The sequence below is a fragment of the Lathyrus oleraceus genome, chromosome 2 (genome assembly GCF_024323335.1).
Source record: "Lathyrus oleraceus cultivar Zhongwan6 chromosome 2, CAAS_Psat_ZW6_1.0, whole genome shotgun sequence".
Classification (NCBI taxonomy): domain Eukaryota; kingdom Viridiplantae; phylum Streptophyta; class Magnoliopsida; order Fabales; family Fabaceae; genus Lathyrus; species Lathyrus oleraceus.
In genome coordinates this window covers 106,142,628-106,214,716 of record NC_066580.1, presented here as the reverse complement: position 1 = coordinate 106,214,716, position 72,089 = coordinate 106,142,628, and the positions used below count along the sequence as shown (strand labels likewise).

General features: G+C 37.5%; 2 protein-coding genes across 2 annotated transcripts; one reads left to right on the top strand and one right to left on the bottom strand.

Moving 5' to 3' along the window:
- Positions 1–34,225: 34,225 nt before the first annotated feature.
- LOC127122106 (myosin-8) lies at positions 34,226–42,508 on the top strand. Its single transcript, XM_051052505.1, has 7 exons — positions 34,226–34,351; positions 34,442–34,612; positions 34,707–34,838; positions 34,931–35,040; positions 35,210–35,270; positions 35,418–35,595; positions 42,438–42,508. Exons 1-7 carry the CDS (start codon positions 34,226–34,228, stop codon positions 42,506–42,508), a joined length of 849 nt encoding a protein of 282 aa, XP_050908462.1.
- Positions 42,509–42,714: 206 nt separating this feature from the next.
- On the bottom strand, positions 42,715–43,585 carry LOC127121182 (uncharacterized). Its single transcript, XM_051051761.1, has 2 exons — positions 42,996–43,585; positions 42,715–42,922 (listed from the first exon to the last, which is right to left on the bottom strand). Exons 1-2 carry the CDS (start codon positions 43,286–43,288, stop codon positions 42,874–42,876), a joined length of 342 nt encoding a protein of 113 aa, XP_050907718.1. The 5' UTR covers positions 43,289–43,585; the 3' UTR covers positions 42,715–42,873.
- Positions 43,586–72,089: the final 28,504 nt, after the last annotated feature.

Genomic DNA, 72,089 nt, shown 5'->3' with positions numbered 1-72,089 from the left:
CATCTTGTTGTTGAGATTTGAACCATTGTCAGTGATGATTATCTCAGGAACTCCATAACGACAGATGATTTCTTTCTTGATGAATCGGGCAACCACTTGTTTGGTAACGTTAGCGTAGGAAGCTGCTTCCACCCATTTGGTGACGTAGTCAATCGCAACCAGGATGAAGCGATGTCCACTCGAAGCAGTAGGCTCAATCTTCACAATCATGTCAATGCCCCACATGGCAAACGGCCAAGGCGAGTTCATGACATTCAACGGGCTTGGTGGTACATGCACCTTATCAGCATAGATTTGACACTTATGGCACTTCCGAGCATACTTGAAGCAATCGGACTCCATAGTCATCCAGTAATAACCGGCTCTCAATAATTTCTTGGACATTGCATGACCACCAGCATGGGTACCAAACAAACCCTCGTGCACTTCTTGCATCAACATGTCTGCTTCGTGTCTATCCACGCATCTGAGCAAGACCATGTCAAAGTTCCGCTTGTACAACACGTCATCCTGATTCAAATAAAAGCTTCCAGCTAGCCTTCTCAGGGTTTTCTTGTCATTCTTTGATGCACCATCAGGATACCCCTGAGTCTTGAGGAAGTTCTTGATGTCATAGTACCACGACTTCTCTTCAATCGCAACAGACTCGGCTGCAAACACATACGCAGGCCTCTCGAGTCGATTCACCGCAACATGTGGCACATGATTCCACCAATGAACCTTTATCATGGAAGATAAAGTAGCCAAGGCATCAGCCATCTGATTCTCGTCCCGGGGGACATGATACAACTTCACCTTCTTGAAGAACGTCAATATTCTTCTGGTGTAATCTCTATACGGAATCAAATGCGGCTGGTTCGTATTCCAATCTCCATTGACCTGATTGATCACTAGAGCGGAATCTCCGAAAATGTCAAGAGTTTTGATTCTCAAATCAATGGCTTCCTCTATTCCCATGATACAAGCCTCATACTCAGCTTCGTTGTTGGTGACATCAAAAGTTAATCTGGCAGAAAAAGGTATATGAGCACCTTTAGGATTGATCAGCACTGCACCAACACCATTACCATTCACATTCACAGCCCCATCAAACATCAATGTCCACTTATCATCAGGATCCGGTCCTTCCTCGACAAGAGGCTCTTCACAATCTTTCATCTTAAGATACATGATGTCTTCATCAGGGAATTCAAACATCATAGGCTGATAGTCATCAATCGGTTGCTCGGCGAGATAGTCTGACAAAACACTACCTTTGATAGCCTTCTGCGACGTGTACTGGATATCATATTCTATTAAGATCATCTGCCAACGGACAACACATCCTGTGAGAGTCGGCTTCTCAAAGATGTACTTCACTGGATCCATCTTAGAAATCAACAAAGTGGTATGGTTCAGCATATACTGCCTCAGTCGGCGAGCAGCCCAGGCCAAAGCACAGCAAGTTTTCTCAAGCTGTGAATATTTGATTTCACAGTCGGTAAACTTTTTGCTAAGGTAGTATATGGCATGCTCTTTTCGACCAGACTCGTCATGTTCTCCCAATACACACCCCATCGAATTCTCAGTCACTGATAGGTACATTATCAATGGTCTCCCTGGAACTGGAGGAATGATGATTGGAGGTTTCTGTAAGTACTCTTTTATTTTGTCAAAAGCTTTCTGACAGTCATCATTCCATTTGATTGCCTGATTCTTTCTGAGCAATTTGAATATTGGTTCACACATGGCAGTTAGGTGAGATACAAACCTCGCAATGTAGTTCAGTCTCCCTAAAAACCCACGAACCTGCTTTTCTGTTTTCGGCTCAGGCATCTCCTGAATAGCTTTGACTTTTGCTGGATCAACCTCAATCCCTTTTTCACTGACAATGAAGCCTAACAGCTTCCCTGGTCTCACCCCAAACGTACACTTGTTTGGATTCAGCCTTAGTTTGAACTTGACCAATCTGTCAAACAACTTCTGCAAATTAACCAGGTGCTCCTCTTCTGTCTGCGACTTCGCAATCATGTCATCCACGTACACTTCAATCTCTTTGTGCATCATGTCATGAAAGAGAGTCGTCATAGCCCTCTGATAGGTAGCACCGGCATTCTTCAGCCCAAACGGCATCACTTTATAGCAGAACGTGCCCCAAGGTGTAATGAATGTCGTCTTTTCCATATCCTCTGGCGCCATCTTGATCTGATTATAGCCCGAGAAACCATCCATGAAAGAGAATACCGAGGATTGAGCCGTATTATCCACCAATACATCAATGTGAGGTAATGGGAAGTCATCTTTCGGACTCGCTCTGTTCAGATCCCGGTAATCGACACACATTCTGACTTTGCCATCCTTCTTCGGCACGGGAACAATGTTGGCTACCCACGGCGGGTAAGTTGTTACTGACAAGAAACCAGCATCGAACTGCTTATGAACCTCTTCCTTAATTTTCACTGCCATATCAGGACTCGTTCTACGAAGCTTCTGCTTGACCGAAGGACAATCATCTCTGAGAGGTAGTCTATGAACCACAATATCAGTATTCAGCCCAGGCATATCTTGATAAGACCAGGCGAATATCTCCATGTACTCTCTCAGCATCTCGATCAATCTGCTCTTGACCTCTGGTTTCAAAGCAGCCCCAATCTTGATATCCCTTCTGGCGTCCTCAGTACCAAGATTTACAATCCCCAACTCCTCCTGATGAGGTTGGATGACCCTTTCCTCTTGCTTTAACAATCTAGCCAATTCTTTCGGGAGTTCACTGTCTTCACCACTCTCCTCTTCAGCTTGGTAGATGGGATTGTCGAAATCATACTGAGCCATAACAGATTTGTTCATAGTGGATGCCATAAGATCACTTCTGCATGTTCAATGCTTTATTTTAGAAAAAGAGTTCAAGAAAGTCACAAAAAACAAAACATTGTCATTTTTATTTTTTTGAAAAATGAAAAACAAAAATAGAAAGACAGGGATCACAAAATTGTTTGCAAAACGTCCTTTATTAATGATAATCATTGAAAACATGAGGCCCTACAATGAACCACTACGTCTTGGGCAGAACGTAGGGTTTTGTGCAGAATGAAAAAATAAAAGAAAATTACTCTGTCTAAAGAGTAACTTGGACTATATCCTCCGCAGTCCAGTTGTTGATCACTTCCCCGGGTGCACTCGGGCGGACCCAGCAGTCGAGATCACAATCACTGTCCACATCTTCAACATCAGCTGCGAAGACGGCACCGTGATTCATCAGCCCAGCGCTGGTAAAGATACTTGGACCTGCTGCACTCTGCTCTGCACGGAGAGGCTCATAACCGATGCCAAATTTATCTTCTTTGACAGGCAAGTCCACCATCTTGCCCCAGCCTTCAGCTCTACCAGAGTCAACCACCTCCTTAGCTTGCTTATAAGAAGTAATTGAAGCACCTGGCTTCCTCTGCTCAGCAAACGCCACCTTCTCAATAGCCACCGTCTCAAACGCCTGGCACAAAGTTTCGTGGATCTCGCCATCCACCTCGACATATTTGAACGAGGACAAATGACTCACCAGAATGTCCTCTTCACCACACACGGTCACAATCTGACCGTTCCAGACGTACTTGAGCTTCTGATGGAGAGTCGACGAGACTGCCCCTGCTGCATGTATCCATGGACGTCCCAGAAGACAACTGTAAGCAGGCTGGATGTCCATGACATAGAAGACGATATCAAACTCTTCCGGACCTATCTTCATGGGCAAAGTGACTTCCCCAAACACAGAACGTTTGGATCCGTCAAAAGCACGAACAATTAAGTCGCTTGGCGTCAGCACAACCCCTTCAATAGGTATCTTCTTCAATATTTGCTTAGGCAGCACATTCAACGAGGACCCAGTGTCCACCAAGACATGAGACAGCACAGCCCCCTTACACTCCATAGTGATGTGTAAGGCCTTGTTATGATTCCGACCTTCGGGTGTCAAATCAAGATCTGTGAACCCTACACCGTGTCGGGTACTCACATTAGCAGTTACACCCTCAAGCTGATTGACCGAAATCTCCTGAGGTACATACGCCATATTTAACATCTTCAACAAGGCATCTCTATGTGCCTCAGAGCACAACAACAAGGAAAGGATAGAGATTTTAGAGGGAGTTTGGTTGAGCTGATCCACAATCTTGTAGTCACTCTTCTTGATTATGCGCATGAATTCCTCCACATCCTTCTCAAACGAGCCACCAGGCACATTCGCTTGAGCAGGCGTTTCATCAACTGCGGCCTGTTTGCCCTTAGCTCTAGCAGATGCCTCAGCATTGGCATCCCTCAACGGTTGAGGCGCAAACAGCCGACCACTGCGAGTAAAGCCTCCTGGTCCTCCCACATTGTCCACAGCTGGACTCACAACTGCAGGAGCTTTACTAATAGGCACATTAATTGTCACGGGCGCTTGACTTGAAGGCTTGACCCTGTTCTCAGCCCTTCTGTTGCTTCGGTAGACATTGTCATACTTCCAAGGCACAGCATTACTGTTCACGGCCCTTCTTACCGGAGCAACGATGGTTGTTGGAGTATTGGTAGCAACTGGTGCAGATATGGTAACTGGATTACCACTCGTTGTAGGCGCCCGTCCTTCAGACGGTTTGAAGAAGATTGTGACAGTAGACACTGCCCCATGATTTCTATTGTCAACCCGTCCAAATTGCACACGACCCTCATCAATCAGACTCTGAACACCAGCCCTCAATAGATCACACCCATTCTCAGCCTCTACACAGCCCAAACAGTCTTCACCACAGCCCGGATGAACACCACTACTCAGTAGACAGCCCTTAACAACCAGTAAAGAAGTCTGAATCTCTTCAACATTGACAACCAAATCTTCAGATTCAACCCCTTCAATACAATTCACCCTATGAGCACCATGCGCTGGCATAGGGTTGTTCACAACGTTTGGCACAGGGGCGAAGTTGATCGTCTTAGCATCGATCAAATCTTGGACTTTATGCTGGAAAGCCCGACACTTCTCAATATTATGCCCTGGTGCTCCAGAGTGGAAATCGCACCGGACATTTGCATCATACCCTGGTGGCAAAACAGTTGGTGGAGCCATGGTCCTTAATTCCACAAAACCCAATCTGAGCAACTCAGGCAGTAGCTCAGCGTAGGTCATGGGTAATGGGTCAAAACGTCTGTCAGGATGCAGCCTCTGCCTCGGCTGGTAAGGACGTTGTTGTTGTTGTTGTTGTTGTCTAGGTTGTTGCGGAGGTTGACGTTGTTAAGGAGCAGGAATGGTCACTGCAGCAACCTGTCTATATTGATGCTGATTTCTGTTCGGACCTCGGCGGTGCTGAACAGCGTTGGTTTCACCTTCTCTACGGCGAGGTGCCCCAGAGAAAGGTTTCTTGGATGAAGAGGAACCCGCATCATTGATCTTCCTGGCCTTGATCAAACTCTCGATTCTTTCACCACAAATCACAACATCAGAAAAGCTTCCAAATGGGCAACTCCCCATTCGGTCCATGAACACTCCCTGCAGTGTGCCAATGAACATATCAGTCAACTCCCTTTCCAGCATAGGGGGTTGAACTCTGGCAGCAAGTTCACGCCACCTCTGGGCGTACTCTTTGAAGCTCTCATTATTCCTCTGGCACAGACTCTGCAGCTGAGTCCGACTCGGTGCCATATCCATGTTGTGTTTGTACTGTCTGAGAAAAGCTTCTCTCAGATCCCTCCAACATCGGATAGAATCTCGTTTGAGCTCCATGTACCAATCCAAAGATGCCCCAGATAGGCTATCTTGGAAAAAATACATCCACATTTTCTCGTCATCTGTATATGCCGAGATCTTCCGATAGTAGGCCTGCACGTGGGTGCGAGGGCAAGAAGTACCGTTGTACTTGTCGAAGGTGGGCGCTTTGAATTTATGGGGAATTCTCAGACCCTCAACCAACCCCATGTTTGTGACATCGAACCCGAGAGAGTTCTGGCATTCCATCGCTCTTATTTTTTCAGCCAGGGCATCAACCTTCCTATCCCTGTCCTCAATTCTACCAACATCACCATCATCTTCACTCAGCATTGTGAACATGTCCTCTTGTCTGTCGACAATAGGAGCTGGATGACGCACCGGAGCCCTGGTAGCTCTAGCATTGACCTCTGCAGCAAGAGGCTGACCATCAATTCTTATCCCCCTGAGTTCTTCTCCTGTAGCATAACCATGAACGGGAGCAACAACAACATTAACAGTCTCAAAACCAGGTGGAGCAACAGGTGAACCACGGTTAGACGCCTGAATAACCGTTTCTTGCCTCTGAACCAAAGCACGGAGCTCCTCCTGACCCTGAGCAACCCCTTGCATCATTGTCAAAAACTGGGCCATGTTCGCCCTCATCTCAGCCAATTCAGTCTGAACCTGATCCATGCTTCTGCGCTGATTAAGTCTTGTAGAATACCGGTGAGGTCGCTGATCCGCTATCCTGCCTGACACAGGAACCAGAGTGAGAAGTCGGCACAAGAACACCTGTTATGCAAATGTTATGATTATGATGCTAATGCATATGATGCACATGATAATGATCATCTCTCAGGCATTCAAAGAGCCTGATTCATCTCAAGAAGTGACAACCTGCAATCAACACAAAGCAACAGGGAGATACAGAAACATCATAAAACTGAGCACTGAGTACAGAATAGAGCCAAAATCTCATTTATAAACGAGCAATTGGATCATACAACAAAGATCCAAATATCCAACAAGGTACAACAAGTGAATCCCACCCAACAAGCCTGGGGGTGATTCTCACTAAAACATCAGGGAATACAAGCTAAGACGAGTTACTTCCAGGAATGAGCGTTTTCAAGTAGTGACACTGGTCTATCAACAGTTCACACTCTGAACATTCTGGCAAGGGAGTGATCTTCTCCTTCAACTGTCTTCTAAGCTCGACAACTTCTGCCCCAAGCCGGGTCTCTGATGCAAGTCTCTGGTCGACTTCCTTCTTCAACTGGATATCATTGTCTCTGAGTTGCTTCTCCAAGTCTCTGATCTTCTTCAGATAACTGGCTTCAGATCTCTGCAATCTCAAACACTCTATGTGCTCTGCATCTAGCAAGTTCTCCATCTCTGAATAGGATCTCTTCTTGCTCTTCACACCACCAACACCTGCACTCTGGGCATCTCTGAGTTGATGAGTCAAATTCAGCCTGTCAGCTTTGGCTTGATACAACTCCATCTGGGCATCCTGCTCTTTCTCCTTCAAGCGACGATTCTCCATCAGGGCTTGCTTATACTGCTCAGTTGGTACAGTATCAGCAAGAATCAAGGGTGGTTGTACTTGCAACGGGTTCATCCTATCATAGGGCAACAGCAAAGTTTCCACTCTCTTCTTCACCCAATCGGTGTAATCAGGCATAACAATGGCAAACTTCTTCCCTAAGACAGATCCATCTCTGACACCAATAGACTTCCAAGCTCTTCCAATCTGCTCCAATCTAACAGGGTCAGTACGCTTCTCAAAACATACACTCTCAGCTATCTCAGCTTCAAGTGGTCTTCTACTCATCACGAACCCTAACTGGCGAAGAGAAAGAACTGGGTTGTAATTGATGCAACCCTTGGTCCCCACAAGTGGCACGTTCCGAAATTCTCCACAACTCATAATAACATCTCGCACGTCCATCCGGTATGAATGCCATCTGATGTCATATGAAGTAAGAGACATCACTATCTGAGTCCACCTATAAGTACTCTGAGCATCAACAAACGACCCACTGACTGGCAGGAGAAACATAAACCATCTGAGCAACAGTGGGAGACAACACCTGATAGCCCCACCCTTACCATGCCTACTGTGAATAGCATAGTAAGTGTCGGCCAACAGAGTAGGAACTGGATTCCCTCCAATGAATATACAAACTGCAGCATAGTCAACAAAGTTGGGCATACTCGGAAACATAACAATCCCATAGATCATAACAACAAGTTGGGCATGAAAAGCTTCCCAATTCCCCTTCTCTGCTTCTCCTCTAGCAACTCTCAGCAGAAACTTCAAGGGTAGACCCACCACATCTCCACTGGTCTTCCAACTATCACTGATCTCTCGAATACTCATATGCAAAGCCTTAGCAACAACCCTGAAGTCAACTTCCTTTGAGACGTCCAAGAAAGGAATCTGATGCTCAATCGGGACACCCAACAGGATGGAATGCTCCTCGAGAGTAGGCGCCAACTGATAGTCCTGGAAAGTGAAACACCTAAGCTCTGGGTCATAAAACTGAAGAAGAGTCTGCAACGGCACCGGGTCAACTACCATCTTCAACAGAGTCAACAGATCCCCATACTGGTCAATGAACCCCTTCAGATGATCACTGGTCACAAAACTGCTCAACTCAATCAGAGACGTCAAAGGCTCACGGTGAAAGCTGTAGGAACAGGTCTTCCGCTTCGGCTCAGGAACTGTTGCCATCTCTATCAATGAATCAAGCTCTGGAATGTACCTGAGAAATGATATGCATGCAGGGATTAGTTTTTCTTTTTTTCCTCTTTTTTTCAATTTTTTTTTCATTGCATTTCTTTTGAAAAATAAACATGCTATGATGCACATGATGCAGACACGACTGGCAAGCTGTGCATCTCTGAACACAGGATCGAAGCTTCGGCTCGAACTCTGATCACAATCATTTGAACCCCAAAGTCAACTGGTCAATTGTCATCTGAACCCAATCTGAGAAGCTGAGTCACCAACAGGAACATACTGAGTCACCAACAGTCACCAACCGGTCACCAACAGTCACCATCTGTACCTGTTAAAATGATCATTCCCTCCCCACTCACGGGTGTCATCTAGGCCATGGTAAGGTCGAAAGAAACGCAGCATAAATAACCTTTCACAGAATACCATCATATACACACCTGAAGTATGTAACGATGATACCCCACCAGGGTCTGAACTGCTCGTGATGTCGATGTTCCGCTAAGTGGCGCATACCACCCGCTTCCCATGACTCACTCTATTCCTAGGTTTCCTAGATTGCACTCATAGCCTGGGTATTGGGCCTTTTACCTCGAGTAACACCCACCCCTAATCAGAGAACACACAGCCAGCACAGCAGATGAAATGAATGAATGCAAACATCAATGCACACATCAGATGCAAACAGTAAATGAAATGAATGCAATAAATAACAGCCAATAGCAACCAAAGTCCTAATCCTAGAAGGCGCTAGGAGAGACTCGCTTAGGGAAGATGGACCAGCACAGGTCAACTTCTCTAGTCCCCAGCAGAGTCGCCAGCTGTCGCATTACGCGAAAAACCGGCGGGAAAACAAGAACAACAGAGCTGCCACCGTGCGTTATTTATCCCAAGAGAGGGAAAGGAAACGCTCAGAGTAAACCTGGAAAAAGCATGGTCTCGCGACCAAAGAGAATGGGATCGGGAGTCGGTTATGCGAAGGGAAGGTATTAGCACCCCTACGCATCCGTCGTACTCGACGGGATCCACGCACAATAGGAAGGGAAATGGTTGCTAAAAACACTGCTCACACACACACAAACATCGGCTGAAAGAGACACAGGAAACAAACAAGACTGACTCGGCAGGATATCGCATCCTGGGCCTACCTAGTCTATCAAGCATAGACATCAGAGTCTAAGTAGTTCGGACTGGGGAAACGACACATGCTCGCTAGGATATCGCATCCTATGCATACGTATCTCCTTTGGACGAAGGAGAATCAGAGCATCCGTAGCTCGGCTAACACGCACACAAACAAACACAGGCAAAGGCAAACGTGGAGCCTGAATGCCAATCACTGGACTTACATCAGCATCCGAACCCAAAACACACACAAGAAGGCAAACGTGGAGCCTGAATGCCAATCACTGGGCTTACATCAGCATCCGAACCAAACAAACCCACACTGAAACCTGAACGCCACTCGATGGACTTATATCAGCTTCCAAGCATACAACAACACAAAACAAAGACACAGGCACCCGGAGAGATCTGCTCATCTCCTGCCTACGTACCTCATCTGGTATGAGGATCAGGGCGACGTAGTTCCCCTACGGAGGGACACAGGACTAGCCTAACCAGATGACAGAGGGAGACACAACTAGGGAGACTAACTCGAGCCTAGATGTTATCATGCAAGATTGTCCCTAAGTCAAGGTTTCTAGCTAACTTGCACAGGAAGCAAGCCTATCCTATTAAACACAAGTAAACAGTAAATCAAGCATTCACAAGTAGCACACACTATATGCACACCAAAGGGGCTCAATCAAAGGGTAAGACTGCAATAGCAAGTCATCTGTACAGGGGTAGTGTTAGCTCTTAACCTTGCCATTGAGGGGCTAAGGTGAAGCTGATGAAAGGTGAGTGAAGATAAGACTTCACAGCTCTTATCCCTGGTCAGGGAGAGCTTCAGACAAAGGAGCGTGGGTTCAGAATGTGGGAACCCTTCTACACTCGAGACTCTGACACAACTGTACATTGTACAAGATCTTGGGTTTGTGTCCCAATGCATCAACACAGTGGTGTGAGCAGAGGGATGACTCAACAGAAGAGCGGGAGATAGATTGCTTATCTCTTTTATCCGCCAATTGCCTTAATCAAGGACTTTTCCTGCTTGGGGACAAAAGTAAACAAGCACAAACATCACCTCTTAAGGAGGACTTCAGACAGGTGCCTGGCCAAGTAACAGGCCAGGTCTTCCAGACTACATGGAGACAAGAATGTTATACCTCAGTGCAAATTGCTTATCAAGCAAAGCAAAGCAATCTTAGCAACTAATGTACCTGAAATCAATCAAATATCATCAGTATACCAATCACAGAATTAAACAGCAAATGGTTCACAATTAGCTATACACAGACAAACACAATCCAATGCACCAAAGTGCAAGTCAACTCAAAGGAGCCAAACATCCTACAAAATAAACCAAGTTAGTTTACACTATCAAATGACATCCCAATCAAATGTGAATCCACCTCCTTAAGGTATTTTGCTTCTTAACCTGAAAATCACATTCAAACATGAATCATATATGAGCAAACAGAATGTGAATCATATATGAGCAAACAGAATGATCACACTCAAACGAATACCTAAACAGCTCAATAAATCTCACAAAAATTCCAGCCCAAACCGGACACATTCAATGAGCTACATATCAATTTTCATGCCATTTGGACAAGAGGAAGTAGGTCAATGAAAATCATAAAGTCAGCAGAAATCCAAACAAGCCAACACATGGTAGCAAAACAAGCACCAATATTCATCAATCATAAAACAGTGAAAACAAATGATAAATGAATGCGACCAAAGCCAAAGTAACAATGAACATGTTAGGAATCACTCCATCAAATTTCACATTCATATGATACGGTATGAGCATTTCACAAGACATGGAAGTCAATCACTCAAACAAAACCCTAAAATGACTAAATAGCAAGCAAAAATCTCAATCAAATAGGAAATGGCTCAACAATTCCTACAAAAATTCATGGCAAAACTAGACATACAGATGATATCACATGCAAATATTGGGAGCATTTGGCAAAGCATAGGCATATCAAATAAAATCATGAAGTTTACCTAACCTAGTGTGACACAAATTGTCACACTCAACTTGCACACATCATATCTTGCAAACCATAAATCCAAAATTCACAAACTATACATCAAAATCACTAGAAGAGAGTCAATAACCAGCCTATAAAATTTCATGCATTTTGGCTTAGGCATCATCATTTCATGTTCAATATGGTGAAACATACACAAAATGCATACAAGTCAAAGGCAATAGGCAAAGTCAGCAAAATCACCAGGCACAACTTGGACTACCATGCCTAATACAAACTAGACAAAATTTGGGATCCAACACAAAAATTCCCATGCAATTTGGATTAGGGATGAATTAGTTTTGATTTTTTGAAGTTTTATGAAATAATGAAATTTTTATTTAAGTTTCAAATTAATTAATTGGCGCGAGTGGCATTATGGTAATTATGTGGATCAGAGGCCAAAACACAGCGCATCACTTAATGTGATGGCGCGTTGTGATTGGCTCGGTTTGGCGGTAAACATGTAATTCAAACGGGAGCACAAGGAAACGGATCAAACACTGAAACTGGACGCGTTCATCAACATTCATAGCAGTTCATCATCAAAATCATCATCAAGAACATTTTTCAACCAAAACGTGCAAATCATATATGGATAGAACCGTCTAAGCACGTAGATTACAGATATCATCATGAAATTGTCCAGAAATTCATACACAAGGCGAATCGATTGAAAGAAGTTTTGACATCTAAACTTTGATTCAAGATTTCTCAGCCAATATCCAATGAAAACGCATGATTCAAGCTTCAGGTTACTCAGCAATGATCATTCTATCAAATCCCTATCCTAATTGAAGCAATTATGGAGTTTGATTTCCAACCTTAATCGAAGTGCAGTTATGGAATTGTTGAGTTCAGGCCTTGAAATCCAAAAACAGATGCGCAGCAAGGTGTATACAAGCATGTGGAGTCAATATCCTAGCTCGAAGCAGCTTGTATTGGTGGAAATCTCCAACTGTTATACACAAGGTGCAAATGCCATGGCCATGGATCTTCAAGGTTCTTCCACTGTGAGCTTCAATAGAACTGCTACAGCACCTACAGATGATGAATCACAAGAGAAAACACGAAAAAATGGAGGGAATCTTGATGAATTGTGAAGAAATGTCAAAGTGCAAAATGGAGAAAAATGAGAGAATTCTTGTGTTTTGCTTTTGGATCTGAAAAAAATGGAATGTGTTTAAGCATTCTGTTATGATTAGATCATTTATACCAAGGTTTAATCCAAAAATTAATCAAGATTAGCAAATGGAAAGGATTAGTGTAATGTGCATTTTTCAAGTGTTAGGTCCAATATGCCCTTTTTTAAACCAGTCCATTTTTCAGCTCAAAACCAGTTCTCACAAGTCAAAAATATCATTTGGAATGTGTTAGAAGAGGTCTCATGTGCAAATTCCATGTTATGCTCAAAATCACTATGCCATGCCAAAAATGCAAATATGTTCACTTAAAAAAATGCCATTTTGCCATGAAAGTTTTTGATGAAATTTGATTATGCACCATTAAAGATCATATGAAATGTGGTTTGCTCAAAGAAAAATCAACCAAATTGGCCATTCCATGTGAAAGTTATGGCACTTTGAATTTGGGCATTTCCTGAAAATGATTGGACCATATCTTGCCAACCACACATGGGAATTTCAAGTTCTTGGACTTTTTGGAATGGTAAGATCAAGATCTTCAACTTTCATGTTGGACAAAATTTCATTTGAAGCATGTATGATGAAGTAATTTTGGGGAGAAAAACTTTCCATTTTGGGCAGTTGAAATTACAGGTCACCTGCTATTTTTGAAAACTTTTGATCTGACCTCCAAATCTTCAACCTTGGTCTTTGATATGTCAAATGAGACTTATATGGACATGAATGAAGCCTTTCAAACCATCTCACACCTTCCAATCCATAAAATCAGGCACAATTGACCACAGTTGAATTTCTAGGGTTTCTGAAGAAATTCAGCTTGACTGTTGAGCTTTGATCATCCAATTTTTGGCCAAACCACTTCACAATGACCCCTAGACCATATGAACTTGATAAATCAACCATAGGGCTTTGTTCCAATGAAAATAGCACATGCTTGCTTGTTTGACTGATTCTCCTGACCAGTTTGACTTAATTTGTCAGTGGACTTGCACTTGGGCAAATGGACAATGCAATGTTATGCAGTGGACCATGTTATGTTAATGAACTAATATGAAATGAATGTACAAAAGGTAGGGTGCAAATTTGAGGTGCTACACTTATATGATATAATTGAGATATTCCGACAAGGGAATGATACCTCAACCGTATCTAAGATTCTCCGAGGATACCTAGAGCAATATCTCTAAAAATGAATGAGACTCTTCATATTGATGAAGCAGCATCTCAAACAGCAGAAATGAGATTCTCTGTATCGAGTCGAAGCAGCATCTTATTTGATAGAATTAAGATATTCCTAACAAGGGAATGATACCTTAATTAAATCTAAGACTCTTCGAGGACATTAGAGTAGTATCTCTAAAAACCGAATGAGACTTTTCATGTTGATGAAGCAGCATCTCAAACAGACAACTAAGATTCTCCATATAAATGAAGCAGTATCTCAGATGTTTATCTGTTAGGGGAAATATTTTGTAAAAGACTCCCTTTGAAGGAGATTTACTGGCAAAGCTCATAAGAAACTTTTTAGGGTAACCTCTGCTTGGGGAGCAATGCTAGCAAAGATGTTGGGGAATATCATTATCAATCACAAAGTTGAAGAATGATTGGCTGGGAAATAATTCCATGAGCACATGCAGGGTAATAACTTTATTTGGAGGTGAGGAATGTCTAAGATATACATGAATGACCTTAGATCCTGATCTTTTGGTGTGATTTTTTGTACGATGTCCCACCTTGGATGGGAATACCATGCACGGGATGATTCATGAGATGCATGCAAGTATGCAATTACTGGGGATATTTATGATGCGCATGGGAATGCAACGGATTTTGTTCATTCATTTTTTTTATGAAATTCCCACTTTGTGGGAGTGTTATGCATGAGCATGTTGATGATTGATGTGATTGTGTTTAATGAAATTCCTGTTTAGGCAGGAAAATTTTGCATGATTTGATGCATGTGATGCACGTGGGAATGCAACTAGGTACTTGGATATTTTTTGTAGGGTTTTATTTTTTTTGAGATTATTGGGGAATAACATCGTCAAAGAGTTGATGAAAAGGTAACTGTCATCGTCAAAGGGTTGACGGAAAGGTAAATATCATCATCAGAGAGCTGATGGAAAAGATCATCATCAGAGGGCTGATGAAAAGGTAGTTGTTATCGTCAATGGGTTGACGGAAATAAGTAAAGGATGACATCACCAAAGGGTTGGTGGAAAAGGAATTATATAGGCAGTATCATCGTCAAAGGGTTGACGGAAAGAAACTTCACTATGGAGTGGCATCATGAAAGAGTTGATGGAAAGAAACTTCACTAGGGAGTGGCCTCATCAAAGGGTTGATAGAAAAGATCATCATCAGAGGGCTGATGGAAAGAAACTGTATATGTGATATCATCGTCAAAGGGTTAACGGAAAGGTAATTGTCATCATCAGAGGGCTGATGGAAAATAATTTGTCATCGTCAAAGGGTTGACGAAATTAATTAAAGGATGTCATCACCAAAGGGTTGGTGGGAAAGGATTTGTCATCGTCAAAGGGTTGACGGAAAGAAAACTTGTCATCATCAAAGGGTTGACGGAAAGAAAATTTGTCATCGTCAAAGGGTTGACGGAAAGAAGCTCTACTATGGAGTGGCATCACCAAAGGGTTGGTGGAAAAGTATTATCATCATCAGAGGGTTGATGGAAAAGAGACTTCACTATGGAGTGGCATCACCAAAGGGTTGGTGGAAAAGGATAATCATCATCAGAGGGCTGATGGAAAAGAGACCTCACTATGGAGTGGCATCACCAAAGGGTTGGTGGAAAACTTTGTTGTGAAATGTCATCATCAGAGGGCTGATGGAAAAGAGGGATCAAGTTATGTCCTCATCAAAGGATTGATGGGAAGGAATTATGATGTTATGTATGCATGTGATGCATGTTAATGAAAATTTCTCATTTTTGTGTAGGAGATTTTTGATATGCAACTTCCTTATTTGGAAGGAAAGTCATGTGTGTTTATTGTATGCAGTGCATGTGGTAATGCAAGATGAATATTGGTTATTTCTGGATTGATCTCCCTTTTGAAGGTGAGACTTTCTGGGTACCAATGTTGATTGGATTTGAGTTTATGAAGACGCCAGCAAAGTGGACTTTTTGTCGTGGCCAATATGGATTAGACTTTGGTTTTGGAGATGCTAATAGGGATTGGAATTTGATATTAAGAGGATGCCAATGAAGTGGACTTTTATTTTTGGTAGCTGCCAATATGGATTGGACTTTGTTTTTTGGTAATTGCCAATTTGGATTGGACTTTGGTTTGTGAAAGGTTTTGACTTCCCGACATTCTGTATTTTGACGATGCGATGATCAAAAGATAGATGTGGATGCTTTTGGTGCCCCAAGTTTGGTCCTTTGTCGGTAGATTGTGTGTTTGTTCTTGAGAGAACCTCAACTTCTTTGCTTGATATGCCTTAATGGCTGCAAGTGATTTAAGGAGCGTAGCGATGTAATCAATGCATGATAATTGTGCTCTTGCTCTTCCCTAAGGCTCTTTGCAACTTGTTTGCCCCAACCTGCAGGGTCTTTGAAGGAATTCTCTTTTGAAAGGAAACCGTGTGAATGATTATACCATGGCCTGAACCAAATTTGCCCCAGTGTATGAGTCTTTCAGTAGTTTGCCCATGGTTGAGCTTTTGAGTGGCTTACCCCAGATGGACTGAATATTTTGAAATTATTTGCCTCCTTGATCAACTGATGCCTGGAGTTTGTCTTTTGACTGACCAATCCATAGTTATTGGATACCATGCCCCTAATCCATAGGGTTAGGAAGTAGTCTTGATTTGGGTCAGCATTGACGAATGATCAAGTTCTTCTTTATTGCTTCTTTGAAGCTCCTTGATGTCAAGTATTTACTTGCAGTTAAAATTGTTTATTCAATCAATGGTAATTTTAATGCGACATTCATGCAGGTTTGAAAAATCATTTATTGAGGTGATGTGATAGTGTGTGACGAATGAACCATTAGTTCAAACACATTGCTGATTTAGCTAGTGTATGAAAGATACAATGAGACTGTGATGCCAATACAACTGATTAGCATATATTTAGGAGTCAGTTTACGCAACCTTGCTGTAGTATGCTTTCAGAATAAACCCTACCTCAATTAGGTCTTTTAGGGGTTGTAACGTGGCTTGGTTCATGGTTATTGAAACAAAGGATGTAAGGCTCAAACTTTGTTTTAACCCACCCATTCTTCACGATGATCTCCAATCCTATGCTTAGTTAATTCAACATACATATTCGTCTTTTTTTTGAAGGTGTAAGGATAAAGATGATGATTCAAGGTCTCTTGAAATGGCAGTCACCTTATTTCATTTTCTGGATGTCAGTGACCCTTTGATTCTTGATATGGCGGTCACTGAGTCTTGTCTTGTTTTGTTTAGGGTTTTTATTGCTTCTTTTGATTTTTGTTTTGATCCCTAACTTTGCCTGGACCGCTTTTTAAAAGCTTCGGTCCACCGAGATTGCCCTAATTTTGCCTAAGTCTCCTTTTTGGGTGTTCAACTCAGCGGGCTCCTTCTTTGATTTTTTTTTTTGAAAATTGTGACTGCCAAGTCATTGGTCATTGAAGAACAATCGACATAACTTTGGTATTTTCAAGGTTCCTTCGACAGTTCAGGATGTGTGCGAAGAATGGCATGTGGTTGATCCTCATACGGGATGTCTCATCTTGTAATTTGAATGCGTAGTCAAATTAACTGAACACTACCTTGCCCCAAGTTAAATGTAAGGGTTTGTAAATCCGAAAGAAACTCCTACTTCTAGGCTCGAAGTGGTTAACTAGGGATTAACTCCTTATCTCTCCAGTGTTTGGGGATTTGAAACAATGCTTGTACATCATCAGCAAGATTTTATCCGAAATCATACAATCAGCAATTATGGGTATTTCGTTTTCGTCATTCTCCCTTCAATCTTTGCTAAAACAATAGTTTGATAAGTGAATGGGAGAAATATTTTTTTATATCAATGGAAAAAATGAGTGAATACGAAAGGATTCGTTTAAAACATGCATAATCATTTCATTAATATTACCATTAAAGGAAATCAACAATACTTGAAAGCAGATAAGTACTTAACATGCAAAGAAAAAATACAAATGAAATGCGAGGAATAGCCAAATGGTTGCCAGTGCAGAGGAATCTCTCTCGTGCCTGGTTCACTGCTGGGCTAGCCTTCTTCAGAGTAGTGGTGGTAGTTCTGCTCGTCGAGACAAATATGACAATCATCCTCAGACCTATTCTAGAAAATCTCTTCCACAGTTTGGACTGATGGACCCCCGTAGCTAGGCAAAAAAGTATTATTGATTTGCAAGCTTCGAGGCGCAAGTGAGAACATCTTGGAATCAAGCAGATTTTGTATCTTGCTTTTGAGCACCTTACAGTCTTCAGTTGAATGCCCTTGTGCCCCAGCATGGAAGTCACATCGGGAGTTGGCATCAAAACTTGGTGGATATGGAGGACTGACTGGTTTTAGCTCCTTTGGCACTATCAATCCCCTCTTAATCAAATATGGAAGTGCTTGACTGTATGGCATTGGGAGCAGATCAATATGTCTCTCTGGCTTCCTTGGCCTTTGTTGAGCATGTTGGCGCTGCTGATGTGGAGTGTTATGTCGTTTGTATGGCTGCTGAGGTGGAATCCATCGTTGATATTGAGGAGGTGCTTGAGTTGTAGGATATTGACCATGTGGAGAGAATGGTGTCTGGTGTGAAGCTTGTGGAGCTTCCCAGACTGCATTAATTTCAACCTCTTCTTCCTTTTGGGAACTGGGAATAAATTCACTTTCCATACTCCGACTATTTGAGGCACATTAGATTTTTCCACTTTTGAGGCCATTCTCGATACGTTCTCCAATTGACACCAAGTGAGCAAAGTCTGATGCTGCACTGCTAATCATCCTTTCGAAGTAAGGACTTTGCAAGGTATCCCTGAATAATTCCATCACTTCTTTGTCCAAGAGAGGTGGTTCAACGTGAGCTGCTAACTCTCTCCATCTTTGGGCATACCCTTTGAAGGATTCGTTGTTTTCTTGAGATAAGGCCCTCAGCTGCATGCGATCAGGAGCCATGTCCAAATTGTATTTGTACTGCTTCAAAAAGGCATTAGATAGGTCTATCCATGACTGAACATGATTCCTTTCTAACTTCATATACCAATTCAATGATGCCCCAGTCAAACTGTCCTGAAAATAGTGAATCATTAACTTATCAATGTGGGCATGAGAGGTCATTTTTCGACAAAACATTACCAAATGGTGCTTTGGACAACTATCCCCTTTGTACTTCTCAAATTCTGGTACTTTGAATTTTGGAGGTATAACTAGGCCAGGTACCAAACACATGTCTAAGGCACTCTGTTCAACAGTATCTTGTCCTTCTATGGCCTTGAGTCTTTTCTCTAGCACGCAACATCTTTTAGCAATCTCATCATCTTGTGGTTGTTCAGTATTAACCAATAGGCTTGTCCCATGGGGGTCTGGCACAGAGAATGCAAAGCTATGATACTCAACATCATCATGATATGAGGAACCCTTATCTCGAACAATATGACGTTCTTGTACAACCGAGTTATTAACTGGGGTTTGCACAGGTCGAGGTTGGGTAAGATCATTTACTGGAGGCGGAACTACATTCTCAATAACTGCGGTCTGTTGAACGTTGTCATCTCTCTTTGCTAAAGTTATCATGGCTTCCACAAGTTGGTCTATCTGGTTTTTCATTGAGTCCACATCTCCTCTTAATGCAATGTGGCTTTGCTCCAATGGATCCATGGTTTTTCAAGAGCTACTTCAAGCCTGATATGAATGTCGGGAACTCAACTGCGGGTTATGGACAAAGGATGGGATGAGTTTTTTTTTTGGAAATGATATGCAATTCATGCTGATGAGATGAGAATGCGTGAAATTTTGTATTTAGGTATGCAAAGGAAATGTATTTCAGGTATAGTTAGGATCCAGGATATCACGAGTATCATATGCTACACCCTATACGGAGGTTCTATGTTCTCTACCCCACACACAAAGGATGGCTCCTAAGGTTATCCATTTTCATGATAAGAACTTAGAGTCATGGACCAAGTTTAGTCTTCCTACGCAATAATGGGCTAGCCACATTGAAATGGAAGTTCTGAATCGGTCTACTCTAAGTGGGATCCTCGTATTGTTCGAACAGGGTGTACACCCTTCGGTTCAATACTACACGATTGCCAATCATGAAGACGGACTTCAGTTTAAGATGAGGTTCCCAGAGTCATGGACCATGTTCAACGTTTCCTTGCAATAATGGGCTAGCCATATTAGGATGGAAATTCTGAACAAATCTACTCTAGGTGGAGTTTTCGTATTGTCCCAATGAGGTGTACACCCCCCGGTTCAACACTACACAACTCCGGGTTCTAATTTCTTCTCGAAGCTCGGGTATGGAGCTTATCTCACAACATGTGTCAAACACCATAGATCACCCAACATAATAGCAAAATAAATTACATAGCATAAATAATATATCAAGATGTACATAAGCAAATAAAAAGCGGTATTCTAACATTCATAGCAAATTGACTAAGTTAGGCTTGACTCTCTCTAGCTTGGAGCAATGTCCCCAGCAGAGTCGCCATCTGTCGCATCTCGAAAAATACGATTCCTCGCGATGGTCGCGGAAAAATTATGTTCGAACAGAGTCGCCACCGAACTTTATTTATTCAAATGAAGGAATAGGAAAATATCGATAAAACCTTTTAGAAAATAGAATAATGGTCGTCGCAACCATATTCGGGTTCGGGAGTCGATTACGCAAGGGGAAGGTATTAGCACCCCTCACGTCCGTTGTACTCAACGGGAACCTTTTAGTCCAATTTGCTATTTGAATGTTAGTTGAATGTTATTTGCTTTCTTCGAGTGATTTAAAATAGATAACATAATATGGATGAAGACCTCAGGAAGGAGAAAGGGGAGGTTTTTTATTAGTGTGCTCGCGAAGATACAACAATCTCCTGCCTACGTATCCTTATGATATAATAAGGAAATCAGAGCATTCGTAGTTCGGGATCCTACGAATATTTGGTGGGTTTTGTTTGACGAACGACCGTGTAGGTCGGCGTTCTAAAGGCTAAACGCTGGCTTGTCTACTCTCGGCGGAGGCTTAAGCACTGGTTTGTTGTGCGCATTAGAAAGGATTAACAGTGTTCTTTTGAAAAGAATTTTTAAGTTATGGGTCGCACGGGGGCGAGATATGTTGAATTGATGTGTTTGGGTTTGATTGGTTTCGATCGCTCGGGGGCGAGAAGTTAGGTTTGATGTTGAAGATGTTTTGAAGAACGACGAAAGGTTGAGCAATGTGGTGTACACCAATCGTCCAATTCTTTCGAGGAATAATAAGGCGTACGCCTTCTATTCCCTTTTTCATTTGAATTATTATCGAAAGTTTGTTTGTGGATGTTGAATATGCACGGTAGTGAGGCGTACGCCTCCTACTTGCTTATTCAAAAAATAATGAGGCGTACACCCCTTATTCCTTTATCCAAGTTTATTTAACATGTTTTAGTCGAAAGTCGATAATTTGTGCAATATGGCGTACGCCAATTATTCAAATAATCGAGAGAGGGCGAGGCGTACGCCTCCCCTCTTTTATCATCCGAAGTTTAAATTGTAAAAGATATGTTTGGATATCGCATTTGATTTGTGAGGATAGTTTGTATTTTGAGTTGGTAGGTTTTAATCGATAATTTGAGCAATGTGGCGTACGCCAATTATTCAAATAATCAAAGAATGGTGAGGCGTACGCCTCCCATTCTCTATTGAAGTTTAAGTTGTTTATTTTGTGAAATTGTGTTTGATATAAAAGATGATTTGAAATTGTATGATAGCGGTTTAAATTGAATGACGAAGATCCGAGCAATATGGCGTACGCCAATTATTCGAATAATCGAGAGATAATGAAGCGGATGCTCACTATTCTCCTTTTCATTCAAAGGTTAATTATTAAAAATAGGCTTTTAGAATTAATAAATAATTTGGGGGAATATATTAATTTTATGGATTTTTAGGATTTTAATTAAATGACGAAAATCCGAGCAATATGGCGTACGCCAATTATTCGGGTAATCGAGAGATAGTGAAGCGGAAGCTTACTATTCTCCTTTTCTTTCAAAATTAATTTAAATAATGAAACTTTTGGGATTTAATTAACTTGAGAAAGTGGTTTTAATTTTATAGAGTTTTTTTAGGGTTATAATTATATGACAAAAATTCGAGCAATATGGCGTACGCCAATTATTCGAATAATCGAGAGATAATGAAGCGGATGCTCATTAATCTCCTTTTCATTTAAACATTAATTATTAAAATAGAGACTTTTAGAATAATTAAATTGGGAAAGTGATTTTAATTTTATATAATTTTTTAGGGTTTTAATTGAATGACGAAAATCCGAGCAATATGGTGTACGCCAATTATTCGAATAGTCGAGAGATAGTAAAGCGAAAGCTTACTATTCTCCTTTTCATTCAAAATTAATTTAAATAATTTAGGAGAGTATATTAATTAAATACGGTGAATTAGGGTTAATGTGTCTTGATAAAGCCTATTTGGTATTGGACCCAAGTTTCATCCTAAATAAGATAAGCTTTTATTTATCTATCGATATTCAACTATCCATTTAATTAATCATGTATTATAATAGGAGTTAAAACTCATTATTCAAAATTGAACCAAAACAAAAGTCTATTTTGCTACTATTATTACCATCATAATTATCTAAACATATGAATAGAATATCAAAGTGATGTAACAAAAATAAATGAAGTTCAAACAGACTGGATGTGTGGAAGCAAATCGAGGGGTGCTTGTTTAAACCCATAGTGAACCAAAAGCCCGGCCCAATTGTATCTTTATCATGTGCCACAAAACAAAAGGGGCACATGGACAAACACGCGGATCCAAAAGAAAGAGAGAAAAAAAAGATCTGAACCAAAGCAAGGGAAAGAATGGGAAAAGTCACATGTTTCTCTTGTGTACCTGTCAGCATCCCTCACAAATGGAATTGACTAGCCTTAAATTGCAATAATAATAATAATAAATCTAATTGCCATAAAGAAACTCAATAGCCCCATTTCTCTTCCCTGTATGCGTGCTCCCAAGGTATGGGGGAGACAAAAAACTTACCCACTTAAAATCTGCCATTATTTAGACAAAATAAGCATTGAATATATTAAACACTATCAAACCAAAGCTAAACTTTCTAACTGATTTCAAAAAGACATTTCTTCCTAGTGCTCCTCTAAACCAAACGCAGTTAAGGCCTCAAAATCGAAATAAAAAGAAACTCCTGATTTCCTCTGAACCACAAATGAACAACTCATGGTGTTCATCATCACCATCTTAATAGATCCGAACAAACCAAATTTCGATAACAAAAGGTAACGGTAAAACAGGCGACACAAACAAACTTAAACCAAAACTTAGATCTTGGATCTATCGTCAGAAATTTTCACGAATCGCAGCAAAGACTCTTACAAATCCACAACAATCCACACTTAACCTTAAACAAACATGGATAAGCAATATGTTCTCCAATCGTCCATGCGACCGGCGACTACATCGAACTGCAGCGCCTCGAGAAGATCGAACAACAATACAAAGAGAAATGAAGGACGTCGCCGGAGTTTTGCGACTCCGACTGGATTTCGACGAATGTGTATTTACCTCAAGTAAGTGTCTTTCTGGGTGTGAGTCCTTCTCCCGCTTTCGTTTAGCTTTCGACTCTTCTCTCTTCTTACTCCAATGTTTCTATGTCGCAAGTCATGATGGTCGGTTTAGTTCGACTAATCCAGAGCTCCGATGAGAAACTCTGGATAGTTTTCGATTGTATGAACTTTTTAATAAAGGGTTTTGTGTGTGTTTTTGCAGGGTAACGGTGCAACCATTAGGTCTTTTTCTTCCAATGATTGGATGTCTCTTATATAGAGTGAAAATGGGTGGTCCTTGAATCATGAGCTGGCAGAGGTGAAAGGAATCATTCCGTTAGAATAAGATTTCCTTCTCAATTGTGTGTGGACCAGCGTGACCGTGACCTTTTGTATGTAGTGTCCTTTGAAGCATATGCTTTTTAAGGTTATTTTTACTGCTAATGATTTTTTTACCATTCGGTTTTGCCATCCTTTGCAGTCATTTATTTGAGTCCACTTATTATAACTTGCATTGACTAAGAATCTTCTGTTATTACAGTGAACCAACCTTGGATGTTCATGAAAGACATGGATTCTTAACATTGCCAATCTATGCTTTATCTCTCACACAAATCCAAGCACCCTTGCTGTAAGGTCGTGATTTAGACTTTCCTTCTCTTTTTGATGCCATGGAACATATGCCAATATGTGCCTTTGTGTGATTCTGCTAGGTTGTATGACAGATGCTTTTGTGGTTAACGACAACGTTGCATTTGTCATGGAACTTATTGCAGCTTTTCTATTGTGATATCCCCTTTTTTATGCTGGCTTTATTTGTTTTGGAATTGTTGTGACATGTGTGTGCCCGTTTTAAGCTTGGACTTTTTCAATTGTGGATTCAACTCTTGCATATTTAGTATTTCTACACGTCACTTAACTGATGTGATGATGATATTTGACTCCACGGTTGTTTCAACTGTTATGAATTTGATTCAACCTCACTGTCTTTACTTTGTCTAATGGACTTTATCATGATTGCTTTCCTTTGATATACTTTGTAATCTTGTGAACAAATGTGCAGGTACATGAAACTTTGATACAGGATTTTCGAGTCTTGGCTTTTGTTTCAAATGAAACGATATGTATCGGCATGTCGCCGGTTCACATGAAGGTAAGCGTAGCAACTTAATGTTTCACTCATCTTGATGCTGCATCCTGCAATGGCTTAAACTTCTGTCCTGTTTGAATATCCAAACTGCATTGTGTTATACAATTTCTTGTGGCCAGAACTGTCCTAGATATGCTAATGTTATCATCCCTGTTTAATGCCAGGAGACCAAAATCAGAGGATTGACTGGGGAAAGATCCAGTTTCGATCATTGCCAGAAATATATCCTTTGGGTTTTCCAAAGAATGAGTGTCATGCTAGTTTGCATCAGAGGGTACCACCTGTTTCGACCTGTTGCATATCTTTCCCACCAACGCTTCCATTTGTCGGTCTTTCTTGATGGAATAAAATAGAAATTGTATGAGGCTGCAGCTAGATCCATTGCTCAGGTTCTGCTTGGACATTTAGCTTATGTGTAAGTTGTTATACTTATCGTGGCAGTAGTGGTTTGTGTAGCTTATGGATTAGAATGCATTGCAGTTAGGATCTTATCTTCATGTATCCCGACATAACCGTTCCATATTTGCTCTTACCTTGCTCATTGCTTTGCCTGTGTGAACTTTGTCAGGTTGCCGGTCAAACATTCGTGATATTGCGCAAGTTTGATGTCATTGGTATCCATTTTCGAATTGGCGGTTTGGAGTACCATGCTTTTGTAATATGGCAGCTGCTTTGTGACATTGTGATTTCTGTCATTTGTAGAAACTCAGCTTAGGCATACTAGGCTATGGTAAATGGATAAGTACCATTTTGTCACTTGTTTAGATCGTCCATCCGTCATCATGCTTATTATGATCACGCTGTAACTTTCTGTTTTTGCCTTGCTTAAAGCCAATGTTATGGATTTGGGCCATTAAATGTGGACTTTGAAGTATGTTTAAATGGAATGTTTTTTCCTTTGTTAAGAGGTATGATTGTTATGGATGTAGGATGGATTGATAAAAAAAATGTATTTAAAAAAAAATGGAAGCAAAAATAATTGGATTTTGTTAGACCATGTCTTAAGCATAACTGTATGATTGAACATGACTTGACTGACCACTTGATCATGGCTAATGAACCATGCCATATTTTTGAATGAATCACCAATTCTGAATCAAACAAGCACGATCAATACTTGAATTTAATCACACTAGGTTTTAAAACTTGTACGGCCCAATGATATGCATGTCATGTTGAACATACGATGCAAATCAAAATGAAATCAATTGTATGAAATTTTAAATATGCCCGGACAAAATTGGAGTATGACACATACATCTATCCATTGACCCGATCATACTAACCCATAATAACAAGGATTCCCCCCTTACCTCTTCAATTTTCTGGAAACCCTAGCTTCTCTCTTGTTCTTCCCCTCTTCTCCTTACTTCTCCTCTTCTCTTTCTCTATTGCCTTCAAATGATCAAATGAATCCTACTTCTCACTCTCCTACCTCTTATTTATAGTATTATATTTGGGCTTAAAGAGTGATATCTCTAATTTAATTATTAGGCCCAATAAGACCTAATATTTAAATATCTCTATTTAATTCAAATAAATCAAACCAACTCAATATACACACCAAGTTAATTAATTCCATTATTCGTTATATCTCATATTAACTAAATAATTAATTAACACACCAAATTAATTAATATAATTGGTTATTATACTACCTAACAACCAATTAATTAATTAACACTCCAAATAAATAAAATAAGATATAATAATAATAATATAAGAAATAATTACTAAAATTGGATTGTTACACCTCATGCTTGAGGCAGGCCAGTGGTGGCCTTAATTTTGCAAATCGTGCCATTTCAGTTCATGCACCATGATCTTCAAGCTCATGCTTCTCTCTAAATAGGAACTGTGAGGATGATCCATAGTTACAAGGGTGATGTACATCACCTCAACTTCATTTTGATGCCTTCATTTTTCATTTTTCATTTTCATTGTCATTTAATTTCCTGTGCGTGGTGGCCGGAATTGGTTAGATCGCCAGAGAATATGGTGGTTTCCACCACCATCCCCACGTGGGAGCTTCCCAGCCTTTAATTCGTGTCCCAACGTTTTAATAGCGAGCGTCCAATGTGTTTACTTCATTTAAATCTTTGTGTTACGCATTTGACCAGGGATCACCATGTGACCGCGCCTCTGAGCCATGAAATTCATGCCACGTCAATTAATGAATTGATCTGATGGCGCTGGATTTTCCTATTTTTCTTATTTTCTTTTAATTTCAGTTAATTCCTTTTAATTTCAAAAATTCATAAATATTTTATTTGAAGTCACAAAAATATGAGACCAATGCCAAAAAATTCTTGAAAAATCTAGTTTCATATTTTGATTTTTTATTATTTTTGTGACTTCATTTAATATTTTTGTGAATTCTTTGGTTTTTAATATTTTTAATTCATTTTAAAATACTTTTTGATATTTGAAAAATCCAAAAATATTTTCTTAATATATGTGGATCATGATAAGTCAATGAAAAATAGTCTCATCAATTTCTTAATTGATTTGAGATTTATTTGAGATTTTAATTCATATTGTGTTATTTTTCATTGTTTTTAATTGTTTTAAAATAGTTTCTGATTTCAAAAATTGTTGAAAAAATTTGTCAAAATTTGTTTGACCATGTTAGACCTATGAGAATTTAATTGGACTTGTTGAAGTTGATTTGAATTAAATTTGAGGTTTGACCATACTTTGTTTATTTTATTTTTCATTTATTTTTTAATTCAAAAAAACCAAAAAAATTTGTTTGACTTGTAATCTTCATTTCTCTTCTCTTTGACATTGATTGATGATGACTTGGTTCACATTTGATCAATTGAGTTTGATACTTTATTTCTCTTTCCATCTATTTCATCTTCATCCCTTTCTTTTTATTTTGGCCAATGAGTTAATGTCTTATGGTTGGTCTTGACAAATGAGAGGTTTAACCTTCTTTGATCCAAACCAAACTCAACTTGATCCAAGATCAAGTGAGTTATTTTGTGTCCAAGATAGGTTGCTTCTTGGTCAAGCAAAAAACCTAAAGTCCATACAAGGTCTTTCCCCTTTTGTTTTGGCATGACAAGTTTGTGGAGTTTGGGTTACTAGTCATGACCTCTAACTTATGCTTATTTGCCTATAGTTTTATTGACCGACCTCAGATAGGTGTGACTACTACATTAGTCCACTTACAATTGCTTAACATAGCGCTACATTGTCTTATGACAGACTAACATAACTTCACTAATTACTAACTTTAAATTTGAGCATTTAATTTCTTGCCCTTTACTTTAATGCACTTTATTTCTTGCTCATTTATTCATATTTCCTTTTCATTTTGCTCACTTGAGCATATATTTTATGTTTATGTCATTTTCCTTTTGTTCATTTGAGCTCATTATTGTATATAAGTATATTGTTGTCTTGTGGTTGTTTTGCTTTTGTTTTGTGTGAACCTAATGCAAAAAAGGAGAAAGGACTTAGAATTAGGACATACCCATGCTTAAAGGAGTTCAAGAGCAGCTAGGCCTCATGCCTTTAGAATGTTAAACTTGTTCAAGAGCAACTAGGCCTCATGCCTTTAGAATGATAAACTTGTTGAAGAGCAACTAGGCCTCCTGCCTTTAGAAAGCTAAATCTCAAAGTTGACTTCAAAGGACCTCTCATCTAAACTCTTTCTTTGTCCATTCCTCTTATTGTGTTATGAACTTTTTGATGTTTGCTCTTGTGTGATAGGGATTCCATCTTGAGATAGTAAGGAGGACATTATCATGAGTAGCCAAGTTAAGAGAGACAAGCCAAATGAAGATCCTAGGAGCTTGAATCTAAATTGTTTGATTGCTTGATTATGTGCTAAGTCCAAAGGAAATGAGCATCTTGAATCATCTCTATGATTTCAAGAAAAGGAACTCCAAGGGTTTTATCTTCTCTATCATCTTTGTATGCTTTAGGACTAACCCTTCTCTTCTTCTCCTCACTCTAACCCAAGCCAAAAATCACTTTTAAAACTTTTACTTTGTTTCAAACTAGAAACCTAGGCCTTATGCCTTTGACTTTTCAAAATATTTTCATTTATACTCATTGTGAATGAATCTTAATCCAACTTTGACTTTATTTTGTAAATACATCTAACTTCTAAATATAACTCATCTTAAGTTATTGTGTGGTTCCAATGACCACCTTATTAAAACTTTTTCATAAACATTAGTCATAGGTTTGAGTTATCATAGTGGTTGATGTAAATCTCACCTCATCCTTAGTGGTTGGATTATAAGTCTTTCATGCTTATTATAGGGTTAACCTCTCACTAGCATGTTGAAGCATTCCTCACATGGTGGATTGTGAGTTTATGTTGAGTTTTCTCCCTTTGATAACAAAAGACCTTAAGGCTTTTGATCAAATCAATTCACCAATCTTTGAGATTTTTACCCCGAACTGCGAGGTTTTGATCCTCCTTTGTGATGGTACGTAGGCAATGGGTTCATCCATTCTAACAATAAATTTTGTAAATATAATATATTCTCTTCTCATCCCTCCAATCCTTTTGCATATATTTTCACAAATACCAACCTACAACACATATTTACAAAAAGAGGTTCCCTTAGAGTATTAAGGATGTTTTGGATGCGTAAAACCTTCTCATTTTATAACCAACCCCCTTACCTAGATCTCTGACATTTTTATTATTTTTTGATTTGATAAAACTTCTTTCTTGGCTTTTGTTCGCTTTTTAGCCTTTCCTTTGGAGAAATAAAAGTGTGGTGGCGACTCAAATTGTATGTTTACTTTTGGTTTAGTCAATAAACCTAAAGGTAACGAAAACCCCGCTACAATTACTAACTTATATATAATAGTATTTTTATTATGTAACTAATATGTGGGTACATACTTTCTTGGAAACATTATACTCCCACCTTTTTTTATTATAAGTCGTTTTTTACTTTTCACACGTATGAAGAACGGGAATAACTGTGGTATGAAAAAGAGAAATTATGAAGAGTTTTACAAAATTGTCCTTCATTAAAGGTATTAGAAACATAAATTGATATAATTGAATGAAGGGAGATTAATAAATATTTAAGGATATAATAGGAAAAATAACATTAATGATTCATTGGTATTATAAAGTGACTTATATTGTGTTACAAAATATTTTCTCAAGGTGACTTATAATAAAAAACGGAGGTAGTATATATTATTCGTTCTTTATAGATAAAATAATTTGAATTTTAAAATTACGTTGAAATAATTAAAATTTTATTTTTTTAAAATTTGTTGATTTATAAGTACAATTTTTTTTTAACATTAATATATTATCAGAAATACAAGAAAATAATGTAGTCACGAATTCAAGTTTAGATTAATCGATTATGTCTATCCAAGTCAAATCAATTGATCTTCCATTTCAAATTATAAAATGAAACTACATATTTAATATATATTTATTCAAAGAAAAATGATATTCTTACACATCAATACGGTGAGTAATGTTTTACTAAAAATCAATACTTTTTTTGAAAGAAATATAAAAATATTTTTTTTTATGAAAGAGAATGACTATAAAAAATATGTAATTAATCAACTTCATTATTTCATTATCCACCATTTTACACTTTATTAACCAACTTTATTTTATTACTAAAAATTATTTTTAATATCTGAGCATTTATTAATCAACTTCATTACTTCATTAACCATAATTTTACAGTTCATTAACCAACTTTATTTACTACGAAAAATTATTTTTAATATATGAGCGTTTATTAACCAAACTATAAACTATATTAACCAATTTTTTGCACTCAATTAACTAATTTTGTTTATCATTATTCATGCCCCATTCATGTTACTATTTACGATAATTGTTCATGTCACTATTTAATATTCACGGTATTTGTGAATAGTAAATATGATGAAAGTGTAAGGAATGGTGTAGGAATAACATACTTGTTAATCAATTTCTCAAATATTTTTTTATACATTTTTAGGAATTATTTATTAAGGTTAAATAATTTGCAATCCTAATTCAAAGTTCACATTATTAACTAAGCATTATAAGTTAATAGATACATGTATATATACTAGTATGTTTGTAAAAAATTCAGACAACACAAGATTCATCCAGGGCTGGTGGATAATACACATCGCCTAAAGTAGAGTTCATAGTCGCCTATTTATCATAATGTGTGTCCTTTTATCACAACGCATGCTCATTATCTATATCATTCATCCATTGATTGAATCATCAACCCTCTTACGAAAACATGGGGCATAACATTATCCATACCCAGTAATGATATGGGAAGATCAATCAAAGAAGGAGACCATGTCCACTAGAATAATAAAGGAAATAACTGCTCATTTTCCATACTCCTAATAGAGAATAGTGTAACCAATCTCTTAGGCCCTAAGGTCCCGACCCAATAGGTTCCTATAAATACCTTAGCCATAAGACTGAGAGTGGACATTCAATTCACTAAGAAATCTCTGAGATACATAGATTCTCATTATCCCTCTACGAGCTTTCCCTAACACCATAACAACCATAAATCCACCAAATAACTTTACATAACTAGGGGTTATCATCTTTGTACTTTTACCAAGTATAATTTGCGCCCACCCTAGAGCCTTCATAAAACTGATTTGGGTCACCATCTCATCAAACAGCTAGATTAATATTACACCTCTTAAATTCCTTTATCCAACATGGTGAAGAAGAACGTGTCAACTCCAACCAATAATGAATCAGGTGGCGATGAAGAATCCATTGAGGAAATGTGTGCCTCCATGGATGCCTTATGTTGTCGGAATCAAACTCTGGAGGACAACGTTATTCACATCCAACAATGCCAGTAGGAGACTGATCCTCTTTAATAAATTGAGGTTTTAGACCCCCTAACCCCTCTCTAAAGAACTATAGGGGTTCTAGTTCCAAAGAATTTCAATCTACCATCCCTATCTAGGTTTGATGACTACAACAACCCTCCAGAGCATGTCGTCTCCATCAACACCTAGATGGAAATTATTGGTGTATCTAACTCCCATAAATGAAATCTTCTCTATGGTATATTCATGGAACAATGTTACAATGGTACATAAACCTACAACGACTTTCAATCACCACCTACCAGGACCTAGTGAAGAAGTTGGTCAATCAATTAACAACATACGTGCACGAAAGAATGTTTATCACAAGCCTCTTCAACATTTGCCAAAACCCTACATATTATTTACGGGAGTACCTAACTCGCTTTAATGAGGCAATTATCAAGGTCGTCTATTTGAATAAGGACATGTTTATGGGGGCATTCAAAAACAAATTAAGGGTTGGGTATTTCAAAGAATCCCTTTCCCGTAAGCTCGCTATTACGATAGCAGAGGTAGTGACATTTTCATATTTCTACATAAAAGAAAAAGATAGAAACACCAAAAAGAAGGCCAGTGATGCTGAAATTCTGGTATCAGATATGAGATGTCGAAGGTAATGTCACGATACTAATATATGAACAATATAAACAGGATAAAAGATAAAAAGCAATAGTACAAGTGACACAAGTAGTTGTTAACCCAGTTCGGTGCAAACTCACCTACGTCTGGGGGCTACCAAGCCAGGAAGGAAATCCACTAAACTGAATTAGTTCAAAGACTCTCAGTAGACAACTTCAAGTTACAGTCTTTTCACCTAATCTCTACCCGTGTGACTTCTATCTAAGAACTCTTAGATAAGAGATCCTACTCACTCCCCCTCAATCACAACAGTGATGTAAAAACAAATATTACAAAGAAAGAAGACAATCTTCAAGAACACATACTTGATCTTGCTTAAAAGCTTCAACCAAGTAAACACACACTCATAATTCAAAGCTTAGAGTGGATAAAATTACAACACAAAAGTCAGTCCAATTCAATCATCAATAGGATGAATGAATGGCTCACAATACCCACGCTCACACAAGACTAAAACCCTTATTCTCTCTCACTACACTACGCCAAAAATTGGAATAGACAGCGCACCTTAGAGGGCGCTTTATGACAAAAGCGCACTCTAAAGTGAAGCGAAAAAATAAGGAGCGAACAACTGGAATAGACAGCGCACTTTAGAGGGCGCTTTTGTAATAAAGCGCCCTCTAAGGTGAAGCGAAAAAATAAGGAGGAGATAGAGGGACAACAATACAGGGCGCTTTTTAGAAAGCGCCCTCTAAGGTTACCCTTAGAGGGCGCTTTTAAAAAAGCGCTCTATAAGTCCATGTGCATTTCCAGTTTATAAAGCGCTTTTGGAAAGCCTTAGAGAGCGCTTTCATAAGCGCCCTCTTAGGCCCCCTTTAGAGGGCTCTTTTTTTCCACAAGCGCCCTCTAAGGTTCCCTTTAGTAAACATTAAAATTATAACATACTGCGCGTTTTGTTATTTCACTCTCTGTTATTTTCGTTCTTTTTCACGTTAGGGTTCTCACTGCTACGATTTTCGCTACTTCTAAGGCGTTCTCCTTCCACCTCTGTTAGATCTACGATGTTTCCTCCTTCTATTAATTCGTTGTTAGCTGTTCGATTTTGACCCAATAGGTATTTTTCTAATCTTCATATTACTTGGTTTCTCTTCTGACGTTCGCTATTGTTCATTTTTGGTTTCATTTTTCTTGGTTCATACATTTATTGAGTATTCTCAACAATAATTATTGTGTTGCAATGCTAGCAATGGAGACTAGGCATTATGGGTTAAATTTCACCAACTGTTCCATTTGTTTCTCGATGTAGAAAAAGGAGGCAGCAATATCTAAAACACCTTCTACCAATCAAAGGTACACTATGCAGCTTATGAGTGTATTTATTCTAGCATACATAGCGTAGCTAGTAACTTAAGAAGTTTAGGTATGGATGTTATTTGATAGAGTAAATTAGAGTCGATTATTCTTCTGTTAGCTTTCAGTTAGACCATTATACAATTCTACATATAAATTTTCTAGTCAATGTTTATCTTTTGTAAAAGCTATATGATGAATTTTCAGTTAGACCATTATACAATTCTACATATATATTCTCTATTTATATTTTTCGTATATATTTACTTTTGAACCACAGTTATTGTTCTAACAGTAACTAACTTTACATCGGCCTTGTTCAGCTTCGAGCAATTTTGTATCAATTTGACAAATGAGAAGTTACAGCAGCATTTCAACCAGGTTTGATTTTTCTACTATCTCCTGGTAAACAATTTCTATAGACTCAAATAACACTTCATTATCATTATGCAGCATGTCTTCAAAATGGAGCAAGAGGAATATACAAAGGAAGAAATTGATTGGAGTTATATAGAGTTCGTTGATAATCAAGATGTTCTCGATCTTATTGAGAAGGTGCAACTCACCCTTGCATTTTTGTCATTTTAGAAAAGTTCTATCAGTTTGTCATCTCATTCTTGTTTATAACTTCAGAAACCTGGCGGCATTATTGCTCTTCTGGACGAGGCCTGGTATGTATTAAATGACAATAGTTCAAATATTTGTATTATAGTTAATGGTTTGTTTATGTCATTTTACATAATGTAAAGTGGCGTTAGCGCATGCAAATATATATACTTTGAGCAATAACTATGTTTTATAGTCATTCTTTTATATATTGTCCTGCTTATTTTTTGTAGTATGTTTCCAAGATCAACACACGAAACATTTGCTAAAAAGCTATATCAAACACTTAAGGACAATAAGCGATTCAGCAAACCGAAGTTGTCACGAACTGACTTCACCATCAATCACTATGCTGGTGATGTGAGTAAAATACATTTTGGTCTACGCAGTTATATCAACCATGAAATAAAAAGTTAAAAGCTTAGTATATATGTCGAACTTTGATTTCAGGTCACGTATCAAACTGATCTTTTCCTTGATAAAAACAAAGACTACGTTGTTCCGGAACACGCTGCGTTGCTCTGTGCTTCCAAGTGCTCCTTTGTTTCAGGACTTTTCCCACCTTTACACGAGGAAAGTACTAAATCAACAAAGTTTTCTTCTATAGCCACTCAGTTTAAGGTCGGTTTTCTTTAAACATGCATATGCTTGAAAATTATAAGTCTTTTGTATATAACTATTGATCATTGTTATTCTTATTGCTTATGGAATGAAGCAACAACTGCAATCTTTGCTTGAAACATTGAGTGTGACTGAGCCACACTACATTCGTTGTATAAAGCCAAATAATCTTCTTAAGCCGGGGATATTTGAGAACAACGATATGTTACAGCAACTTCGATGTGGGGTGAGTTCAACCCCCATATTAGCCTTGTTCTTTATTATGACATGAATATTTTTGTTTCAAGTTACTTCAAACTTTGTGGATGCCTTTTACAGGGTGTAATGGAGGCAATTAGGATAAGTTGCACTGGATATCACACTCGAAAGAACTTTGATGAATTTGTTCAGCGGTTTAGTATAATGGAACCTAAGGTTCTAAAATCATGGTATTTACTTCTCCTTTTTTCCGTGTTTTTTTTTCTGATCATACAGATGAATGTGATTGTACTGAACATAATTAACCACCTAGATTGTTGTCACGAAATTTTTCCGGTTTTAGATGTTCAAATAACACAACTATATCTGAAATAACTAATAATAAATATATATTTGCAGTCCTGATGAGATGACGGCTTGCAAGAGACTTCTAGATAAAGCAAACCTTAAAGATTATCAGGTAGTAGTTCTTATCTTAATCTCAGTTATAGCATTTTTATTTGCTCGCAGGTTACATTGAATCATAGATGATGATGCTAAAAAATTTCGAACACGCTATGTATGATAATATGGATTGGAATAAAATGCTATTTGGGTTTCTTTGCAGATAGGAAAGACAAAAGTTTTCCAGAGAGCAGGTCAAATGGCAGAACTAGATGCATGTCGTGCCGAGGTCCTAGGAAGATCCGCAATCGTTATTCAGAAAAAAGCTCGCACATATATTTGTGAGAAACAGTACAAGTTATTGCGATTTTCTGCCATAGAACTACAAAGGGCTATTAAAGGTATCAATTATTTGAATCCTTTTTGATACTATGTATGAATAATCTTGTTATCCATTTTCTAAGTCATTTAGTTTTACGTATCCTATGAACTTAACATAGGACAACTTGCAAGACGTCGATATGAATGCATGAGAAGGGAGGCCGCATCTTTGATAATCCAGAAACAAATCCGCATGTAGCTTTAGAGAAGTGCTTGTAAAACTACCTATTCCAAAGTTGTTTGTATTCAAACCGGCATGCGAGGAATGGCTGCTAGAAATGAACTTCGATTCAGGAAACGGACCCTAAGAAGACTGCGGCTAGAAAAAAAAACATACATCTCAGAGATGCTTTTGCTACTTAGTTTTATTTCTTTTTAAGTTATGAATTGGTTGTATATTTAGAATCTTTAGAAGTTAAACGATTATATATCAGTGGATTGTTGTATATGTATGGATTGTTGTATATAAGGCTTGTTGAATGCAATGTGTGAAAAAGGGCTTCAAATTATACAGTTTTAGGGGTACTGCTTCAATATACAGGTTGTCTAAAATAAATAAATAAATACAGCGCTTTTTTTAAAAAAAAAAATTAAATAACCACCCACTTTAGAGGGAGCTTTCCAAAATAAGCGCCCTCTAAACCCTTTAAATTTCCACTTTAGAGGGCGCTTTCCAGTAAAAGCGCCCTCTAAACCCTTAAAAGTTTCCACTTTAGAGGGCGCTTTCTTTAAAAAGCGCCCTCTAAACCCTTAAAAGTTTCCACTTTAGAGGGCGCTTTCTTTAAAAAGCGCCCTCTAAAGTGGCCCTTAAAGGGCTTAAAGAGCCACTTTAGAGAGCGCTTTCACCAGGAAAAAAAGCGTTGTCTTTACCTATGCCAGCGCCAGATTAGAGGGCGCTTTAAAGCGCTGTTATAGGCCAAAAAAAGCACCCTCTTTTCCCTTATTTGGCGTAGTGCTATTTCGTTCGTTATTTCTTGTGTGTTATAAACAGGTTTTCCATGCCCTTTATATAGAAGTGTTTGACTGGGCTTGGACATCATAAAACCCTAATACTATTTTCCATTCGTATCGTCTTAACAGCTGATAATATCTTATTGGAAAATAAATAAATCTGGTTTTAATTACTTCTTGAATGGCGCATTTAATCTCCACATCAATCACACGCAAATTAGCATAAAAAGTGCAATCACAAAATACATAACATTCAGACTGAATATTTTGTATACAGATGTCTTGACATCGGGTCTGACATCTCAGCTAAATCCTGCACAACCTTTATTTAAACACCCTGCAGGAACCTGATATCACATGTCAAGACAACACTTGTGACGCCTTGTGAAAACTATAGGTTTTGCCAAAATTGATGCCAACACATAGAACCAACAAATGCTAAGAAATTGACGACTAGAAACCTTCATAACTCACAACAATCTTGCATGAACCGCTATACCTTTCCTGCTAGAGAGAGGATGACCTTCAAATGGATTGGGAGGCATGCATAAATTTTTACACCTTTAAACACTCGTCGTAAGAAAATATGGCATGAGGTCCTCCATACACACAATATTCTCTTCCACCAATCTCCAAGTTAAATATCATATGGCATGAACCTAGCATGTGCTGCAAGTTTTATAAGGTTAATGGACACCAAACATGAGACTACTATTTTCTCAAAAAGGAGATATAACACCTCATTCACGAGGTCTACTTATAAAAGTACATCTGAGGTGCCTCCAAACAAATTCCTGGTGGATCAACTCTCAAGGGTGATATGCCTCAAAAAGCCTAATACCCAAGAAGGGATAGGAAACAAGCAAGGGATGCAAGGACAATCATATGTCCCACACCCTTAATACTATATCAAGAGGGTTTGCGTGAGGTAAGGACACTAGCTCCACCTGAAGAAGGTAGGAACGCCCATTTCAAACTGTAGAAGGCTCGTCTTCCAGCCCTAACTTAAGAAAGAAGGAAGTTTTGGAATTCGAGATCGCCTTCTCTGTAAAAGACACCTCATGCATCCATTCGTGCGATAATGATCCCATGGTCATAGGCGTAACATACGATGACTCGGAGATTAAGAGAATTCTTATTGATCAGGAAAACTCTACAAATATCCATTATTGATACGCTTTCAAAAGTCTTCACTTTGATCTTGACGATCTGAAATCCTTCGAAGGGTCGTTGGTAGGATTTACAGATAAATAAGTGTAGGTAAGGGGCTACATCACCTTGAAGGTAGTGTTTGTAGATGAGGAAAACACAAGAATAATCAACATACGATATATTATTATAGATGCATCATTTTCATATAAAATGATCATATGACGACATGTTGTTAACCGTTAAGAAGCTTCCATGTCCATATAGTATCAATGTATGAAGTACCGTTTATTCGATACACGAATCGAGTTTGTCCAAGGGGGAAGGAAACCGCCTGGAGGTGTTACATGGATAATTTGAATTTGAAAATGGTAATTTTGGGTGTGGTCCATGCCTAACACCCAGACACACAAAAATTGAACATTGTATACTTGAAGTTGGAAGTCGAACCATAAAAGGTATCCCTCGAGGATGAATATTTGGCCTCCCTAGTCCAAAAGAACACAAAGGTGGAGATGAATAAGCCACTCAAAAACCATTAATTTCTTTGGGATTTAAGCCATATGTTTTTAGTTTAAATTTATCATTAGGATTGGTTAATAAGAGATAACATATATGTCGTGTATATGGTTTATTTATCATAACACTCTTTATTTTATACGGAGGCACTCTTTTCCCATGTGTTGGTAATGATACGTGGGGTTTTTTTTAATGAGGCGTCTCACATTATCATATCATTTTTGGAATACTTTTTCCTTATATTTTTTGTAAAAACTAAGGATTGGAATGAAGAGTCTTATCGAAACTGCCTATCATACACTTATATATGTTAGATCCTCATGAGGGAATCCTTGTCGCCCTAAAGGAAATTACTTATTTTAGATCCTCATGGAGGAATCATTGTCGACCACAACGGTGATACCTTATGTTGGATCCTCATTAAGGATTCCTTACCTCCCATAGAAGTGATCACTTATATTGGATACTCATGGATGAGTCTCTGCCACCCATAGAGGATATTACTCACGCTAGATCCTCATGAAGGAATCCTTGCCGACCAAAAGGCAACACTCATGTTGGACCCTCATGGAGAAAACCTAATCCTATAAGTTCATATAAGGCCAAAAAATTTGTTTAAATTATTCTTAGACAATTCACACAAGAGAAATAAGCAAAGGCGTGCAAACCCTTCATTTTATTAATCTCCAAGGGGTTAAAGCGCAAAAATCCATTAAGGACACCGTTAATCATTATAGAAAAAGCCCTTACAGCATAATTACATAAACCCTTAAGGGAAATATTATAATAAAAATCCACAAAGGGCCACAAACAACAAAAACACCATCTCATTAGATCCTCCTCACTATTTTACACACCAGAACTCAATTTTAACTCACTTTTCTCTCTTTTAACCTCTTTTTTCATCTCTCTCTCTCTTTCTCTCTCTCTCTCTCTCTCTCTCTCTCTCTCTCCCTCTTATATTTTTTTCATTCACTAAAATGTTTCCTTACTACCTTTGTGAGTGAAATACTGTGTAAGACTTTAGTTGTACTAGTATTCAACTATGTTATCAAGAGTACGACTCTCTTGAAGTGTCTTTTGGTTGGTTGTGGAGGTTTTCCAATAAAGCCTCTGGTTGGTTTCCAAGATTAGTTGGTAAGAATCTCGTTCTAGGTTATTGAGCTTATTTTTCTGAAAAGCTTCACTTTTGGTTTGATTAAAATCTCTCAGTCGATTGTATTAAGGTTCGTGGGCATAACATGGTAAACACTCAACAAATATTATAGTGGAACTGTCAAGTAGTTTATTTCGTGCAAACCTCTATAAATCCTAGTGTAATCTCTCTCTCTCTCTCTCTCTCTCTCTCTCTCTCTCTCTCTCTCTCTCTCTCTTCTCTCTCTCTCTCTCTCTCTCTCTCTCTCTCTCTCTCTCTCTCTCTCTTTCTCTCTCTCTCTCTCTCTCTCTCTCTCTCTCTCCTCTCTTCTCTCTCTCCGTCTCGCTCGCTCGCTCTCTCCCTCCCTCTCTCTCTCTCTCTCTCTCTCTCTCCCTCCCTTTCCTTACTTTCAGTCATTTACTTTCCTGTACATCTTTTCCTTCTATTTTCCATTGTTATATATTAAACTATGTTAACACAAACTTCTATTTTAGTAATTTATTATAAAAGTAATCAAAAATTTTAAATACCAAAATACATCTCTCCCTCTTGTGATTAGATTCACTTGTTCAACAAAGTTTCTCTATCTTTCTAGGGATTTGATTTTGTTGCTTGTCTCATTTATTATATTTTATAGATTATCATTTAGGAATAGAGTCTACTCTAAGTTAGATCCTTGCGTATACCTTAGAATTTTGTACAACTAGGTATATTGTATTTTGCATGCATAATTCGAATCCTTGGATACAATTTGATGCAAAATGGTTTGAGTTAATTAGTAAAATATTTGGCACAAGAAACACATGAATTCATGATTCATATCATACTTGTTGGGTGAGAATATGAAGTAGAGAAACAGCCTATAGAGGGTAAATAGACCCTTTAAAAATTTGTTCGATTTTCAAAATTATTTCTCAAGGTTTTTGAAATCAAATTCAGAGTTTGCATAGTGGAAAACGATTTGCAAAAATAGAGACGTTATGCTTATCTTGGAAGGCATCACAAATTCAATTTTACTACAATTTATAATTATCTATAAAAAATTTAAAGGCAATAACAAAAAGTTACAAACTATATTGAATTGATAAATTATAAAGTTTCAGAAGAAGTGTTGTTTACAAGAATAAATTTCTATAGGATCCTAACACCATAATTTATATAGATTATAATCATAACTAAAACACAAATAGGTTCCGTTTCTAACAAAACCTAAACTTATGTAATTAATCCCTACCAACAATAAACTAACGATAAACTACACTAAGAAACAATTATGTAAACATGGAATAACTAAAAAAGTTAGAGAGAGAGAGAGAGAGTCTACTAGGATGTATAGTGGTTTGACTATATCGTCCCCGTAGGAGCCTACTCCATTCTCCAATAGTTTCTAATTGAAAGTTGTTCTTCCAATATGTTTTGACAAATATTACACGACCTTTATGTTGAACTCTCTACAAAATCTTTACTCGATTATGGCTTCTTGAATCTTCTAGCTTTACCAATCCACTCCAAGTCTTCGTATATGACAATTTCCCCGATCCCACCGATTTCTTGAGTGATAAATGGTTTGAAGATTGAGACGAACTCCTACATTGTATGTGGCAATCCCCCAATCCCACCGATTTCAAGGGAATTTGTCACAACAACGTTAGTTCTAAGACAAGTCTTCCTCAACAATTACCAATCTTCTCAATCATGATTTGAATCCAAAACATGAGATTGAAGATGAAAGAATTCCGTTTGCAAGTGGTTTGAGTTTTCAAAAATGGAAGTTATTGTTACGTAGTTTTTAAAGATATGAGATGACAAAAGATTTATATGTGCTGGAGATTAACCACAAAAAATAGGTGAAAAATAGTGGTTAGATTCGAGTTAAGAACAATTGTTGATTTAAGTCAAGTGAACAAGTAGAATGGAATAAGATAAACATAAAAGAAGTGACACATTTTCCTATAGTCGATTCAAGTTATAAATGTGATTCGAGACATGGAAGGTCATGATTCGAGTCATGTAGAAACAATGATTGAAATCAAATTGGACAGTGCCAAAGAGGAAAATACGTGATTCGAGTCATGTGTAAGGGGTGGTTTGAATCAAACCAGACAATGGCTAACAGAAGCTTGTGTGATTCGAATCAAATGTAAACTATGATTCGAGTCATAGAAACAAGAAATATCATATTTTCCCTGTTGGATTTGATTCGAGACGGTTTGTGAGTGATACGAGCCATGCACATGAAATCTTAATTTTTCATGTTTTTTCAAAATAATGAGATTCTTATTCCCACATAACTTGAATCAACACCAAATATGATTTTTGTTCTATTAATCCAACCAATTGACTTAAACCACAATGATCATACTTAAATGAAAATACTTGAATTATGCATGCTAAAGTGAGTGGATTAAAAATTTAATTCAAAAATATACAATCGAAGAGGAGACTCAATAAACAATAATAATAAAATGAAAGTTTAAGGGACAAACAACAACACCGTATTGGGGTTCTTCCCCTTAATGTATTAAAGACATGTAACTTTAATACTAGCTTTTGATTCGGATAAATACTTCAGTTCTAAGAAAAATTTAATTTTTAGAAGTATGATTTGATGTCTACGTCATGTTGATGTTAATAATGACATTATTTTTTTATCTCAATCTTATGCATTTTGTTTGTTGTTACTATATTTTAATATTCTCTGCTGAAAAGATATAGAGTTTTATTAGGTGAAAAATAATTTTTCTTAATCTTTTTCTAAACTTGATTTTTCTTAAATACATACTAGTAGTTACTAAATTTTAATGATTGGAACAGTAATTGTGTATTAAATCATAAGCTATCTATTGGTGTGTAACATAAGAGGGTAACGGTGCAATGTGATGCGCTATCACCAGAAAAGCACATATGGTTCCATGTGTTAGAAACAAACCAAACAAATGCTGAATTTGTCTGTTTCCAATTTAATTTGATAGTAAGAAGGCAAAAATAAATTTATGTAAGAGGTCGTTTTATATTGAGTTGATAGTGATTAAAATTGTATGAAAGCTGAATAAATTGGTATAAAAGATGTACCAATTTAATTGGTATTATTGTGTTTTTTTTTTATAGGTGGTGCCAATTTAATTGTTATTGCTGGTCTTGTAAGTGACCGACCAAGTATTAGCCGCTGTGGAGGTTAATGAAATATTTTAAAGAAAAACGAAATGAGAATAATTCATGAATAATAAAAAATAAACTTTAAAATAAGGGAAAAAAAGGAAAAAACAAAAATTATAATCCTACTTAGATCGAGTTTTAAAATTTTTTTTAGAATAATTAGAATTTTTAAAAAGAATGAATAAGAAGAAGAGAAACACTAAGTAGAAATTAAAATTAAATTAGCTAATAGTAATAAAATTGACCAACTTTCCATCCATTTTCTTTATGTGAACGTCATCAGCGAATATCAATACAACGAAGTTTGGATGTATTATGCATGATCAAAACTCAAAGTCTAATTTGGATATTTAAACCTATAAAAAAAATTATTATTCTCCATTCTTCATCATCTTCTTCCATCTAAATTGACATCTTGCTCCTCTCTGATACGGTCCCTATCAAGAAAAAGAATGTTAAATAAATAACAAATATTTATGGAAAAATTGAAATAAAAATATTAGTTTTTACCTTTGATTCGAAGAGAACGACGACGAAGAAATCATCTGCCTTGGCAGAATAAGCACCGGTGGAGGCACTATCTCAAGTGGAGGAGGCATGCTGTAGGCTCTTCGGATCGCCCGGATAACCAAAATGCACACCGTTGCAGCCACTATGGAAGCAACGATGATGGCGATGATAACGTCGCGACGGTGGTGGTTGCTGTGGACGGATGAAATAACAGGATTTGTATTGTTGTGACGTAGGTAGGGTGAAATGGATATTGAAGGAGTGGAGGGTGGAAAAGAGTTGTTGAAATCCATAGATGGAGAAGATGGAGAAGAAGGAGAGATGGAGAAGAAGGAGAAGAAGAAGTGAACACAATTTGTGTTTACTTTTGAAGAAGAGTGATGTTTATTGATTTTGCATGTGGATGATTGATATTATTTATTAAGAAACATAGGGATATGTTTGAAGAAAAATCATGAAGGCTTTTATAGATTAATTGCCCAGCTCTTCCTCTGGTTTCCGAGATTTATTTATAATAACAACAATTTTTGTTTACCTTTAAGAAGGAAGAAGAGGATTGTTTATTGATCTTGCGTCTGGATGCTTGATATCATTTATTGTGATATTGACAGATACAACCTTCAAATTATATAAGTGTTTGAATTTTAATAAAAAACAAAAATTATATAGAAAACTTTTACTGAACCGAATCTATTGGATGTTGATATCTTTTGTTTATTTTTCGTTTACAGTGATTGAAAAAATAATGGTGTCTACATCAAGTTGATGTTAATAATGGCATTATTTTTTATCTCAATGTTATGCATTTTGTTTGTTATTATATGGTTGTTACTATATTTTTGTTAATTATATATTAATAATAGTTACTAAATTTTAATGATTGGGACCATAATGGAGTATTAAATCATAAACTATCGATTGGTGTGGGACATAAGACGGTAACGGTACACTGTGATGCGCTATCACCAAAACAGCACATATGGTTCCATGTGTTGAAACAAACAAAACAAATGCTGAATTTGTGTGTTTCCATATAAATTAATAATGTTAAAAGCAGAAGAAGTTGGTATACATATAAATGTATGAAAGTAAAATCATTGACTCCATTTTTACTTTTATTCTGCTACTATATCTATAATAAAACAGACCTGCACAGAGACTGAACACGGCATATTTGATAGTAAGAACACTTACTCATGTATTATGTAAGAGGTCCTTTTATATTGAGTTGATAAATTGGTATAAAAGGTGTACCGATTTAGTTGTTATTATTGTGTATTTTTTTTATATGTGGTGCCAATTTTATTGTTGTCACTGTATTTCTTTTATTTAATTTAGTTTTAGGATTTAATTTAGTTTTAGGATTTTATTTAGTTTTAGGATTTAATTTAGTTTTAGGATTTTTTATATGTGGTGCCAATTTTATTGTTGTCACTGTATTCCTTTTAAGTTTAGGATTTTATTTAAATCTACAAAAAAATTGTATAGGAAATAGGTTTGAAATAGAAAATTCTGTAAAAAAAACTGGCACCACCTATAAATTTTTTAGAAAATCCTACTTGGATTGAGCTTTAAGTTTTTTTAAGAATAATTAGGGTTTTTAAAAAGAGTGAATAAGAAGAGAGACACTAAATAGAAATTAAAATTAAGTTTGCTAATAGTAATAAAAGAGAAAAATGGTGATGCACTTACCGTGTAAATTTATTTTACACTGTCAATCAATGATGACCCTGCATCCCGTCAAGTTAGACTGAAAATTTTAAAATAATGGTATGACATGGCAAAATGATATATTCTTATTGGATGACAGTGAAAAACTATTTTATACTGTGAGTGCATCACCATTAAACCCATAATAATATTGACTAACTTTTCATCCATTTTCTTTATGAATGTGTTGACGATCAACGAATCATCAATACAACGAAATCTTACCTAGCATCTGTGGATGTATTATTTTGAATAACCATAATTGAAACTCAAAGTTATCCTAAGAACTTGGAAATGGATCCTCTCGTGCTTTATATATTCTACCATCTCTTATGTTCTTAATTTAATGGCTGAAAAATTATAAGGAATAATTTATTAAAAAAATACATTTATGAATAGAGAGAATATCAATTATAGTGTCACTTTTGAGATTTCTAATATTTTTATGTTAAATATTTTTAGAATTTCATCAAAATGAATACATTCATTAATTCAATTCAAATTAAAATGATGTCTATAATTAAAATTAAATAAAACATTATAATGACCCTAGTTTCAAAAAAAATCCCAAAGTACCCCACTTTTAGGAGGAGGCACTAATCCAATTGGCGACTTCTCTTAAAAATAGAGTGGAGACACTAATTGGATTGGCTAGGGCACATGGTGCAGCCAATCCAATTGGCGTCTCAGTGTAAAATGCAATTTTTTTGTTATAAATAGATGTGTTGTGTGAATCATTTTTCCACATCTCATTTCATCATTTGGAAATAATGTTTGGTGTTCGTCGCCGATACGGAAAGATGATTTATGCGAGGGACAAACCTCAGATGTTGATGCTCTTCTGGAACATCACTACGTTCGATCAACTGAAGAGAGAGCTGATTCGTTGGTTAGATGGGAAAATACTAGAAGGGGAAAAATTAGAAGTATTAAGAAACTCGACAATATCTTTGTTGGGTGCAAATAAAAACTGATAAGGATGCTAGGGAAATGATGTTCGGTCGAGATGACATCACTTTGATTATTGTAATCAGTTAGAAATATTTATGTTTTCAGTTAACTTATTTTGTACTGATGTTTGTTGTGAACCTCGTTGTAACAAAAACTTTATGATATATAATAATTGAAGGTTATAAAAATACAATGTTACAAAAAGCTTATGACCCAGATGATGCTCCTCGATTGGGACAGTTGTTCTTGTTGTGTCCTGGTTGACGATATATACTACATAATTTTATCATTTTATCTGTTCAATCCATTTCTGTCATGATACGTGTGCTGTTTGGCCTTCCTTTTTTCTTTCTACGCATCTCGTCGTTGTGCCAAACTATATCACCTTCGTATGGAGGCCACTATTCCTCCATTGGTAGCAACGAGAAGCTTTTATTATATACATTCATAACGATGAAGACCTTGTACACATAAGATAAATGATTGTAAGCGTCTTGACGAGTATATGCGCATGCTGCAATGACATGAGAGCAGGGAATGTGGAAGGCCTAAAATTTTCCACAGTCGCACCAACTTCTGTTTAGTCTAACAGCATAAGCTAAATTTGGTTTCCGCTCGTTGTGGTCCATTGTTTCCTGGATGCTGAAATTTTGCCTATGACGGTCAAAGACTGTTACAGCGTGTGTGCTAGCTTTGATGCTCTCCTCTTTCATGACTTTCATGCAACACTTACTAAATACTCGCCCATACATTAACACCGCACTCCATCTTTCACCTCTGGTTACGAACGTAGAAGCCAACCTATAATAGGTCGATCTTACCAAGACGGTTATTGGCAAATTTCTAATTCCTTTGAATACCCGTTCATGCATTCCACAAGGTTTGTTGTCATTTGAGCCCATTGACAACCTCCGTCAAATGCACTTGTCTACTGCTCTATTGGTATGTTATTCAACCATCTTCCTGCATCTTCATTAGACAGTATAATTTCATCACGATAATATTGAAATGACGGCTGGGTTAGAGCATACCCAACATTCACCACCTTCTTGCGAAGATTCTTATCTTTTATTGCATGCATGAAGTTTCGTTCAATATGTCTAATGCAATAGACATGGATGGAAGGAGGATCATTCCATTTATTGTCATGGTTGTTGTAGGCACTCTCAATGGCAGCATGTCTATCAGAAATCAAAAACAGAAATCAAACACACAAACATACAACCCAGACATTCCATACACCCAATCCCAATACCAAGAGCATACCCCATACCACCACCAACAAATTGATTATCAACCAAAGACCTAACATCGCTTCACATCCAACACATCACCCTACCAAAGCCGCCTTAGCCAGAACACCCAACGATCATTCAACACCAACTGCCCCTCCTCCTACCATAGCCAAGAAGCCCAAACCTCACAAAACCAAAACCTCAAACAACCCTATCTCTACCAAACACCCCAACAATCTTTCCAACCTTTCCTCGACGCATCATTCACACTCATGTCTCCCTTCAACCGCCCCGGTCGTCCACCAATGAGTCAAACCCAACCCAACTACTCTAGCATGGTTCATGAACTCAGCTATGGAGGTACACCTTCGATGCATACTGAAGACTATGCCGATTTGTCTGACTATCTCAACAGGTCATCTCCTGTAGTTGATAGTGATGCTCCTGGCCCCTCAAATGCTCAAAGACCAGTGGTGAATCATCAACGCGGGTTAGAGCTACGGGTTAGGGTAGCTAGGGGATGTGGAACCGGAGGTTGATTAGGTGATCCCGATCATCACCATTAGGCTTTTTTGTGTAAACGGGAATTTTTATTAATATCAATTGGTCCTATTTCGAAATTTTGTATCACGTAGACCGTTTAACATAAAAAATTGCATTTTACACTGAGGTGTCAGTCCAATTGCCGCTTCCTCTCAACTGATGCACATGGGCGTCAATTGGATTGGCTGCACCATGTGCCCTAGCCAATCCAATTGGCGCCTCCACTCTATTTTTAAGAGGAGTCGCCAATTGGATTGACGTCTCCTCCTAAAAGTGGGGTACTTTGGGATTTTTTTTGAAACTAGGGTTATTTTGGGATTTTTCTTGAAAAACAGGGTTATTTTCGTAAAAAATTCGAATCATAATCTTATTTCTTTAAATAAGAATTACTATTAAAAATAATTTAACAAATTCATCAAATCTGAATCATTTCTTCCTAAATATATACTCTTAGTAAAATACTAATGATTACTAAATCTCCAATTTAAAAAAAGCATAAACCAATTTCAAAATAACTTAACGAATATATTTAATCCACAAAGTCACAAATTATAAACCAAAATTTAAAATATGTAGCATAACAAAATAGTGTGAATTATTTGCATACAAGGTAGAACATGTAAAAAAAAATAGTCACTACATCCATACAACCCTTGGAGAAAATATTAGCAGGTCACTGTTGAATTTAATTTTGTAATATCTCCATGAATATTTTTCTATAATTAAAAGAGCATAAATTAATAATTAAAAAATAATCGAAATAAATAGTAGAATTTATATAATTTTTAAAATTTACTATCAATAATTGAGTAAAATTATTGACCCCGAATTGAGTTGAAATGTTATTATTTTCTTATACAAAATATAAAATCATTCAATCACTAAATATTTCTTGATACGTTCAGATACTCACTCTGATATTGACTTATAATTGATGGTATGTTGTATGAATTATTGAGTCAAATAGATGTATTTATATATGATTTTGTTACTTACATAAATATAAATATTAAGAAATGCTTGCACACTGGAATATTATTTTGTCACTTTTTTTTCAAGAATTTTCTTTATCTCTCTATCGGATAACTTGGCTTGGCTATTATATCGTAGATGGTAGGTTGCAGTAACTTTATGTTATTCACCGTATTTGACCATTAACATTATCATTAATAATTGCTTTAGGTTTGTCAGATCTTGTGAAATTTTTTATATATATTTTTTCTACCACTTTTGCATCATTCGTTGATAATGTCACAAACCACGAGAATGTATAAATTTCCAAAATATTAAGAAAATGCTCCCATGAAATAAATACACCACACATAATACAATTAAACTTCTAAAATACTTGAGAATGACATCTCTTGTTTAATAGATATATTCCCTACTCTTTGATATTTGTCATAAAGATGGAAAAATATTTTTCTTTGTTGAGAATTGAATTTTAGAATCACATATCCACGTACTAAATAGTTCACAATATTTACATACCATGGAGTCACGATAGTTAACATAAATTAAAACTGTCTCTATACCTTTATTGTCTCTAATTTCTAAGTTTAACTCTTGCAACATCAATACCCGTCTTGTTAACCCTTGATATTACATCCTTCTTGGCGATTAGGTACTTAATTGCAAAATGTTCCGTATATACACCATTTTGGTGCTCATCAAATGTGATCTAAAATTTTCAAAGGCAAATACAACATCTAGTATCTCTTTTTCGGTAGTGGTAAAGGTATTACTTGCATAGTAAATTGAGTGGAACATCTTGTTAAACATCTAGCCAAAAATAAATCCTATAGAAAAGCCATTGAAACTAGACATAAACTCAAAAGCTTTGGACTAGTCTTATGCAATACAAATGGAAACATAAATCAGGGCCTTTTTGAGGGTCAGAAAAGCCTATAGACACTTGTCACTAAAGTAATATATCACTTCCTACTCCAGCAGATGGCATATAGTCTTTGTGATTTTGTAAAATTATTTGTAAAACTTCCTATAAATTCGTCATGACTAAAAAAAAACTCTTAATCCCCTTGACATTTGTTAGGGTGGTAATTTTTCAATAACTTCAATCAAAGTTTGATTGATTAACTTTCAATCCTTTCTTGCAAATAAAATCTCCAAGAGCAATTACTTCTTTTATAAAGTGATATTTTTTCCAATTCAGGACTTCGTTAATTTTCTCACACCTTATGAATACTAATTCCAAATTGTATAAGTATTTTTTAAACGAATCACAAAAAATGAAAAGATATCCATGAAGACTTCCATTTATAACTCAATATTTGAAAAGAGAGCCATCATACACCTTTGTAGTGTAGCAGGGATATTGCACATCCCAAATGGAATTCTTTTAAAAGAAAAAGTTCCATAAGTCATGTGAATGTAGTATTTTCTAAACCATCATGTGTTATGGAAGTTTATTTGTATCCCGAGTGACTATGAAAGAAACAATAACATTCTTACCCATTCAACCTATCTAACATTGGATCAATGAAGGTTATGGGAAATGGTCATTCCTTGTGGACTTGTTTAACTTTCTGTAACCCATGCAAATTCTTTATCCAATCACAACTCTTGTAGGAATTATATCATTCTTGTCATGTTCGACGACTGTCATTCCTCCTTTCTTCGCAGCACACTGCACTAGACTTGTCTGGATGCTGTGTGAAATGGGGTATATTATTCCATCATCCACTCACTTTATAATCTCTTTTTTTACCACCTACTTCATAATTTTGTTTAATTTTCTTTACCTTTCTATGCTATTATTTTCAATTTATACATATAAAACTCTATGCATGTACACAATGGTGCTTATTCCTTTCATACCATCCATTTTCCAAGCAATGACCATATTATAACTCTTTAGAAGGGACATAAGAAGTCTCTCATGTGTTAGTTTTAGGTCAGATGTTATAGTATCAGGTAACTTCTAACATGCCTCTAGTAGGCATATGGAAATTAAGATGGAAAGGACTTCACCTCTAAAATATGAGATTTTATCACAAATTCTACATTATCTTTAAAACCCAAAGGGAACAAAGAAACGGGTAAGGAAGTCAGTTGTGTAATGGAAAGGTACGAGCACCTCTCACATCCATGGTACTCTATGCGAACCGTTTTGAATGTTCTTGCTTGAATGAGTGTTGTTGTCTTCATGCACTTGTAAAATAGAAAATAGGTTAGGAAAAGAGTGTTCGAGGAGGATTGTGGTCATCATGCCTACGTATTCTCATTGTTCAATAAGAAATTTAGAGCCTCGTAGTTCGTGGAACCGGAGAGGAAAAATAAAAGAATGGTGAGTGCTCGCCAAGTATTCGCATCCTCGTGCCTACGTATCCTTATAGTGCAATAAGAAAGTTCGAGTTTCGTAGTTCGGAGAACAAAACTGAGAAAAAGATAAGATTGTGGGTGGTGTTTAAATCGGAAAAGACTGAAATTGACTGAAATGGTGTTTAAACCAAGGAGAAACATAATATGGTGTTTAAACCAAAGTTTGGTGTTTAAACTGAAAAAGAGCTAAAGGTGGTGCTTAAACCAAAAAGAAAAGTGGTGTTCAAACTAAAGAGAAAATGCTTGCCAAAGCACTAGGACTGACATGGTAAGTAAGGAAAGTAGGAACTTATCAAAGCCTTAGGTCTAACATGACAAGGATCTTACCAAAGCACTGGGTCTCATATGGTAAGGGAAAAAACAGGAACTTATCAAAGCACGGGGACTCACATGACCAGGGTCTTACCAAAGCATTGGGACTCACATGGTAATAGGATGGTGTTTAAACCAAGAGAGGATATGGGGCTAACAAAAAATATGTGTCCATGAATTGTGGTGTCATAACCAAGGAATATGGGTTAACCATGAAGGTGTTTCCCTGAATTGTGGTGTCATAATAACGAATAGAAATATAAACGCGGTGTCAAAACCAAGAAACGAGGTTAACCATAAAGGTGTGTCCCTGATTTGTGTTGTCATAACCAAGAAGAGAAAGATAAAAGCAGTGTCAAAACCAAGAAAGGGGATTAACTATGAAGGTGTGTCTCTGAACTATGGTTTCATAACCAAGAACAAAAAGATGAAAGCGGTGTCAAAACCAAGAAAGGTGGTTAACCATGAAGGTGTATCCCTGAATTGTGGTGTCATAACCAAAAATAGAAAGGTAAAAGTGTTGTCAAAACCAAGAAAGGTGATTAACCAAGAAGGTACGTCCTTGAATTGTGGTGTCATAACCAAGAACAGAAATATAAAAGCGGTATCAAAAACAAAGAAATGGGGTTCACCATGAAGGTGTGTCCCTGAATTGTGGTGTTATAACCAATAATAGAAATATAAAAGTGGTGTCAAAACCAAGAAAGAGGGTTAACCGTGAAGGTGTGTCCCTGAATTATGGTACCATAACCAAGAACAGACAGATAAAAGTGGTGTCAAAACCAAGAAAGGGGGTTAACCATGAAGGCGTGTCCCTGAATTGTGGTGTCATAACTAAGAACAGAAAGATAAAAGTGGTGTCAAAACCAAGAAAAGGGGTTAACCATGAAGGGGTTTCCCTGAATTGTAGGGTAATAACCAAGAACGTAAAGGTAAAAGTGGTGTCAAAACAAAGAAAGGGGGTTAACCATTAAGGTGTGTCTTTGAATTGTGGTGTCGTAACCAATAATAGAAAGATAAATGTGTTGGTGTAAGCCCTAGAGGCCAATACTTTTGGTACTTGTATCAAATTATTTATTAATAATAAAAGGCTTTTTCTTTATTATGTTTGTTTAATAAAGTCCCTAGAATAGCTAGTCCGTTTAATGTATCAAGTATGACTTAATCATGAGATCACATTAAACATAAGGACACTATTCTTAAAGTATCCGTAGTCAAGCTTTATTATGAAGTGGGATAACATTAAAGCATGAAGACTATTATGTTTATAGACTGATGATCACATCTCATGGATCATGGATAAAGAGTTATCAAGTCTTAAATATAGGTATGAATATTAAGAGTAATATTTATACTGGATTGACTCGCTATGAGAATACTATACATAAATTTATGCAAAGTGTCATAAGTTATTCTCATGGTGATAATGGTGTATACCACCCTTCGACCTGAAACCACTATGGACCCTAGATGTAGAGTCGAGTGCCTTATTGTTGATCAAACGTTGTCCGTAATTGGATGACCATAAAGACAGTTGATGGATACTCCACGAAGCATGCTAAGGGACATGAGTGACCTAGATGGAATTTGCCCATCCTGCGTAACAGAATAAATGTCTATGGGCCCAATATTGAACTGGACAAGGATGACACAGTCTATTCCTTGTGTTCAATATAGACATAAGGGCAAAAGGGTAATTATACACATAATTATTATCACAGAAGGATTTGTCAGATCACATGACATTTTCGTGTCTTGGGTAGCAGTGATGTGTTGCTAGATATCGCTCACTGTTTATTATGTTAAATACGTGATTTAATATAATTGCCAATGCCGCAAAAACCTATAGGGTCACACACAAAGGACGGATTGATGAGAGATAGAGTAATTAAGGAATACTGTAATGTACAGTGCCCTTAAGTGAATTATAGAACATCGTAAGGTACGGTGTAGTTAAGTAGAATACGAAATATGGTAAGGTACCACGCGCTTAAGTGATTTTGGCATATTATAAGATATGGGGCATATACACTTGAGTGGGATTTTTAGCTTGCAACCCACACAAGTGGTTCTATAAATAGAAACCTTGTGTAGAAGCATTGTCACACTTGTAATTTCGTTTCTCTCTCTCTCTCTCTCTCACTCAAAGCCTTCATTCGTAGCAGCTAGCACTGAGATTGAAGGAATCCTTTCGTGTGGACTGAGTAGAGGCATTGTCATCATTCAACATTCGTGATCGCCACAAGAGGTAACGATTCTACCACTGATCATGCCCATTCGTAAGGATCATTAAAGGAGAAATTTTAAATTCCGTTGCATTTTGGATCATCATTCTCCTTCAGTGGTATCATAGCCACTTACGAAACCATGAAACTGATAGCTGTTTATTTTCTATATTTTCTGTATTAATACGATTAAAAGACAGAATGAATCAAAGAATAAACGAGTAATTAAATTAAGATCGATCAAGTTATATATATGATATAAGTAATCCTGATGCAAAATACGGTATATATGATATAATGTTTCTGTTTCATTCATTCAAACATTTAATGGTTGTTTTCCTTTGAGCGATCAATGGTCGTTTGCTTCTTGATCCGACATTAGTATGGTGAAGCAATGGCGTATTGATCAATCATACTGAATCAACAATCGAGATGTGTTTGGCGGTCTGAAATTGGTGCATTAGGGTTAATGACGGCACATGGGTTGTGTTGTCAAAGAGTTATGCATTAAGGTTAATGACGACACAAGGGTTGTGTTGTCAAAGAGTTATGCATTAGGGTTAATGACGGCACAAGGGTTGTGTTGTCAAAAAGTTATGCGATTAGGATTGTGACTGCGCAAGAGTTGTGCTTTAAAGTATCAAGTGTTGATGCGAAAAATGACGTCGATTTTAAATGAATTGTTCATTAAAATTTTCGGCCAGGGGTAGCGGACCCCCGACTAACTCTGCATAGTGTGATCGGCCGCCAAAATTTAATATGGTTTTAATTAATTAAAAGAATTAAAATTAATAATAATAACGTGTTTGTTATTATTGTCTTGTGGTGATCGGTTATGGCCTTAGTTTTCCTTTATTTTGTTTTGGGTTTTAAAATACGACATGCGTGTCGTGCCTCTCTTTTAATCTCTTAATGTAACTTCTTTTCTCATCTCACTCCCTCGTATGTAAAACAAGTTTCTTTTATGTAATGTAATGTTATGAATAAAGAGAAGAATTCAATATCAAAGGAGGACAACCTTGAAGATCTTGCTTGGAGAAGCTTAGATCGTTATTAGGTTAACTTAGGTTCTCTCATTGGCTTGGGAGAACAATTGCGCTAGGGGGCATAACTGTTTCATTATGTATATATGTTGATGTATGTTGATGCATGTGAGACACGATTTATATGATAAATAAGCCGGTGAGATCAGAATAATTGCAAATTCCCTCTAATTAAATATTAAGTTTATGCTTTCCAAGTTTTAGCACTCATCAAGACTAGTATCGGATAATGTAGGTTTCGCCTACGCGAGGTGCATGTTCTATATTAGTAAGGTGCGATGGAATAATTGTAATATCCAATTCTTAAAACAATGGGTTAAACTTAACTAAACAAATTATAATAAGATTATATATGTTTAGAAGCAAGAGTTGGAATTGATCCATGTGATGGATTGGAATAAGGAGTTATTCACCCAACTAAAATATTCGAGAGTTGTATTAAATACAATTGGAAGGAGTTCCTACCTAAATAACCTAGTTTTGTGTAATCCGCCTACGCGGACTTAAAACAAAGTGAAATATGGATCTCGACCCACTAGAAAATCTTCCAACGGGATTTTCCGAATCAAATGGTGAGGGTCATTTGTTTTGAGTAAAATAGTGTGAGCATATTTAATTAAAGGCCTAATTAAATATTTTATTGATACTTATATTTTCATTATTTTCATGTAGATTACCATGACAACAAACACCTCTAACAACATTTTGCGATCAATCCTTGACAAGGAAAAATTGTCTGGGACAAATTTTCTAGATGGGCACCGAAATCTGAGGATTGTCCTCAAACATGATAAAAAGCTGTATGTCTTGGAGAAACCTGTTCCTGAAGAGGAACCTCCTAGTTCTGCATCTAAGGCAGAAAGAGATGCTTATAAGAAGCATGTCGATGATGCCAATTAAACTGCTTGTCTCATGCTAGCTACCATGAACTCAGAGTTGCAAAAGCAACATGAGAACATGGAAACGTTCGATATGATCGAACACCTGAAGATGCTCTACCAAGAGCAAGCAAGGCATGAAAGGTTTGAAGTTTCAAAAGCCCTTTTTCAAGGCAAGTTAGCTGAGGGATCCCCTGTAGGTCCCCATGTGCTCAAGATGATTGGGTATGTGGAAAACCATGAGAGGTTAGGTTTTCCCCTCAGAAAGGAACTTGCGACTGATTTGATCTTGCAATCGTTGCCAGATAGATTCACTCCATTTGTCCTAAATTTCAATATGAATGATATGGACAAATCTCTTCCTGAACTTCTAGCCATGTTAAGAACTGCTGAGCAGAATCTGAAAACCTATAGGGTCACACACAAAGGTTTATTATGTTAAATATGTGATTTAATATAATTGCCAATGCCGCAAAAATCTATAGGGTCACACACAAAGGACGGATTGATGAGAGATAGAGTAATTAAGGAATACTGTAATGTACGGTGCCCTTAAGTGAATTATAGAACATCGTAAGGTACGGTGTAGTTAAGTAGAATACGAAATATGGTAAGGTACCACACGCTTAAGTGATTTTGGCATATTATAAGATATGGGCCATATACACTTGAGTGGGCTTTTTAGCTTGCAACCCACACAAGTGGTTCTATAAATAGAACCCTTGTGTAGAAGCATTGTCACACTTGCAATTTCGTTTCTCTCTCTCTCTCTCTCTCTCTCTCTCTCTCTCTCTCACTCAAAGCCTTCATTCGTAGCAGCTAGCACTGAGATTGAAGGAATCCGTTCGTGTGGACTGAGTAGAGGCGTTGTCATCGTTCAACGTTCGTGATCTCCACAAGAGGTAACGATTCTATCACTGATCATGCCCATTTGTAAGGATCATTAAAGGAGAAATTTTAAATTCCGTTGCGTTTTGGATCGCCATTCTCCTTCAAAACACGGTGTCAAAACCAAGAAAATGGGTTAACCATTAAGGTGTGTCCCTGAATTGTAGTGTCATAACCAAGAACAGAAAGTTGAAATCGGTGTCAAAACCAAGAAAAGGGGTTAACCATGAAGGTGTGTCCCTGAATTGTGGTGTCATAACCAAGGACAAAAAGATAAGAGCGGTGTCAATACCAAGAAACAGGGTTAACTATGATGGTGTGTCCCTGAATTGTGGTGTCATAACGAAGAACATAAAGGTAAAAGTGGTGTCAAAACCAAGAAGTGGGTTAACCATGAAGGTGTGTCCCAAAAGGATAGGGGTTAACCATAGAGGTGTATCCCTTAATTGTGGTGTCATTATCAAGAACAGAAAGATAAAAGCGGTGTCAAAACCAAGAAAGGTCGTTAACCATGAAGGTGTGTCCCAAAAGGATAGGGGGTTAACCTTAGAGGCATGTCCCTGAATTATGGTGTCATAACTAAGAATAGAAACATAAAAAAGCAGTCTCAAAACCAAGAAAGGGGGTTAACCATGAAGGTGTGTCCCAAAAGGATGATTACAAGGGTGTTTAAACCAAAAGGAGAGATAAAGTAGAGACATGGAAAGTTGTAGACTTGATAGTGAATTGACTGGAATTGCATTAAAGTCTATTAACAAAGACATACTCTGAGCAATTGGGTCATTTGTCCCATAATCAGAGATATTCTATACAAGTGTAGGAAATATTCCATATCATCATTATCTATTGATTAAGGCTCATGGCATAAAAACCTAGTTAATATCTGACAAGTTGTTGAAGAATGTCCCAAAGATGCTTGTGGAGATGAGTCAGATGACTGAGATTTGTTGAGGAAATCTGTAGTCCACTAGAAGTCTTGTACTTGTTGAAATACTGGAGCTCCAATGTAGTAGAGACAAGTCCCATCAAGTGACCAAGGGACTTATGGTGACTTGATAAAGACTAAGGGGAAGTGTAATATATGAAAGGATCTAGATGATCAAAATAGAACTCGATCAAGCCAAATCAAGAGAATGAGATTGATGAACAAACAAAATGCATGATCATACAAAACTATCCTGAGGTCTTATTGTTAGGTAGCCCAAGAGAAAGTCATGTGGGTGAAAAGTGTATTGTCATATGTCTCATTGTAAGATAGCCCAAGAGAAAGCCATATGTGTGAAAATGTGTGCTAAGCCTAAGTAGATGAATGCAATAAGCAAGAGGCATAAAGCAGATGAATAATATCACAAGCTCAAAAGTTCAATAGGAGCAAAGGCAAGCCAAAGTGTCCATAAGGTCCATCGGTCCAAGGTCACTCCAAGTCAAGCAAAAGGTCTAAGTACTAAGTCCAAGGTTCAAATTCTAAGAGGTTATCAACACTCCAAGTCAATCATATGTTTAAGATCAAGTCAAAGTCACTTTATCATGTTTTGATTCATTAAGATTAATAAGCAGATTAATCAAACAAGATAAGAAGTAACAGATGAATAAGGCAAGATGAATAGAGTATGAAGTGAGATCATGATTAATGAGACATAAAATTGAAGTGCATTAAGTAAATGGCATAAAAGTAAATGACATAAATAAATGACTTGAATTAAATGGAAAAAATTAAATAGCAATAAAATGATGAGCAAAACGTAATGTTAGGAGTTAGTGATCAATTAATTGTGTCGGGATAATTTAACGCTATGTTAAGAAATCGTAAGTAGGCTTATGTAGAAGTCATACCTATTTGAGCCCGCTCAATAAAAATGTTTGTGTCAGACATGTTAGAGACTTAACACAAAGTTAATCTCCTATAACATGTAACACAATGATTAAAGAGGAGAAGAGACGAAGATAGAAAGTGTGAAGAGGAGAGCTAAGGCAATCACATAGGAATCAAACTATCCACAAATCAATAGACTCAATATAGGGCGCATCAAAGGATAAATTATCATTGATGCAAAGTATTAAAGATGATTCATGATCATCTATCAACAGATTTGAATCAAAGAATATTAAATCAACCTCAAGTCCATCTATCAATTATTTGAGATGTGGAATACCTCATCAACCAAGCAATCAACTTAAGTCAAAACATCAAGTGAATAATAAAAATGATTCAAAAATTATTTATTAATGATTAAAAAAGAAAATAAAAGAGAAAATTAAAAGAGGTATTAAAACACCAAATAAAATTCCAAGAAAAATAGAGGAAGTCAACAAAATTATAAGTAACTTGATCTCAAAAGTTGGGGTGAAAAATGTTCAAAAATGATTAAAATAAAACTTTATATGAAAAATAAATGGAAAATTAAAGAAAATATGAATTAAATGCAAAATGACTTTTGAAAATTATGCAAAAATTATATGTGGTAGATAATATTTTATGAAATTATGGAAAAGTGTTGGAGTAAAATATAATAAAGGAGCTATTTAAAATGAATAGGAATTAAATGAAATAAAAAATAGAAAAACGGAATTTCAAATGTAACGACTAGTGAAGGTGGCGCGTTTTGAATGGCCAGGGAGTTTGAATTTTCCTCTGAAGTGCACAAAGAGCTTCGTCTTCAACCTTTGAATTTGATTTTTGCAGGTTCATGAACTTGAAGTTTTAAGCTCAAACACCAAATGTGTAAGCTTCTACTTCATTCATCGCTCATGTCCATCTGCATCAAAGCAATTGATTTTCTCTGAGCAGAGAGAATTTTCTCAAACATGTGAAGAACCCTAGTTCTTTAGAGTTAAATTAAAAGAAAAAATCAAAAGATAAATCAAAGATAGATGAGGGATTTTGATCAGTGGGACAATACAGAGAGAATTTTAACTTGTTTGAAGTGTAATTTCACTCGTAACTACCTTGTCCAAATCGAGGTCGAAGGTTGAAGATGGTGAAAACAATCAGAGAAATTCAGGCAGTCTCGAAGCTTGGATTGGGGAAGGTTCAGAGGATGCTAGTGAAGATTTCTAGGCAGAGAAACTCGAAGGTAAAGGCTTGAATCGATGGAATTGTTAACTGGTTTTTTTGGTGCTTTTGAGTTTCAGTGAGGCAGGGATTTCTTGGCTATTGAAGCTTGAAAATAAAGGTAAATCGTTGCTCTATTTATAGGGAAGAAAGTGAGGTCAAGGTTCGTGTGAGATTGGATCCCAAACGTGTGAATCAACTCAGAAAATCTAAGATCCAAACCGAGTGAAAAATTGGCACGGAACTCGTGATTTTGGCGCTCTTTAAGTTGTTTTGTGTTATGGTGAGATGCGTTTGTTCATTAAAAACGTGTTTGCGCATGTGAGAAGTGGTACCAAGTTTAATTTGGAATGATTTCACATTATATGTCACGGTGCAAAACATAGTTTAGGCCACCATGTTCATGCTTAGGCCAATTCAAATCCACCTGTGCGCTTTCCAATTTTCTATGAGCCAAATGATCCTTTCATGGAGTAGAACACATTGCAAAAAGAAAAAAGTCAAAATGATGTTTAAGTTGGAAATGGAATTCTTGGGAAGTTGGGGTCGTGACCTGCAATTTGAGTTGGGCAATTGGTTAAGCAGTTTGAGGCATGTTTGATCATTTTGAGGTCCCAAGTTGATAATACCATAACTTTTGATTCCCTTGTGCATTTTGAGCCAAACTTGGGAAAAATGAGCTTTGACATGATATTAACAAGATGCAAAAGGAATGAGATCAAAAGAGTACTTGAGCTGAAAATGGCAAGAGGGGAAAGTAGTGGTCATGGCAAGGGTTTGGCCCATTTTGGCAACTTGGTCCTTTGCACAAATGAAGTTCTTAATGATTGAGTTGGTGTTTAACCCTTCAAGAAAATTTGTATAGGGGATTAAAAGGAACATTTTTATCAAAGAAGCTTTACATTTGTATAAATATTGAAGAAGTTATGGAGTTTGGACCAAACGCACGACATACTTGCAAATTAGGTCAAACCAACTTATGCCACTTTGTTCAAAAATGAAGTTTTCTTGCATTTCCAACCATAACAATGATACAAAAAGCATCCCTTTATGATAAATTGATTAGAGCTTGAGTAACTTGAGAATATATTGAATATCGAGTGTTTTGGCATGGAAATAAACACATGAAGCACCTTTGAATCACAATGAAACAAACTTGCATTTCCTTTGAAAAAAGACCATTGTCTTGCCTTGATTTTGAGCATGATCGCCTACATGAGAAAAGTAACAAAAAAGTATCATTTATTATTGAAGTTAGGGTTAGTTGGTAAGCAAAATCAGGATGAAACCCTAATGTTAAGATACAAACGACAAAGTGGCCATGCTTGTGATCCAGTGACAAAATGTAATGGACATACATGATATGATTTGATGTATGCAAATGAGTCTATGAAAAAGGAAAAAAGGAGGGTAAATTTTGGGATATGACAATAAGTTACATTCTCTATAAACGTGAGTGATGAATAAATTAAAAAATCTACTAGGATGTAAACAAAAGTTCCAATGACTTCTAAACATCCAAGCGACCAACTTAAGGTTGGAAAAAGCTTTGGCCACTGTTGAAAAGTATATCTTCGGCAAATATTTTTGTATCGTATCCACAGAGATTGGGTAATATTACCGCCGTTCTATAATTCAAATGTAATAAGTTAAGAAAGTAACAGGGTTGTTTTGTTTGGAGAAATATTTTGTGAGTGAAAGTTAACAAAAACTATGAAGTGGTTTTAGTCAAATATAAAAGTTTGGCAAGATTGGAGTTCACTATTTCAAATGTCTATGATTCCCTATGATAAATAAATAGATTCAAGATTATTGATGATGTTCAAATATCCTCTCAAAGTCATTTATGTCTAAATGAAATCGTGATAATCACTATATTGATCCTTAGACGATCTCTCCACCTAACTATCAATATAGCAATCTTTAATGTTCAATATCAAAGAATAGTAATGAATAAATCTATCTCTACAACTTATTCACTACTTGAAAATCTGTTTTATGTCTAAACTCGAGTAATCTCTCTCGACAACTACTCAAATCTAGTTTTCAACTCAAAGCAAAAACAGTAATCATTACATCAACGATCTTTATCTCATATATAAATCAAAGTGAATACATAAACAGATGAGAATAGCTACTACCTCCAATCTTGACAAAAGGGAGTTTAGCTCCTCATCACCATTGTTACATAGTAGAAGGTTTTTACAGAAAAACTCTGTTCTTGTCTATTACCAAAAAACTCTCAAGAACAATGTAAAAATGATAATCCATAATGTTTCAATGCCCTAGGTTAATGTATTTTGTCTCTATCAAAAAAAGGTTGACATTTCCCTAATTGGACATTGTCATCTAAAGCAGAAAAGCAATTCCCAGGCAGACATCAAAATGGCAATTACTTTTTCTGCACAACAGCACTTTTGACCCTTGGTCAGCTTGCTGGATTCGCAGCCTTCGCGGCGCGAACTGTTGCTTCTCCAGCTTCCTTGTTTGGCAAGCTTCCTCCAAAATGTATTGTTGCAATCCAAGGTCTTGCTTATCCACAATTCTACACAACTAACAAAAAATGTGAAATAACTATTCAAAACAAAATAAATTAAACCTAATTACATTTATACAAAATAGTGAAGATAAAAGTGTGTAATTACATCAAAACTTGGTAAAAGGGACCAATAAAATGGTATAAAAAGTAGTACTAATTGGTCCCTAACAACTCTCCCCAACTTAGCATTTTGTTTGTCCCTAAACAAAAGTTTCCACCCTCACAACCAAAGTCATGACACAAAAGCTTTAAACAAGAATATATCAAGGACATTCAAATGGTTCAAAAGTGTTTGGCCTCTTCTCAATTCACCTATCTCAATTCTAGACAAACATGAATAAGGGAAATGGTAAAGAGCAAAAATCATTCCAAGAAATTCAAAGCCATATATGTCAAAATTGAATCAAGCTTACACACACATCATGATAATGATGAATAACATGAAGGGTTACTTTCACTCATCCAAGCAATTAAATCAACAACAACTCAAATCATGCGGTTATCACAACAAGTACCAAATTATGTGAAAAATGAGAATCAAGAGGTCTTTCAAAGGTTGTAAAGTGGCTTAGGTTCAAGAAAGGATATGCTTAAGAGAATTCAACCAAATTGCCTATCCTAAGGGAGCATTCCCAAAGATTCACTCTACACAATTTCCCTTTCTTTGATCCCTACCTTTTTCTTTTTCTTTTTCTTTTCAAACTCACACAACCACGAGCATTTCCTTTGCTTTCTTTTTCTGATTTTTCTATGCTCTATGGTTTCAAGGGTGATTTCTTTTTCTTGTTTCTTTTTATATTTTTACCCTTTCATAGAAACTCACTTTTCCAAGTTTCTAATCAACTTTTCATTATACTCTCCCCAACTTTAGATTCCAAAACCAAATTTATTCAATAATGCTCCCTACTTAGACATAAGCAAAAGGCAAAATTTTGCAAACAACTCGGTTTGAGGTTTCAACTGATACGAAAGAAATTAGGATTCATTTATTCCACAATTTTCAATTGATTTTACAATGATCAATCAAATGAATCCTAAAATAAGCTCAAAGGGGGTTAACTAAGGATTATTCCTCACAAGGTTAGTTGATTCAGGCTTTTTGGTCAAGTAGTTTTTCTCACAAACAATGCCTCTATCATTTTCAAAAATTTCACACAGAATTAGATTGATGCATGATTTAGCATGATAAGAATGAGTTAAAATAATGCTCGGTTTCCCGCTTTTTAGTGTACAATGGAAAGCTTCCTCACAAATGGTTAAGTCCTATTTTGATTCAAACTGACATATACTTCAATGAAATTATGAACTGAAATTTGCACACACCATCAAACTACTCATGTTAAGTCTAGAAAGCGATAAAGTATACCTTGAAATACCGACACTAATTCTTATCATCACCACTCGAAGTATCCTATGCTTCTTTCTTTGCGAACAATTCTTGGTTGCTTTAGGCTTGACTTAAGAGTAAGAACAATTAAATAGAAATGTTGGTAAACCAATTTGATTAAAAACACACTTAAATTTCAAAAAGTACTCATGCAATTATAAAAATACTAAAGAAAAATTAAAGTGCTAAGATAAAGTCATGGTGAACTAGAGCCACCCAAAAGTACATTACAAAATTCCCAAAAACAAAAACAAACTTAGTAAAAAGAACTCAAAAATACAACACTCTCAAATCTCCACATCTTCAATCCTCCTCCTCTTCATCACCACCTACATTTCGGAGAACATCTTCCATCTCCTCATTTGGGTCAGCACTACCTCCTGCATCCCCCATAAAATTTGGCCTGCCCACAGGCCAATTAGCATAAGCTGCATAGTCAGCTTGCGATGGAAAAGTTCGGGCCTCTGGTGCCAGAAACATGTTCTGGAACTGCTGCTGCATGGCATCAAAAAGAAATGATTGAGACCTCCTGGAGGCCTCAAAGTTCTCACAGCAGTAGTTGGCAAATGCCATCTAATCAAAACCTTGGGTAGTGTGAGGTTGAGGTTGAGGTCTGGATCTGGCTCGGGCTCTGGCTGAAGAAGTTCCAGCTGCATCAGTCTTATCATTTTGAGTTTGTAGAAATCTGTTCAAATAGGCGTCACTGATCACACTGGTGATCGAGAAGTGTACTTCCTCAGGGATGGGGACATTTGCCTTACGGCACAGTCCCATAATAAGTCCTGGATAAGCTAGCACACCAGCTTTGCCCCCGAAATGTGTTCCGCTTAACACTATCTTTCTCAATTCTCCTACAATGAGGGCTGCAATATCCACCGACTTCCCGACCATGATGCAGTACAATAGACACCCGACATCCAAAGGAATTGTGGTAGTGTGGCTTCTTGGTCTGATATTCGTCAACAGTAGCACCAAAAAGGCCCTAGCTTCCAAATTGAAATTTTCCCTTTTCCACAATTTCGGATGCCCTTGATCATTCACTTCATAAGATCTTCCGCTGAGACATAGGGTGGCATTGACCGCTTCCAGATTCCACCTGTTGGCTGCTTCCATGGTACTGTACTCACAACGCTCACCCTCTCCAAGAGTTAAGGGATTACCTAGATAAGAATTAATGTCATCCCTTCCAAATGAAACGATCTTGCCTCTTACCCTGGATCGGTAAATAAAAGCCGTACCCTCCTCGCGATGCATCGCATTCGCATAAAATTCTCGGACAAGGTCGTAGTTGATTGCGGCTTCCAGTTCGCATAACTTCATCCACTTTCGTTGCTCAAAAGCCGCAACCACGCTATGATACACCCCGATTGGAGCTAGCCGAATAAACCTCTCAGGCAAAATGGTTCTCTTGACGAGGCTCTCAAATCGTGCCTCGTGTTCCTCACTAATGAACCTCCTGAATGAACGTGCTTGAGGAGGTGCCATGGTTTTAGTTCTTTTGGACATCTGCAATCAATACCAGAACAGCCACAAAACAAATATGAACAGCATTAGCCACAATTAACACAAAAAATATGGTGCTAGAATTCACAGTTCGCGGTGCGAAGGCACGTTCGCGGCGCGAACTCTGCGAATTCAGGAAATCCCCAAAACTTCCTAGGGTTCCACCATTGAGGGATTAAACTACTCCCAACCAGCCAAAATGCTCAACCCTACCCTAATCCTATTCTAATTCAAACATGCATAGCGATTTCAAGCGGTATTCAACAGAGAAATTTGATTTCTAACCAACCCTAATTGAAAAACCCAAAAAAGGGATTGGAAAAGAGAAATTGAAGAGTACATACCTTTTGAATCGCTAAAGCTTGCTAAAAGAAGAAGATTTGAACAATGGAAACTGAAGGTTTTTAAGATTTGGTGGGATTTTGAGATTGGGGTGAAAGCGCGGCAAAATGATTTGAAATGAGGAATGTTTGAAATGAAAAAGAAATGACCTAAACAGTATTTAAGTGGTTCTGTCACGCAAAGTTCGCGGGGCGAACTGTGTTCGCGGCGCGAACAACAGAAAACAGAACCAATTAAAATTTTTCATTCAGTTCGCGGCGCGAACAGGAGGTCGCGGCGCGAACTGCAAAAAACAAAACCCACACAAATTTATTCATTCAGTTCGTGGCGCGAACAGGGGGTCCCGGCGCGAACTGCAAAAAACAGAACTTCAAATTTCTAAAGGATTAACAGAGCTAAAAATCACAGAATAGAGAAAATTAAAATGCAACTAACAACGTTGGGTTGCCTCCCAACCAGCGCTTTGTTTAACGTCGTTAAAAGCTCGACGGTACCTCGATTAGCTTGATCCAGATAAGGAAAGGACACACACATCACGGTTTATGTCGCCGCTATGAAAGACTTTCAATCTTTGACCATTGACAGTCCAGCTTTCTTGCGACTTTGGGTCCTCTATCACAATGGCTCCATAATTCCGTACTTCCTTGACAACAAATGGTCCTGACCATTTAGACTTCAATTTACCCGGAAACAACTTCAACCTTGAGTTAAAAAGCAGTACCATCTGTCCAACATGAAACTCTTTATGGCGGACCTTTCCATCATGGTATGCTTTTGTCTTCTCCTTGTACAGCTTATTAGAATGGTATGCATCGTTCCTTAGTTCCTCCAACTCATGGAGTTGACCTTTCCTTCTTTCTCCAGCTAGAGTGGAGTCGAAGTTCAAGAACTTAAGAGCCCATAATGCTCTATGCTCCATTTCAACTGGAAGATGACAAGTCTTCCCATACACCAGTTGAAACGGAGTCAGCCCAATAGGTGCTTTGTAAGCAGTGCGATACGCCCACAAAGCCTCATCTAGTTTTAAGGACCAATCTTTTCTTGAGTTCGAAACTGTTTTCTCAAGGATCCGTTTAATTTCCCGGTTTGAAACCTCAGTTTGACCGTTCGCTTGTGGGTGGTAGGGAGTGTCACCTTATGCTTTACACCATAATGTTGCAGAACTTTTTCTAAGGGTGTATTGCAGAAGTGTGAGCCTCCATCACTCACCAACACTCGAGGCACACCAAAACGTGAGAATATGTTCTTCTTTAAAAATTTGATCACAGTTTTGGCATCGGCCTTGGGTGAGGCAACTGCTTCCACCCACTTCGAAACATAATCGACAACTACTAAGATGTACTCATTTGAGAAATAAGAGGGGAATGGGCCAAGGAAATCAATACCCCAACAATCAAAAACTTCTACTTCTAGCATGTTGGTTAGAGGCATTTCATCCCGTTTTCCTATTCCTCCACTCCGTTGGCATGCATCACAACTCTTCGCATGTTCGTGCGCATCTTTGAATAAAGATGGCCAATAAAAACCCGATTGGAGTACTTTAGTGGCTGTTCTCAAACCACTATAGTGACCTCCATACGGAGAGTTGTGACAGTGCCACAGAATGTCTCTTGACTCCTCAATTGTTACACACCTTCTCAAAATATTGTCTGCTCCTACTTTAAACAGATAAGGGTCATCCCAGACATAATATTTTGCATCAGCTAAGAATTTCCTTCTTTGATTGCAAGTGAGGTCTTCCGGTGTTAACCCAGTTGCTTTGTAGTTAGCAAAATCAGCAAACCAAGGCCTCACTTGAATCGTATAGAGTTTTTCATCTGGAAATTCTTCTCCCACCTCTTCTTCTTTGTTTGTAATTTCTACATTGACCAATCGAGACAAATGATCTGCCACCAAGTTCTCGGAACCTTTTTTATCCCGAATCTCTAGATCAAACTCTTGTAATAAAAGGATCCAACGAATAAGCCTTTGTTTTGAATCCGGCTTGGTAAGCAGATATTTTATCGCAGAGTGGTCAATGTAGATTACAACTCTTGAACCAATCAAATAAGCTCTAAATTTTTCCAATGCATATACTATGGCTAGTAATTCTTTTTCAGTTGTTGCATAATTAACTTGCGCGTCATTCAACACCTTACTAGCATAGTGTATGGCATGGAAAACTTTATCGCTTCTTTGTCCTAACACCGCACCAACTGCGTAATCGCTAGTATCACACATGAGTTCAAAATCAAGGTTCCAGTTTGGTGCTACGATTATTGGTGCGGTGATCAACTTTTCTTTCAAATCTAAGAAAGCTTTAAGACATGACTCATCAAAAAGAAAAGGCGTACCTTTGTTGAGCAAATTGCTCAATGGCTTTGCAATCTTTGAAAAGTCTTGTATGAATCTCCGGTAGAAACCGGCATGTCCTAGAAAGCTTCTTATTCCTTTAATGTTAGTTGGAGGTGGCAGTTTTTCAATAACCTCCACCTTGGCCTAGTCCACCTCTAGCCCTTCAGAAGAAATCTTGTGACCAAGTACTATACCTTCAGTGACCATGAAATTGCATTTTTCCCAGTTGAGCACTAGGTTGGTCTCCACGCATCTCCCCAAAACTACATCAAGGTGTTTTAAACACAATTCAAAAGATGATCCATAAACAGAAAAATCATCCATGAACACCTCAATGCATTCTTCTATCAAGTCCGAAAATATAGCTTGCATACACCGTTGAAATGTGGTCGGTGCGTTACATAACCCAAAAGGCATTCTTCGGTAAGCAAAGATGCCAAAAGGACATGTAAATGCTGTCTTCTCATGGTCTGCCGGATTTACTGAAATTTGATTATACCCCGAATAATCGTCCAAGAAATAGTAGAAATTTTTGCCGGCGAGCCGCTCCAACATTTGGTCCATGAAGGGTAGAGGGAAATGATCTTTCCTTGTGGCTTGGTTCAACCTTCTATAGTCGATGCACATCCTCCACCCGGTCACTGTTCTTGTCGGAATCAACTCATTTTTATCATTTTTAATCACCGTCATTCCGCCTTTCTTGGGAACCACTTGTACCGGACTCACCCATGCACTATCGGATATAGGATAAATCATTCCGGCTTCTAATAATTTGACAACTTCTTTCCGGACCACCTCTTTCATTGATGGATTCAGACGCCTCTGAGGTTGCGCAACTGGTTTGAAATTTTCCTCCATCATGATCTTATGCATGCAATAAGCTGGACTAATACCCTTCAGATCGGATAACACCCACCCTATTGCACCTTTGTTCTTCTTCAATACTTGAATCAACTTATCTTCCTCTTGTGTGGACAATGTGTTGCTTATAATCACTGGTTTAGTACACTCGTCTCCAAGAAACACATACTTCAAGTGTGACGGAAGCATTTTCAACTCTAACTTTTGCTCTTCAGTTTTCTTCTTTGTATCCAAATCTTCCACTAATTCTTCTTGATAGGCCAACTCACCACAAGATTCTAGCTCGTGCAACATCGCTTCGATCTCTCGTTCCTCATTGTCGGTTAACACATTGTATGCTCCGATAAGGGATCTTTCTAGAGGATTAGAAATATGGATTTGATTCGCGACCTCCACTACTTCCTCTTCACTTGCATCGATTCGGAAAGAATCATGCTTGTCGGTTGGATGTTTCATTGCTTCGAAAAGGTTAAAAGTCACCTCTTCATCTTGCACTCTCACCTTCATTAGCACATCATCTATGTCGATCATCATCTGAGCTGTCTTCATAAAAGGTCTTCCAAGGATTAGGGGTACATCGCGGTCCTCATCCATCTCTACTATTACAAAATCCACCGGAAACAAAATTTTTTCCATTTTCACGAGCATGTCTTGGGCGATTCCGTATGGTGAGGTTGTAGACTTGTCTGCTAGTTGTAGGGTCATTCTTGTTGATTTAATCTCCATATTTCCCAATCGTTTGACAATGGAAAGGGGGATTAAATTTATACTAGAGCCCAAATCTATCAAACCATTCCCAACATATGTGCTTCCAATGGTTACTGGTAGAACAACACGACCCGGATCGGATTCCTTCCTTGGGAGAGTCTTCTGGATGATGGCGCTACACCGTGCATCAAGCAATATGGTCTCATCTTCCACGTGTCGCCTTTTCTTGGTAAGAATGTCCTTCATGAACTTAGCATATCGTGGCATCTGTTCTAATGCATCAGCAAATGGAATGTTGATTTGGAGTTGCTTGAAGATGTCCATGAACCGTGCATAGTGCCTAGCATTGTCCTTCCTTGATGGAGCATGTGGATAGGGTAGATGTTGAGTTGGAATGACACACACTCCCTTCTCAGATTTCTTCTTTTTCTTTGATTCATCATCTTTTTTCCCTTCTAAATCAGTCTGCACATCAGTGGGCAAAACCTGCTCTTTTCGCGGCGCGAACTGAGCATTTCCAGAAGCATTTTCCTTTTCACCAACTATGTCTTTTTCTTCCAGCATCTCATCAGTGATGTTCTCTCCTTCAATCTTTTCACCTTTTTCACTTACCAACTCCTTACCACTCCTTGTGACAATTGCTTTGCAATGCTCCTTTGGATTTGGTTGAGTGTTAGCAGAGAAAGAAGGCCCTGCGTTTTGTTCCGACAGTTGCTTCGCGAGTTGGCCTACTTGATTTTCCAGATTTTTAATTGCCGCCTCGTTACTCTTCTGATTTTCCATGGAAGCTTGCATGAATTGTTGAAGAGTGTCTTCTAGCTTGGAATTTCCTCCTTGCGACTGTTGTCCTTGAGAGTTTGGCTGTTGGTAAGGACTTTGCTGCTGAAAATTCTGATTGTTGAACCTTGACGGTTGATAGCCTTGACTGTTTCTTGGTTGATAGCCTTGATTGTTAGGTTGTTGTCTTTGATAGCCCTGATTTTGATTGTTCACATAACTCACTTCTTCTTGGGGTGGAGGACAAAAACCAGTAGGGTGATCCCCTTGACATAATTCGCAACATGCTACTTGCTGCTGAACTTGAATCCCTTGAATCTCTTTTATTTGCTGCGGAAGCTTGGCCATTTGTTGAGTGAGAAGCTCCACTTGTTGAGAGAGTAGCTTGTTTTGAGCAAGGATGGCATCATTGGTATTCAATTCAAGAACTCCCGGTTTACGTTGTGAAGGACTACGGTCATGTTGACTTTGACGATCATTGAGTGCCATCCGGTCAATAATAACGTTAGCTTCGTCCGCAGTTTTTGACATAAGAGAGCCACCCGCGGTAGCATCCAAAAGTGTTCTATGAGTTGATTGGAGCCCATTTAGAAAAATATGGATTTGAGTGAGCTCATCAAAACCATGTCCCTTGCATTTTCTCAACATTGACTTGAATCTTTCCCAAGCTTCATTTAGAGACTCGTTGCTTCCTTGAGTGAATACCGCGATAGCCGTTTTGGCTTCCATGAATCAGGATTGAGGGAAATATCTTTCTAAGAACTTTTCTTCTAGCAAATTCCAATCCGTCATCACCCTTGCTGCTTGATCAAGATACCACTCTTTTGCCTTTCCCACTAAGGAGTGTGGGAACATCCTTTTGAATAATGCCTCTTCACCCGTCTCATCAATTCCCGTAGAACCCGCAATCTCATAAAATTTGATGAGATGGGCATACGGATCTTCATGATCCATTCCGGTGAATGGATTTGCATAGAGAAGTTGGAGGATTCCGGTCTTCATCTCCGTATTTCTTCCTCCACGGGCAAATTGAGCATTCCTTCTTGGACTATTAGCGGACATTTCGGTACGATTGTCATCCGCCATGTTTCTGTCACAAGCCTCTACAACCACTTCTTCGATTGGAACAAGTGCGAAAGTAGATGCTTCTTCTCTCCGGTTCCTCTCTTCAGCTAGTTTCCTTCTTCTTCGTGTTTTGCTATTGAGCTTCCGAAGTGTTCTTTCAATTTCCGGATCGAATTGAAGTTGCTCCTCGGTTACTTTTCCTCGCATACACTAGAATCTACAAAACTAACAAACCGAGTGAAACAAAAGAGGGATAGTAATAAATGTAACACAACTTAAAACAAAGAATTATTGCAATGCTTGTAATATCGACACCAATCCCCGGCAACGGCGCCAATTTGTTGAAAAGTATATCTTCGGAAAATATTTTTGTATCGTATCCACAGAGATTGGGTAATATTACCGCCGTTCTATAATTCAAATGTAATAAGTTAAGAAAGTAACAAGGTTGTTTTGTTTGGAGAAATATTTTGTGAGTGAAAGTTAACAAAAACTATGAAGTGGTTTTAGTCAAATATAAAAGTTTGGCAAGATTGGAGTTCACTATTTCAAATGTCTATGATTCCCTATGATAAATAAATAGATTCAAGATTATTGATGATGTTCAAATATCCTCTCAAAGTCATTTATGTCTAAATGAAATCGTGATAATCACTATATTGATCCTTAGACGATCTCTCCACCTAACTATCAATATAGCAATCTTTAATGTTCAATATCAAAGAATAGTAATGAATAAATCTATCTCTACAACTTATTCACTACTTGAAAATCTGTTTTATGTCTAAACTCGAGTAATCTCTCTCGACAACTACTCAAATCTGGTTTTCAACTCAAAGCAAAAACAGTAATCATTACATCAACAATCTTTATATCATATATAAATCAAAGTGAATACATAAACAGATGAGAATAGCTACTACCTCCAATCTTGACAAAAGGGAGTTTAGCTCCTCATCACCATTGTTACACAGTAGAAGGTTTTTACAGAAAAACTCTGTTCTTGTCTATTACCAAAAAACTCTCAAGAACAATGTAAAAATGATAATCCATAATGTTTCAATGCCCTAGGTTAATGTATTTTGTCTCTATCAAAAAAAGGTTGACATTTCCCTAATTGGACATTGTCATCTAAAGCAGAAAAGCAATTCCCAGGCAGACATCAAAATGGCAATTACTTTTTCTGCACAACAGCACTTTTGACCCTTGGTCAGCTTGCTGGATTCGCAGCCTTCGCGGCGCGAAGGAAGTTCGCGGCGCGAACTGTTGCTTCTCCAGCTTCCTTGTTTGGCAAGCTTCCTCCAAAATGTATTGTTGCAATCCAAGGTCTTGCTTATCCACAATTCTACACAACTAACAAAAAATGTGAAATAACTATTCAAAACAAAATAAATTAAAC

What these genes read in the sequence shown, in the direction of transcription:
- LOC127121182 (XM_051051761.1), bottom strand. Translation starts at nt 43,288, where the DNA reads ATGGATTTCAACAACTCTTTTCCACCCTCCACTCCTTCAATATCCATT. An exon ending in TCGTTCTCTTCGAATCAAAG is followed by an intron (nt 42,923 to 42,995) that starts GTAAAAACTAAT and finishes TTTTCTTGATAG; the next exon opens with GGACCGTATCAGAGAGGAGC.
- LOC127122106 (XM_051052505.1), top strand. Translation starts at nt 34,226, where the DNA reads ATGTTTCCAAGATCAACACACGAAACATTTGCTAAAAAGCTATATCAA. An exon ending in CCTAAGGTTCTAAAATCATG is followed by an intron (nt 35,041 to 35,209) that starts GTATTTACTTCT and finishes ATATATTTGCAG; the next exon opens with TCCTGATGAGATGACGGCTT. An exon ending in ACTACAAAGGGCTATTAAAG is followed by an intron (nt 35,596 to 42,437) that starts GTATCAATTATT and finishes TTTTTTTTATAG; the next exon opens with GTGGTGCCAATTTAATTGTT.